Source organism: Lotus japonicus, chromosome 1 (assembly GCF_012489685.1).
Source record: "Lotus japonicus ecotype B-129 chromosome 1, LjGifu_v1.2".
In the NCBI taxonomy this organism is placed as follows: Eukaryota; Viridiplantae; Streptophyta; class Magnoliopsida; order Fabales; family Fabaceae; genus Lotus; species Lotus japonicus.
The window spans coordinates 3,842,013-3,914,101 of record NC_080041.1 but is presented as its reverse complement, the minus strand read 5'-3'; the positions used below and the strand labels follow the sequence as shown (position 1 = coordinate 3,914,101).

The 72,089-nt window shown below is 37.8% G+C and overlaps 2 protein-coding genes and 1 pseudogene across 2 annotated transcripts; 1 reads left to right on the top strand and 2 right to left on the bottom strand.

Moving 5' to 3' along the window:
* Nucleotides 1-46,117: 46,117 nt before the first annotated feature.
* LOC130733120 (zeatin O-glucosyltransferase-like) lies at nucleotides 46,118-48,179 on the top strand (annotated as a pseudogene).
* A 655-nt stretch (nucleotides 48,180-48,834) lies between these two features.
* Nucleotides 48,835-53,486, bottom strand: LOC130733119 (uncharacterized). The gene is made up of 3 exons (XM_057585199.1): nucleotides 52,863-53,486; nucleotides 51,676-51,804; nucleotides 48,835-50,822 (listed from the first exon to the last, which is right to left on the bottom strand). Exons 1-3 carry the CDS (start codon nucleotides 53,259-53,261, stop codon nucleotides 49,254-49,256), a joined length of 2,097 nt encoding a protein of 698 aa, XP_057441182.1. The 5' UTR covers nucleotides 53,262-53,486; the 3' UTR covers nucleotides 48,835-49,253.
* Nucleotides 53,487-61,985: 8,499 nt separating this feature from the next.
* On the bottom strand, nucleotides 61,986-63,789 carry LOC130732811 (putative F-box/LRR-repeat protein At1g56400). Its single transcript, XM_057584797.1, has 3 exons — nucleotides 62,860-63,789; nucleotides 62,576-62,749; nucleotides 61,986-62,288 (listed from the first exon to the last, which is right to left on the bottom strand). Exons 1-3 carry the CDS (start codon nucleotides 63,787-63,789, stop codon nucleotides 61,986-61,988), a joined length of 1,407 nt encoding a protein of 468 aa, XP_057440780.1.
* Between the last annotated feature and the right edge of the window lie 8,300 nt (nucleotides 63,790-72,089).

Below are 72,089 nucleotides of genomic sequence, written 5' to 3'. Positions count from 1 at the left end.
TTAGAGTCTTTGAGTTGGTTGTTAGAGTCATAGCTCTGATTGTCATTCCTTATTTTGGGGCAGGGCAGGTCCCCGACTATTAGCTTTTCGTGTGATTCCCTTCCATGAGGATCACAGGGAGTTTGTCGGACGTAGGAAGTCTTTTGAGGCCGTTTTGGGCCGACTTACTTTCGTTGGAGGACTGTATTCAGAATACTTGACATTTTGTTTTAGTTTGTACATAATTGCCCACGGGCACTACCTTTCCGTCACTGGAGGTCACTCGTGACGATGTTTTTAGTTGCAGCGAGGGCTGTGCTTGTATTGTATATTAATCGCTGTTAATCGCGATTGGGTTGAGTCTTTATTTCGACAAGTCTTTTTATTTAAACAAAACGAAAAAAAATACCTGCTTTTCGGCTTTATTTTATTTTGAGTTACTAAAGTGACGCCACCGAAATCGGGGTGTTACAGTTACTGTGTGTTTCTCAGCGACAACCTCATTTCCTGGTCGTCCAAGAGACAACCCACACTTTCCCGCTCCAGTGCTGAGGTTGAGTACCGAGGCGTTGCTAATGTAGTTTCTGAATCATGTTGGCTCTGCAACTTACTTTTGGAGCTTCACTTTCCTCTTTCTCATGCTACTTTGGTCTACTGCGATAATGTTAGTGTCATCTACCTATCCAGCATCAGCGCACTTAACACATTGAGATGGACATTCACTTTGTTCGAGAGAAGGTCGCTCGTGGTCGGGCACGCATCCTTCATGTACCTTCTCGTCACCAGATTGCGGATATCTTCACCAAAGGCTTCCCTCGAGTTCTTTTTGATGATTTTCGGACCAGTCTCAACGTCAGTGAACCTCCCGTTTCAACTGCGGGGGTGTGACAGAATAGGAATATGTATTATTCTTATTTAAGTCTTTGTAATTAGGCTACAATCATGGATGTAATTAAGCTAGACATATTAGGAATGTTTTGACTTAGTTTTGTATATATACCTATTCAGATTAATGAGAAAATCACTCATTGAAACTATTTTACAGAGAATTTAAATTGCTCCAAAAAGGAAAGACAAATGGCAAAAAGCCCCTACGAGAAGTTGTCAAGCATTCTTTAAACTGTTTCTCCAATTGATTCGTAGAGAACACCTGTGTCGTCGTCGTAATTCTCTTTCGTCATCACCTGACTTCCTCGTACCACCAACAATTCCCCATTTGGGTTCCTTGATACGATTTTTGGGAGTCCAAAATGTCACATAATATTTAAGTAATCTATAAGCAACTCACTTATATTTTATTTTAGTGGTGGTTTTTAATTTTTTCACTAGCAACTCATATGTTTCTATTTTTTTGCACTCAATGCATGAAATAATGAATTGTTAATGCATGTGAGAAAGATAATTGTTGTTTAATCTATGAAAGTCATTGTCGTTTTAGAATGTAACCGTCCTTAAATTTAAGCGACCATTAATTTCACTTCAGCATGCTCCAATGGGGAGAAAAGCTAAGTAACATGCCTAAGCAACCCCAATGTGGAGGATCTTTGTAAAAAACAATCTTGTTCGATCTCTGAACATACATCGTTGTGGAACTGTATTTTAGCCGATTTTTCCATACGTAAGACTCGAATCAAGTCATTACTTAAGGAGAATCATCCATGTAACACTTGAATACAATACATATGATATTCATCTTGTACGCCACATATTGCGGTTGTTAAACCGGCGGCCGCCAAACTCCTAAAGTGTATGACCGAAGTATGTCGCTGAAAATTGTATATTCACATATCCGAGCTATGTATAAATATCCTAGGCACTAGCTTGTAATACTCTCCCAATCCAGTTCCAAAGTTCAACACTGAATTCTAGCCACAAAGTTCACCAATGGCTTTATCCAATTACAAAATCGATAGCAAAAGTCATAGCAGTAGCAACACTATACCATTGATCAACCATCCCAAGTGGTGAGGGATTGGGTAAGGAGAGATAATTTGGTGACTGCTTCGATTATTGCGAATGTGGTGAGAAGGTTGATGGAAACAAAGGAAGGAGATGAGATGCGAGAGAAAGCAATGAACCTTAAAGAAGTCATCCATAGCTCCATGGAGGAAGGTGAGTCTCTCGTGAGGAAATGAAATCTTTCATTGCTCATATATCTAGATAGTTTGATTTGGGGCCATTTACTATGGACCACTTTTTTGTGGTCCATGGTTACACCACCTGTTTTTTACCTCCTACTGTATGTTCAGCAGGTAATTTTGTAATTTTTCAAAAATAAAATAATTAATATATTATATATAATTAGTTATATAATTAGTGACCTCTTAATATGATTTGAACTAATTGATCAGGTAATTCATCATCAACAACCTTCACCTCTTTCCTTTTGTTCCTCATCTTCAACTCCAGACCACCATCACCCAGAACCCACCCACCACCATCACCACCACCGGCGAACGGCGGCGAGGTCGCCAGAGAATAACCGAGAGTTGGAACAACTTCATTAATCAAATCCCACAGATTGAGAAAGAAAGAGAATCAGATATGAAGAACCAAAAAATTTCCTGAAAAATCCATCCAAATCTCACAAAAAACTTATGTTTCTTCATCCAAATCCATCCAAAGTCTAGATCGAGAAGGAATGGGAACATGGTACAACGCCAGTTTCATTGTCAGATCTCTGTTATCCCCCAAGAAAACAAAACCCAGTTGAAGAAATCGAAACCCCATAAAAAAAGACGAATCCAGATCGATGTTTTTTGGGTGATGGGGTTGGGTTTTCAGATGAAGAGCAGCAACACCAATCAAACACGTTCATCTTCCTCATTCCCCACAAATCAAACTCAGGTTTTCAGAGGTAGCAGATGCATATTTATCTGACTTGCTTCTCCCTTCATCTTCACCAAGTAAAAGCTTGAAGCTTTTTAACCATCCACCATCAAAAACCCAGAAGATAAGAAGGAAGATGAACCCATAATCAATCACCATCACCAACCCAGAAACCCACCCCACCCTCACCCCCAACCCCACCCAGAAACCCAACCACAACTCACCCCACCCTGATCACCCCCAACCGGAAACCCACCCATACCGATCGAAACCCAGATTCCAACCCACACCACCGTCACCCCCAACCCCACCCAAAAACCCACACCCACCGATTGAAACCCAGATCGCAACCCACCCCGCCCTCAACCCCAACCCCACCCAAAAACCCACCCCCACCCAGAAACTGAGCCCATAAACCCCATCCATAACCAAAGAGAAGATGAAGAAGGGGAAAACAGATCTGAGAGAAGAAGAGGAAAATAGATATGAGATGAAGAAGGGGGTACTGGTGCTCAACTTCTGAACCCACCCCACTCCACCTCCACGCAGATCTGAAACTAGAAGTGGAGGAGGGAGACGATGGAAGGCGTCGGGGAGAGGAAGACCGTGTTGTGGTGGCCGACAGTGGAGGTGACTCATCTCCAGGAGGAGAGGTGCTAAGGTGGCTGCGCGGCTAGGAGAGAGAGTGAGGGTGGTGGCCGGCGGCTATAGATGGAAGGCAACTTGTCTTAGGGTTTTGAGGAGAGGTGGAGTGAGCTCTAGTGTTTTTTTTTTTGAAATTAAATGGTGTTAAATGTTAATTACTAATATTTACTGACTAATTAAATAATTTATGTTTTATATATTAATTATTTGTTTTATCGAATTTTCAAAAAATACAATATTACCTCAAGTATCAGGTCAGCAGGTAGTAGTCTAAGTTTAGACCACTAAAAACTGGTCCATAATAAATTTTCCCTTTTGATTTAACCACATCTTCTCAATCAAGATCCCCTGTGCCCATTCCTTGTGCCAACAATAGTGATTGAAATGCCAATTAAAAAGTTCTTGTAATCAACTCATCTTTGTTTAAGAAACATGTCAAGATTTTACTAGTGAGACAAGAAATAGGACACAAGATTTTGATCCTTTGTGGTGCACGTGCACAAGATGAGATCTTATGAAATTGTGGTAGTGGGGTACCAAATAGGATATGAGTCATATGACTTAATTCCAAAGCATGTGAAGTGAATGTAAAATAGGTTAAGTAGGAAATTATGCTGATCTTTGTGTGTTTCATAATATCATATGCTACACTTTCTGGAATGAATATGCCAAGCTTTTTGCCGATAAAAGTTTTCTTAAGTCCAAAGAAAATCTTACAATTTCACTTCCAATGAAAATCTAATTCACTCAGACTAATGAGAAATGCATGAAGCAGGCGACTGCGAACTAACTCTCGAATTCTTTGATCCTCATGGAAAAAAAAATGGTGAGCAGGAGGAAGAGGGTCATCATGACTTTTAGATATATTATTCATCGATCGATCATTGGAGAAGAGTTCCTGGATGTCATCGTCGGTGTCGAAGCATGGCAACGGCAGCGGAGGATCCAGCTGCTTGTGAACGGAGGGCGGAGGGCGGAGGCGCTTGAGGTGGGGGAGCGTCGAGGCCAAGAGAGAATGAAGGAGCGTCACAACTTGTTAGCAACGACATGCACTTCTAATTTTTTTACTACTCATATTCAGTAAACAATCCCGTCATTGATTTACTCTGTGACGTAATAACGGAATTCCGTCACTAACTTTGTCACTGACTTTGTTATTTTAGTAATTGATAACTCCTATGCAAGTGTACCTATTCGTTAAGTAGTAATAAAATATCGATCTCAATGATTGCGGTTGTCCAAATCAATTTCACCTATTAAATAACTAAAAAGACTAAGTAAAAAGGTTTTGGGGGTAAATAATTGTTGTTGAAAACTAACTTAATTGAAAGTTGCAGAATTCAGTGAAAAGCAAGTACGCAGTATTGAAAACAATCAAAAGAGGAAGTACCTGAGGTAGAATTTCATTAATCTCACTTATGTCCTTAATAGACTAATTAACTCATGAATTATCTAACTTATTTATGGTGTTTGCCTTTGTTTCTACGTGATAATCTCTTAACTACGCAGAACTTCCAACTAAACTGCTAACTCTAATCTCTTAGTTCCTAGACGTATTCAATTGGAGAATTAAAGTACTTATTTACTAGCCAACACAACTAGAAGTTACCCTAATCTCTAACGTGTAGGCGTTCCTAATCAATTCCTCACCGGATCCCTATTTTCTACCGATTTCTCAATCGCATACAAAATAGGAAAGTTAATCTTCATGCATAAAGATTCATAGATAAAAGATGAGAAATTCATAAATAAAAATAGGATTCATCAATGTAAAAAGTATATCAAAACATAAGATTAAAAGTGTCAAACCAAACACCTCAAGTACCTACGGAGGTTTAGCCAAGCATGATTTCCATGATCAGATAAATTATTAAAATAAAAAATGTTCTTCAAAAAGCTCAAAGTGGTGCTAGGGTTAACTCCAGGGAAGAAGCCTCACGCTGCTTTCAATATCTGTTTTCCTCTTCCATATTGTTGTTATTCTCCCCTATATATATCTCGCAAATATATCCGTAATAATGACATTCTGCACTGTTACTGCTTTTTTCCGTTTCTTCTTTGAAATCCAATCACGTGGTCTAGGCTTGGAAAAAGCCAAAATCCTTGTCTTTTAATTCTGCCACGTGTCACCTTCGAATTGGTGCAGACCTAAAGTATGTATTCCAGTGCTCCGCGCACCACTATTCTTACGGTAAACCTTCTCATGATTGTAGCACGTGGCACAGAAGAAAATATCTACCGTTGGATCTCCGCAGGTGCATGGTAGATTCCATGGAACAGCAGCGCCGGATCAGCTCTATTATTCCTGATTTTAACATTAAATAAAAATCAGATAAATAAGATAAAAATCTTAAAATAAACCAACTAAATTCTAATCAAATCTATAATTCAAAAAGTCCTAATTAAAGATAGATAAAAACTAACAAAATCTAGCAAATCAAAATAAAACTCATAAAATCCTAAATTAATTAAAAATACGAAAATTATATAAAAATACCTAAAAACTAATTAAAACTTAGAAAATAAATTAAAAATAAAATAAAAAACCCACAAAATACCCTTATATTCCCGGGTTATCAATAGTTCGAAGACATATGCCATAGATCACTTAAATTATACTGATCTAATAATATACTTTTTTTTTTGAAAGGGATCTAATAACATACGTACTCATCGTAATTTAGACAAGCCACTTTCTTATATTCCGAACCATTACGGGTTTGTTTGGCATCCCGTTAGATCCAATTACATTGTGTGTCTAGATGGCTTTCTGATTAGTCTTCTAGTTCTATCTCGAGCAATAGAATAATCATTTCCTTGTTGTTGAATAAGAGAAGTGGTCCTATCATCATGATCATCATCAGCATGTTGATCATTGATGCTAGATTCATTTTTTGAGGAAGATGGGACATCGACATCAATAGCTGCAATTCCAAAAGCTTATGACAAGTTTTCATTTTCATTCCCCTTCTCTCTCCAAATCAAACTCATGCTATTCTTGACCTAAGGCTTAAACCACCTTCATTTCACGGTCCTTGCCTCGATCTTGATCCACTACGAGATCAATAAGCTCCATTGGAACGACGATGGGTGGTGTTCCGTACTAGGGAGATCTGACGTCGGAAACTGACAGAAAGTAAACCCTAGCAGAGTACTAAAAATATCACAAAAGGAATATTCTCATTAAATGTTCGAAAGGTGCTTTTTACAAGGGGTTGACCTCTCCTTTTATAGAGGGAATGGTCATAACGTGGACTTTCTCTGTACTTGGGCCTGACAATCGGGGCCCAAGCCTCTATACATATAAAACAAAACTAAAGGAATTCTTCCAGCTGGCGCGTGGACCCATCCAAAAGAAGGGCGGGCTTCGACGTTGTTCCACAAACCCCGCCATGGCTGCTTTCGTTCATCTAAATGCTCGATTTGGGCGGGAATAAGGGATACTTATGTCCCGCCCAGTCCACATGCCCCCAAGACATGAGGCTTAAGTAAGTTGAGTCGAAATGTCTTTATACGTTGCTTCGTCGCCTGCCTTTATCATTTACCTCGTTCTTCTGATAATTGTGTCGCCGTTCTTTCATTTGTGTAGGTGACATGAGACTTAGGTTCCTTGAGCCGAGACGTCTTTACAGTATATCGCCATTCTTTGTAGTCATGGGTCTGTCGTCGCATTCTCGCCTTTTCACGTTCCTTTATATGTCGCCATTTTTTATCTTTGTCGATACATCGCCGTTATCACACCTGTCAATCACGTCTTTTCAACTGACGCACGTATCCTTCTTTTCCGGGATTTTGTTATCATTTGTCATAAATGCAGTTGTGCGTCTCGAGGAGTTATGTCTTTTCGTTTCATACCTTTTCAAATTTCAAATCCCACGATCCCACGATCCTTCGCAATCTTTCCCACTCATTCTCTCTCTTCCTTTTTCTTCTATAAATACCCTTTTCACCTTTCACTTTTCACTTTTCACTTTTCTGAAAACCTTTGCTCTGAAAACTTTTTCATCGCAGCTTTCACTCTCTTCTTTGTTCTCCGGTGAACCTTGCTCACTCCGGCCGTCGTCATTGCGCGGTGCTCCCCCATCGCCGACGTTCTCTTTACTCAATCCTCCGCTTCTTCCTCCGGTGAGTCCTTCCCCTTTCTCTTTTCTTGACACTGTGTGTCTTCTTCTTTCTTTGTGTTTGGACCTGTTCATCTTCTTTTTTATTTTTATGAAATTACCCAGCATGTCGACACAAAATTTTAGCATTTCCTCATTAGAGCTCACTTCCCCTTCTACGGAGGGGGAAGTTTCTGCCCCCACCGTTATCGAAATACAATCCTCGCCCTCCACTCACGAGGATTCCGGTCCCGCCGGCTCCGTTGATTCTATTCTCTCCTCTAATGGAGATTTGTCTTCGCCCGAATGGCGTTCCAATGCGCATTTAGTTGAAGATAAGTGTCTTTGGCGCTCCATCTGGGGTAGCCTTGGAAGCATCAGTTTGCTTCGAATATCTTCTCAAGGGTTTACAAAGATAAATCCCGCCACCTCTAATAACGAAGATCACCTGTTAAATGTTCTTCCCTGTGGCGAGGATGATTGTGTTCTTTTACGCAAGGAACCTACTGATGAATCGCCCGATTTCTTTTTTGTTTATGGTTATTTTTTCTTGGATTTGAATATCAAACTCCCTTTCTCGCCCTTTATATGTCACGTTCTTACCTTTTTGAACGTGGCGCCTTGTCAACTTCAACCCAACGCCTGGGGCTTTATACGCTGCTTTGAAATTCTCTGTGAACATTTGAGTTGCACTCCCACCTATCCCTTGTTTTTCATTTTCTATAAGACAGTCACCACAAAACCTACATCTATCAAGTGGGTTCCTCTTTTGGCTCGCAAGAACATGAGCCGATTCACCGCCCTTAAAAGTCATTACAAAGTGTGGCAGAAAAAATATTTCAAAGTCATGGAGTCGCCTGAAATGAATAACTTGTTTCGAGATTCTAATAACAACCCTCTCTTCCCCTTTTACTGGACAAAAAACCCTCGCCGAAAAATATCCGTTTCATACGACGCCTTGGATGAATCCGAGCAGGCCATCGCCGATTACCTCCGCACATTACCAGTAATCTCTGGTGATGACTTGATTGAAGCGTCAAAATCCGGCACTTTAAATCAATTTTTTAGTAAGTTTATAATTTTTGCACAACTTGTTTTTCTTTTTGTTCATGTACCTCGCCTAATTGATGTTTTCCATGCAGCCACGATGGGAAAAAGCAAGGTTGATGCCAACCCCATCAAGATGAAGGAATACCTCGCCCAGTCTGCTGCGGCGGCGAAGAAAAGGGCCGCCGAGACTGAGCAAAAGAAAAAGAATGAAGGTACTTCGGGCTCTGATAACGTCAGGGACCCAAAGCGCCAAAAAACTTCGAGCGCTGCTGGTGGTAAACCTCTTCACCAATCAACTCTTGATCCAAAAGGTCGTCCGACTGAGAAAAAGAAGGGGCATGACAATGTCCCGCCACCTCAACCGGATTCAGGCGCACTGATCAGCCGCCCATCAACTCCATTCATCCAAGCTGGCCCTAGCTCAGCTATTGGTGGCGAGGCTCTTCCCCCTTTGCTGAGCCTATCTGATCTTTGCTTCAACGGATTGGATTTTATGAATCGCACCTTTGACAACCGGATTCACAAGGATGTTTCCGGTCAAGGCCCCCCCAACATTGCTTCTGTGGCAATCCATCATGCGCTCTCTGCCGCCAGTACTGTGGCGGGAATGGCTCAGTGCGTGAAGGAGTTGATAGCAACCAAGAACCGTTATGAAAAGAAGGCGACTGATTATAAGACTGCCTATGAGCGAGCAAAAGCCGATGCTGAGACCACCAACAAAAACCTGAAGGCTGCTGAGGAGAGGTGTGCTAAGTTAACTGATGACTTGGCGGCTTCTGACTTGCTGCTTCAAAAGACCAAATCTCTGAAAGAAACTATCAACGACAAACACACTGCTGTTCAGGCCAAGTGCCAAAAACTGGAAAAGAAGTACGAACGCCTAAATGCTTCCATCTTGGGGCGTGCTTCTCTCCAGTTTGCTCAAGGCTTTCTGGCGGCCAAAGAGCAGATTAGTGTGGTTGAGCCGGGCTTTGATCTTTCCCGTATTGGGTGGCTGAAGGAGATCAAGGATGGTCAAGTAGTTGGTGATGATGACATTAGCCTCGACCTCCTTCCCCAATTCGATGATGAAAGTGAGCCTGAAGAAGATGGCGAGGATGGGAATGAGCAGCACAAGAATGAGGATCACGAGAAGGAAGACCCTCAAGCTGGGACAAGCCAGGGAAACAACGCCAACAATGAGAACCTGGCTTGAATTTCTTCTTTTGTTTCATGAAGTTAAAATTTTGCCTCTGGGCATTGCCCTGTCTTTTATCATCATTCCAAATCATGTATGGGCGTCGCCCCCTTTGCCTTACTTTCAATGGATATCATTTTAAGTTCATTCGTTGTTTCCTTTAGTTGTTACCAACTTTTGTTGTTAATTTGGTTTGCATACCTTAGCCGATTTTTCGACGAGGCTTGGTTTCTAGTGGCCACTAGAATTGCCAAGGCTTTTAACATTTGATGGCGACACTTTCTTATTCCGAAAGGTTTACTCGCAGTATTGCATACTTTGATACGATTTGCATTGCATGAACTCGTAATATAAATTATATTGAATTAAAAAATACAGGCGATTCTGTTGAAATAACCTTTTCATTAATTTTCTTTCACATGAGAACAATTGTCCCATTCTTTTTACATGTCGCCTCATTAAAAACCTCTCCAAAGAAAGGAAAAAAGAGTGCGGCTTCATTCACCTTTGGTTGTTTCTATTAACTATAATACTGCTTTAGATGAGAGGCGTTCCATGTTCGTGGAACCTTTTGACCATTTAGTTGTTCCAACTTATAAGCTCCTCCTCCAACATCGCCTATAATCCTGTAAGGCCCGCCCCAGTTGGGTGAAAGTTTGTTGTGTTTATCGGGTATTGTATTTTTTCGGAGCACTAAGTCTCCTACCCTCATTTTTCTAGGCACTACTTTCGTTGAGAATTTTCTTGCAACCTTCACTTTTCCCGCCTCATTCCTTATGTGAGCCTCACGTTGTTCCTCGGGCAGCATGATTAGATTTGCTATTAAATTTTCCCCGTTGTCATTCTCATTAAACCGAACCACTCGCCAATTTTGGTTTTCAATTTCAACTGGGAGCATGGCGTCAGTCCCATAAGTTAAACGATACGGGGTTTCCTTTGTGCTTGACTGTTCAGTGGTGTTGTATGCCCAAAGAACGCCTGGTAGTTCCTTCGCCCAAAGCCCTTTTGCCTCATCCAGTTTCTTCTTTAAACCTTTCAGGATAACCTTGTTAGCCGATTCAGCCTGCCCATTGGTTTGTGGATGTTCTACAGAGGCAAATCGCATCTCGATTCCCATTTCTGTACAAAATTCCCGGGTAACATTACTTGTGAATTGTGTTCCATTATCCATTACTAACGCCCTGGGGACCCCAAATCTACAAACAATCCTTCGCCACAAGAAACTCCTGACCTTGGCGGCCGTGATAGTTGCCACCGCCTCGGCTTCTATCCATTTAGTGAAGTAATCAACCGCCACGATGATATACTTCATTTGTGCCTTCGCTACTGGGAATGGTTCCAAAATGTCAACCCCCCACATAGCAAATGGCCAAGGCGCCATCATGGTTGTTAACTCTTCTGGCGGAGCCTTGTGCAAGTCAGAGAAGACTTGGCATTTTTCACATTTCTTAACATACTCAAGACAGTCCTTCTTCATTGTCGGCCAATAAAATCCAGCTCTCACAATTTTCACCGCCAAGGATTTCCCGCCTATATGGCTTGAACAAACACCTTCATGGACTTCCGCCATTATTCCATGGGCATTCTTTGTGTCAACGCATTTGAGCATAGGGGACATAATTCCCCGCCGATACAACTCACCATCCACCACTGTGTAAAAACTGGCTTCCCTTCGTTTCGCTCTTGTGTTCACATCGTCATCCTTTGGAGGGTTTTCTAGGAAGATCTTGATTGACTCCATCCAAGAAGGCTCGCCTTCAATTACTGACTTGACTGCTTTCAACTTTATTTCTACCAAATCAATGCTCGGGCGAGGCAGGGTTTCCTGAATGACTGTTTGGTAATTGCCCAATCTCCCTGTGCTCGCCAATTTTGCTAACACATCTGCCCTCTCATTTTGGCCCCTCGGGACATGTTCTATCTTAATTTCTTTGACCTCCATCATCAATCTGTGTACCACTTCCAAGTATTTGGAAAGTTGCGGATCCTTTACTTGGTACTCGCCTTTCACCTGTTTAACCACTAACTGCGAATCTCCCTTGATAAATAACTTTTGGACCCCCAGCTCAATGGCTAGCCTTAAGCCGGCGATCAAAGCCTCATACTCAGATTGATTGTTGCTCGCCTTGAACTCGAACTTTAGAGACTGTTCAATGATCATTTTGTCTGGACTTTCAATTGTTATCCCAGCCCCACTTCCAGTCTTATTAGAGGATCCATCCACAGATAGGACCCATTCTCCTCGAGTCTTCTCGCCTTCCGTGGGTGTTAATTCCGCCACGAAGTCGATCAAACTTTGAACTGTGACTTGGCCCCTTGGCTCATATTGTATATCATATTCTGACAATTCCACTGACCAGCTAACCAATCGCCCCGATAAATCAGGCTTCTGAAGTACTTGTCTTAAGGGGACATCAGTTTTAACTTTGACTTGGAAACTTTGGAAATAAGGCCTAAGGCGCCTCGCAGTTTTCATAATCGCCAATGCAGCCTTTTCAATTTTTTGGTACCGCAACTCTGCCCCCTGTAAAGTATGGCTCACGAAATATATAACTTTCTGCTTTTTCCCCTCTTCCTGGAGCAACACTGTACTCACCGCCTTGTCAGTAACTGCTAGATAGAGCACTAATGGGAAGCCTGGTGTTGGTTTGGAAAGTACTGGCAATGTGGCCAATGATTCCTTTAATTTGGTAAAAGCTTGTTCGCATTCATCTGTTCACTGAAACTTTGAATTCTTTTTTAAGCATGTGAAGAATGGGGCCGCTTTGTCACCCGCCATTGGCAAGAAACGTGACAAGGCGGCCATTCGTCCTGTCAAACGCTGAACTTCTTTGACACTTGTTGGGCTTTTCATCTCTAAGATCGCCCTTCCCTTATCAGGATTCACTTCTATTCCTCTCGATGTCAACATGAATCCCAAGAACTTTCCTCCCTGGATCCCAAAAGAACACTTCTCAGGATTCAACTTCATTTGATATGTTCTTAATTGAGTAAACGCTTCCTTAAGATCGCCGCCATGATCACTAGCCCTGGCGGACTTTACGATCATGTCGTCCACATACACCTCCATATTCCTGCCCACTTGTTTTGAAAAGATTTTATCCATGAGCCGTTGGTACGTAGCTCCTGCATTCTTCAATCCAAAAGGCATTGTCTTGTAACAATAATTCGCCTGATTGGTCATGAATGCTGTACTTTCTTCATCCGATGGATGCATCATGATTTGATTGTAGCCCGAGAAAGCATCCATGAGACTTAAAAGTTCATTCCCCGACGCTCCATCCACAAGCTTATCAACATTGGGAAGTGGATATGAATCTTTAGGACACACTTTGTTCAAGCTTGTGTAGTCCGTGCACATTCGCCACTTCCCATTGGATTTTTTGACCATCACAACATTGGCGAGCCATGTCGGGTACTGCACCTCACGGATGAAGCGGGCCTTGATTAGTTTCTCGGTCTCTAATTGTACTGCCTTATTCTTTTCATCACTCATTCTCCGCCTTGGCTGGATGACTGGGGTCGCCCCTGGTCGAATAGCCAATTTGTGAGTGATCACATTGGGGTCAATCCCTGGTACATCATTGATGGTCCATGCAAAGAGATCCAAATTATCACCTAGCAGCGTGATCAACCTTTCCTCTTGTTCCTTTGTCAAACTGCTGCCAATCTTTAAAATTTTATCCTTAATTTGCACTTGCTTGGTTTCTTCCAGAGGTTGTGGGCGGAAATCATCAGCATCGTCTCTTGGATCCAAACTGAATCCCTCTTGCGGAAAGATTTCTGTGATTCTGTGACTTTCTTTGGCGGCCTTACGCCCATAAAGCGCCACACTTCTTAGATAACATTCTCTTGCTGCATTTTGGTCCACATGTAATACCCCAACCTTTCCATTGCATGCTGGATATTTAACAGTCAAATGAGCTGTTGAAACGACAGCACATAGCTTGTTGAGGGTGTCTCGTCCCAAGAGTACATTGTAGTTGGCTCTGCACGCCAGGACTAAGTACTTCACTTGAAATTTCTTTACAAACTCTCCTTCGCCAAAAGCAGTTGGTATTTCCACATATCCTCGAACAGTAACACGGTCCCCTGTAAACCCTACCAAGGTTCCTTTATACGGCCTCAAGTCTGACTCTTTTAGCCCCAGGCGATCAAAGGCATCTCCATAAATGATATCCGCCGAAGACCCCTGGTCTAAAAATACTTTCTTCGTGACATAATTGTTAACCCTGATTGTTACCACAATTGGATCGTTGTCATGGGGAATCACGTGCGCAAAATCCTGAGGGGTAAATATGATAGGGGAGTGATTCACCCAACACTCGCTTTCGCTTGCCTCATGTACTGAGTGTACCGCCGCCACATAGCGTTTTCTAGCCTTACTTGAAATTGCACCCCCGCCAAATCCTCCTGCAATAGATGAACATTCCCCAACAGGATCGCCCAACTCTTCCACTATCTCCTTGCCTTTGCCTTTGTCTCCTTGGGTGATCCTAGCGACTTCTGGCGTTGTTGTGTCTTTAACGAAGTTTGCCAGATGACCAGCCTTAATCAAACGATCAATTTCCCGCCTCAAATTCCAACAATTATCCGTCGTATGCCCCAACGCTTTGTGGTACTCGCACCACCTATTGGTATCTACATTAGCTGGCGGTCGCCGCGGTGGTGGCGGGTACTGCACAACATTTGTTTGCCCAACGACCCTTAAAATGGTGCTTAAGGGCGCATTTAACTTTGTAAGTGGAACTGGAGCTGGCGTAGTACCATGCTGACCAGTTGTGGCTGCAGCGGGACCTTGAGAATTGCGGTGCCATGTATTTTGAAATCCTGGTTTGGAGTTTTGATATGGCCCCGGTCTTGGTACACGGGGGGTTTGTGCTACCCTGGTTTCCTTCCCCGCCTTAGGTTTATCCTGCGAAACCCCGCCGGAATGGGCTTGCTTGCGTCCTTCCTCTCTTTCTTGGTTTTTCTGATCATCCTGCTCAATTAATATGAATTCCTGAACACGAGCACGAAGGTCCATCATGTCTTTTGCTGGTCGCCTCGTCAAGTCCCGATTCAAATCACCCGCCCGAAGACCATTTTTGAAAGACGCAAGGCAAACATTCGGATTGCCCTCCTCCAGTTGAACCGCCATTTTACTAAATCGCGCCATGTAGTTCTTGAGCTTCTCCCCTGGCTGTTGATGTATGCTGATAAGATCAAACATGGTTGCCTTGGTAGTTTTATTGGCGGAGAATTGAGTTAAGAACTTTGTGGACAAATCAGTAAAATTGTCAATGGAGAAGGGCGGTTGACGGATGAACCATTGTATCTCCATCCCCTTGAATGTTGATGGTAACAACCTACACTCCACCTCATCTGTTGCTCCTCCAATAACCATTTTCGTGTTAAAATAACGCAAGTGTTCCATGGGGTCTGAGTCGCCCGAAAAGGCGTCCAACGCCATCGTTTGCAGATGCTTTGGTATGCCCACCCGTGTGATGGCGGGAACAAAAGGCTGGAATTCAACAACGTCTTCGGCCTCGAGCCGTTGTTCGTGCTTATAGTCTTGTCGCTGAGTTAAGTACTGCACCTGGGCTTGCAACTGCTCGTTCTGGCTTTGTACTTTTTGCAAAGTGTCCAACATTTGTTGCAAGGCCGCCGGAGTGATTCCCGTCACCACCTCTGGCGCTTTTCTCGGAACGCTGGTTTTGAGGTCATCCAGATTTACATATTCAGGCGGCGCTGATCGTCGCCTGACTCCTGGATCTGATCTAGCTATCAGATCTGAAGGTCTTCCTGGAGCTGCATTCACCAACGAGACCGGTGACTGCGCCACCGAGTGAACCCCCGCCGAAGAAGCCTCCTGCTCCGGCTCTTGAGGTACTTCGCGGTTGTTGTACCGTCCACCGCCGCGGCCGCCGTGACGACCACCCCTCCGGCGATGATCGCGGCGGCCCACACCACACGAACGAGTTTCCATGGATCTTAAAACGCACCTTCTATGTCAAGTAGTAGATCGAAGTAAGACCCACAGACGGCGCCAATGTTCCGTACTAGGGAGATCTGACGTCGGAAACTGACAGAAAGTAAACCCTAGCAGAGTACTAAAAATATCACAAAAGGAATATTCTCATTAAATGTTCGAAAGGTCCTTTTTACAAGGGGTTGACCTCTCCTTTTATAGAGGGAATGGTCATAACGTGGACTTTCTCTGTACTTGGGCCTGACAATCGGGGCCCAAGCCTCTATACATATAAAACAAAACTAAAGGAATTCTTCCAGCTGGCGCGTGGACCCATCCAAAAGAAGGGCGGGCTTCGACGTTGTTCCACAAACCCCGCCATGGCTGCTTTCGTTCATCTAAATGCTCGATTTGGGCGGGAATAAGGGATACTTATGTCCCGCCCAGTCCAGGTGGTACATATGTGAACATAGAGAGAAGCATGTGATCGTGGAAGAATCATGGAGGGATTGAGAACCATAGCAAAAGGTTTGGGAACATAGAGGACGAATGTGAAGTTTTTGGAATAAACCCTAGTTATAAAGTAGAGAACTGGAAGGATGGGAGGGGAGCATGATCCTGATATTTGGAATAGCCGAGAATGAAGGTAAATTTTTTAAAGGAAGGAAATGCTTGAAAAACTTAGGGATCGCGTGTAGAGTCAGATCCCACGCTTAATGAAAATGACATAAGTAAGTTGTACCGACTGAAACGTTCCCAAGTAAACCGCCACATTATGTTTCATTACGACGGTCAACAAAATCGTTGCTTTCTACGTTAAAAATGACGATTTTCAAAACCGCCATAATATAACCGCCACAATATGCACATTTTTTTGTAGTGAACCAAACCAAAGTTAAATGTTACCTCTTTCCAATGGAGGAAGATATACCAAACAACTGCAACCCAAATTTTCCACCAGCCAAATTTTGATCTAGTTATGACCATGCTGAGTGAAATGAGAACTAGCGTCATTCGGAAGAGCTGAATAGACTCTTAGACAACTGTATATTCTCATCCAAACTTTTCACGCAAACTCACAAGAAAACAGAAGATGGTTCTGTTGGAAATATAGGGAAGAAAAGTTGTGTCGTGGATGAACCACTGCCTTGAAAGCAAAAATTCCGGAAGACCTCCGGTGCAATCTGTTGCCGGGTTTGCTCCCCAAGGTTAACACAACCACACGCAAGATACTGGGCACTCAGAACCTTAACGTGTTGAAATCTCTACAACAATTCACAACATAGATAGAGAAGAGATTTGACTCATGTTCTAGTTTCTTTATTTCATACTCTGTCCAAAAAAGCTTCATGTTTCTCTCTTATAACATAGTCGTGCCACATCCTTACTCCCACCGGCTATATATCTAATCAAAGACTAAAGGAGTTCTAAAGGCCTTTGAAAACAAGATGAAAACGGTTCATCTACAATAAACTAAAACTGAAAGAATAATTCTTGAATGTCAATTAGTATATTGTTTTAGTAACAGACCAAAGAGTATAAATGTAAATAAAATTTCTTAACTCCCACTATTCCAACAATCCCCCACTAATGGCAAGTAAGAAAGAGAAAAATTTCTGAGTAAAGAAAGTTTATTTTTGTGCTTAAGTGTTAATGTTCAGAGGATTGAAATAACACGTAGTGAAGTGAGACAACAACTTTTGTCAAAAGAGTGAACGAATCTTGAACTAGTTTGACTTGGCTGGAACCCCCACTACACACACCATAACTTTAAAATGTAGAGACTCCGCGATAGAATATTAAAGCCATTTTCCGAACCTTGGGATACATGTGAGTGTTTTAGAAAGATTGCCTAAGTCTTTCATAGATGGCGACTTTTACCATCTCACTCACATATTTATTCACATAAATTTTAAATGCTTCTTATAAGCATTTAAGTGAATCTCACAAAGCACTTCATACATGTCTACTGTAATAAATGCGTCTCATAAGCATTTAAGTGCGTCTCACAAAGCACTTTCACACATGGCAATTGTGAATAAACTTCATTTTATAATTTTATTTGAAAGTAAGTCAAGTGCGTTTCAAAAGCACTTTATCGTAGATACATCAAGTGCGTCTCAATAGCACCACCACAAATGGCTATGTATCTCTTTCAAAATAGTATTACCTCGTGTCATAGGCAGGGCCGGTCCCGACATTTTGGAGGCCTTGGGTTAATAATAAAAATGGACCCCTAATTTTTTTTTGGAGAAAGTTTAATAGGAACACTAAGCCAAAAAAAAAGGTCTTTTACAGCGCTTCGGACCTCTCGCCGCTGTTAAATAGTATACAGCGGTACAAAGCGCTGTAAAAGATTGACTATTTGCAGCGCTTTTTTAAGTAAAAACGCTGTAAAAAGTATTCGAATTTTTTTTTGGGGCCCCTTCTTTTTTGGAGGCCCTGGGCTGTGGGCCTGCTTGCACAGGCCTAGGGCCGGCCCTGGTCATAGGAATGAGAATGTAATGCATAAGAGTAATCATATGGCTTAGTTTGACCAACAAATTGGGTATCCACCATACTTTCTTCTTTCTCAAGGCTTAAGCCTCATCCCCCTCGACGTATCCAAGATAACTTTCTTGGTCAATCCTTTAGCAAGAAGATCAACAAAATTCTTTTCTCTTCTTACATACTCAAGGAAAATCAAACAATTCTTAATCAATTTCTTAGCAACATGTACGACAAGTAGATATGTCTTTTCTCTCTACTGCAAGCACCGTCGTTGCCAACTCCAATTGCTTATTGTGAATCACAATCACAAGCACAAAGTGAATCATTCATAAAACTCATGACATCTCAATCCAATATCATGTTATTATTCACGATCAATATTTATAGGTAACAACATCATGAGCATAACCAATAAAGCAATATGCCTTAGCACCAATATTATTTCACTTTTAAACCGTTAGCCTTACTTTAGGCAACCACCCCCACAATTGTTAGGACCTTTAATAAAATTTTATGGGAACTTTGTTAACTAGCACTCAACGGTACTTTCACTCACATATCAATAGGCATGCCAAAATTAAGAAAGAAAATATTCTTATTTTTTCCTTTCTATTTTTTCCCTTTTGCTATGCCTAATATGTCAAGGTGAATAAGATGCAGCAAATTTATGTATGAAATCCACTTTCCTTGCTTAGTGAATATATAAATTATAGAGATTCAATTTATCTTTTACTAACAAATTTATGTTCCCGGACCTGTTTGGCCGAGGCAATCAGTGCCACATATGCAGTTTTGTATCCACAGTGATTTATGCTTAACTCTTACAAAGTTTAGCATTAATGTTGTGCTCCTCACATCACTAGCAACGAGTCTGTTCCTTACAGTCTCCGATATTGGAAAAAGGACACACATATGCAAGAGAAACTTGGCAGGCAATTGCTCAAAACACCAGTTCAAGTTTTGATCAACCAAGAACTACCCTGCCAACAATCAATGAAAAACAATTCAAGGATCTCACATGCTTGGATAGTTGGATATGGCATCAGACTAAACACCTCACAACAATCAGAGAGATAATACCCTTTATTTATCCAAAAGGACAAGCAATGTAAACAATCAATTGACAAGACTATGATGAGTACGTGTTTTTATATCTAACCACATTAAGTCAATGATTGTTGCAGCTAAATGTTCAATCATTTCCAAATTATTCTCGACAATTCACACTCTCATTTTCTTTGAGTTAGAATAGTCATATTAATATTGTGTATCATAAGCATGGTGGGGAAAATTTCAACCCAGAACTCACAATGGGATGATTATTATTTTTCCGTCAAGATCACATAAGATAGCCACACGGAAGAAACATTAAAGACTTCAATGAGTCCAACAAAGGGGAACCAATAATGAAATCAATCAAGACAATGTAGAAAACTTCCCTGGAAAATTTCCATTGTAAACACCGTTTGTAATTGTTGTCATCCAATGGTTCTACAATGCTTCAGTTGTCAAAAGCAGCAACGACATGCACGGTGGACAAGCGGAATTCACAGGGTCACCCAGACCACAACGACAACAACATAATAAATTTTTGCTTTCAAATTCCGGCAGATCTCCGATGGAATCTGTTGCCGAGTTTGCTCCCCAAGGTTAACACAGCCACACGCAAGGTACTGGACACTCAAAACCTTAACTGAAGGTGCGAAAAACACTAGAAAGGGGGGGGTTTGAATAGAGTTTTTGATTAAAGAATAAACTTTTAGAACTTTTTCCAAACTCAAAGATAAGAATTAGGTGCTGAGGGATAAGAAATGAAGCACGTAAGTATTTTATCCTGGTTCACTTGAGATAAAAGCTCAAGCTAATCCAGTCCACCCGTGAAGGTGATTTCTTCCTTCTTCTGATGAAGGCAACACTAAAATCAATGAGTGTTACAACTGCACTTTGCTACCTGCTAAGTGACTAACAATACACTGATTTTCTCACTAGTATCCTCTTAAGAAGCTGATCTACCGATCCTCTTAAGACTAGCTAAACACTGAATCAACCTTGATTCAGTCCTCTCAAGATCCGACCAACCTTGGTCTCTTAAGGAACTTTACAAAGTAATGTAAAAGGTTTCGAGTTTACAGGAAATGCTTCTAAAAAGCTAATAGTAAACTCAGATGTTTAAGAACAGTGAAGAAATAATGCTAAGAGATTGGTTCGTATAAGTTGAACGATTTCAACAAAGTTTCATAGCCTCTTTCTTCTTTTTTCAGCCTTTATATACTCCAAGACATGTGATGTAGCCGTTGCTAGGGTTTTGTCCGTTGGAGTGGCAATCTTGTAATATCAGAATGCTAGGCTGAACGAGGTAGGTGGCGGACAGACTGAGGCTTGTACGATTTGTACTATGATAGCGATCTGTCCTTTCACCAATTGACTTGAGATCTGAAGAGCTTCAGATGAACGTTGGTGAAGCTTCTGATCATCGTCAGATTAAAGCTTGGATTCTTCTGACCTTGCAACTTCTGCTTCTGAACAAGTTCCTCAGAACTTCTGAACGTCAGAGCTAGAATAGCTTGGGTCTTCAGAACCAACTTCTTGCAGGTCTTCAGAACTTGAGTCTTCTACTTCTGGACCATTCCGCTGGAACATCTGGTCTTCAGAACTTCTGACTCTGGTTCTTCAGTACCTCTTGAGAGCTTGTATCTTCAGAACTTCTGAAGGATTTGCCACTGTTCTGAACGAACATGGTAAGCTTTAGAGCTCTCTTTTCAGTATCCCTTGGTTCTTCTTCTTCTGAATAAATAGGCTTAGGTCAGATTCAGAACCTGTTTGTCACAACTAAAAGAGACAAACGTTAGGGTACCACAATTGTTCATCATCACAAACCTTAATTGTAATCATCAAAATATAGAGATGCAACCACTGATCAAACCTTGATCTTACATGAACGTGCTGAAATCTCTACAACAATGCTTAAAAATTACACAACAAAGATAAAGAAGAGGTTTGACTCATGTTCTAGTTTCTTTATTTCATACTCTGTCCAAAAAGGCTTCATGTTTCTCTCTTATAACATAGTCGTGCCACATTCTTACTCCCACCGGCTATATATCTAATCAAAGACTAATAAAGGAGTTCTAAAGGCCTTTGAAAACAAGATGAAAACGGTTGATCTACAATAAACTCACAACTAAAACTGAAAGAATAATTCTTGAATGTCAATTAGTATATTGTTTTAGTAACGGACCAAAGAATATAAATGTAAATAAAATTTCTTAACTCCCATTATTCCAACAGGTTCAAGCTTTCCTATTGATCTTGACATAGCACACAAATGCCCTTAGTCCCTGGTTGAATGATGCTCCTCTTCTAGAGGTTAGCCTTTGTCTAAATTCTTCCTGACATAAACCTCAAGATGAAAGAGAGAATGTTTGAGGGTGCTCCTATTGAACATAACAATTTAAACACATAAAAAATTTCTCGCGGTTCTGACCTACACTGAACTTCATATGCATATTTGACATAAAAGACACCATTTGAAGAAGCCTTCCAGATCCAAAAGTCCTTAGTCCCCTGTTTTAACTGAAATAAGCTTAAATCTTGCATCAACGTCTCAAGTATTTGAATCTCCCAAACAAACAAGTCTCTCTTACATTTGAAGATACACTTCCAAACCCCTATCTCCCATTTTTTTAATTGAACACAGATTCGGAGAAGAGACGTCATAAATTATTTTGTACTTCAATTTTAGGTTTAACTTCTCCCTCAACAATCTATCTTTCCGAAAAAGAGTTGAGATCTCATCTCCTATTTTCTTACTTACATTTCCCTCAAACCAATCCTCTTTTCCCCCACAAATGTTCCCTAAGTCCCTCCACCACACAGAACCCTTTCCTACCACCCTCGCCTAACAATCCTCGTTAATAACCCCGTATTTAGCATGCAACACTTTGCCCCACAAACTACCTTGCTCCCATAGAAGTCTCCATCTCCATTTAATCAACAAGGCTATGTTAAAAGCCTCGAAATCCTTGATACCTAGCCCCCTCTTCCGCCTTCGGACAACACTCTATCCCACTTCACCTACGCTATCCTCCTCACCCCCTCCCCACTATCCCAAAGCAACTTTTTCTGGATATTCCTACACAAGGTAGAGACGCACTCAGGAAATTCAAAGAAGATAACAAAAAAAAAAGGAATAGACGAGAGCACACTCATAATCAAGCACACTTGTCCTCCAAAATAAAGCATCTTGTTCTTCCAAGAGGAGAGTCTCTTTTTCAATTTCAGAATCATTGGTTCCCATGTCATCTGCTTCCTAGGTTTTGTGCCCATTGGGATTCCCAAGTAGACAAAGGAAAGATCCATAGTTCGAAAATTTAGCACACTAGCGTATCTGTAAAAATCGGCCATGTTTAGGGACAACCCTGGTAATTTACTTTTTGGGAAGTTAACCTTTAGGTCCGACATAAGCTCAAAACACGGCAATATAATCTCCATAACTAAAACGTTATGGATAGAGAATTACTCGATAAGCAAGATGAATCAAGCGACACGCTATTTGAATACAATGAAAGAGTTATGAAAGAATTTTTTCATCCCTTAGGCCACACGTCATTCAAAGACAATGATGAATATGAATCGAGCGGTTTAGTGGATTATAAGGACAATTTTGTGCAAAAATAGATGGAAGAGCGAGTTTTGTTGGAGGAGGAAAAGAAGGTTTGGGCTATGTCTTTTTTTTTGTTGATCAGAATGGTGAGAGAGAAGCTTGTGTCGCCGCATGAGATTCAGAGAAAGAGAGAGAAAGAGAGGCTTCGCGTATGGGAGAAAGAAGCTAGGGTTTGAGATCCCCCATTTAAGTTGCTCAAGCCTTGTGACCGGCCTAACCGATTTTGAGACCGTTGGGCCGGTCATTTTTTTGACTATTTGGGCTCTATCTTTCTTTTTTGTCCGCTGGACTATTTTTTCCCTCATTGGCATGATTATTTAACCCAAAAAATGTTTATTTTTACACTATAAATATGTCTGCGATCTCGTAAATCATATATAACCAAAATTAGAAAATAGGCAGCAAAACTACAACCCCAATGGCTACGAGAAGTATGCGGTCACCGTCAACTCGCTCCCCCACCATCCACACCCTCTTCACCACAAAACCATCCGACGTAGAGTTCTGGATCTATGAAACAACCCGCCACCAATCCCACCGCAACAACCGCACCTTCATCTTCGGCCTTGGCATAGAGTGGCGCCCCAACAGCCACCGCTCAATGAACAACCCCATCACCACCGTTCAACTATGCGTTGATGACCACCGCAGAGAAAAGAAACATAAACCATTGGATGGTTTTGTGATGCAGAGAAAATTACTCAAACTATTTTTAGTACCTAATGTTATTATTAAAGGAGAGCTAATAGTTTAGTTTTTCCATCATCCCAGAAAAACACATTATGCCTCCTTTAGTTTACTATCTAGAGAAAAAATACAAGAGAGAATAAATAGTGTTTCTCGTGTGAGGTTCTCTTAGTGAGTGCTCGCCTACTTAGAGAAAGTTGTTGTATGTAAGACCCAAGTTTTTAAGCTTAGAATAAGTGGAAGAGATTTCCGTTTACGATTAGGCTTGATGTATCGCGAAGGAAAAACCTGAACAAGAGTTTATCGGATGAAATAAATTTATGAAGGAGAAAGTTCAGGAAAAGTCTAAGGATTGTATCAGAGTCGATTTAAGTTATAGCACGACTTATATTCGTTTTAAAACCTAGGACAAGAACCTTAGGAAATCAAACTATGTTCCACCCTTGGAACACTGTAGGAATTTCTTCCAAAATTCTTCAGAGAAATGTTAGAACTTCTCTTTTTCCATATATCACAATCGTTTCGAGGCGAAACTCTAGGATCTACGAACGTCCGATTCCAATCATCGGAAGTTTGCTGAAACCGAAACCCTGGTATTTCAAAACCCTAGAATCAACCGATGATGAAGACTTTTTCTATTCAGAGCTTCAAATGAAGATTCCACACGCACACACCCATTTCTCTTGATGATTTCAATCTTTCTTCAGAAGGAAGTTTTCTATTCCGACATTCGATGCAAAAAGTAACTTATCGGGTAAAATAGTTTTTACACCGACTTTGCGTTAGCCACCTAAAATACAAGGAAACCTCTGTTGAGTTTTGGTATTATGTCGCCAAAACCTATCTTAGAATTCATGGAGAATGAAGCCGGAAAAATCAGATTCGCGAAACTTTCATTTTTCCCGCGTTTTGCCAACCTCTATATATAGCATTAAAAACAAGCCTCGAAAACCAAAAATCATACTGATATTTCTTTGAAGTATTAGAAGATTCAGCGGGGAGAATATCGTGTCTAGAATACATTGGAATCAGTAGGATGAATCGGAAATCACTCTCAAATTTTTATCTTAACTCTATGAGCTAAATCCTCCAATATCTAAACAAATCTGTACCGGTTTACAAAATATCTTTTGAAAATATCTTTACTAAATATCTATCCATCCTATCCTCATTCTGTCGACATCTCTCTCTCTCATTACACTTTTTCTTCATTTTTCTTCCTTGACCCATTTCCTACTTCTTCTTCTATATATATATTATGTCCCTTCTCCTTTCCTTTCTACTTCTTCTTCTGCTTATTTTCCAAAAGCTGCAGCAAACACCACCACCAACATATATCAATTTTATCTCCATTCTTTTCTTTTTCCAACGTGCACCCACCAGCGCCCATTCCTTCTTTCTTCCTCCTTGTGCAGCCCCCACACCACCATGGTACCTCTCACTCACGTCCCCTTCTCCCTCTCCACGAGATGCCACCGCTGGCCACCATCACCATTTCTTCTTCCTCTCACCATGGACGAACCACCATGGCAGCACCCCAACCATCATCTTCTTCTCCATTCACTTGCAGCAGCTACACAACTCCATCCCCATCACCAAGCTTCTTATCTTCCACCATGAAACAACCATGGAAGCCAACCACCTCCACGGCCACTCCTCTTTTCTCATGGCCGAGTGCCACAACCACCACGAGACCACCACTCCTCCTCCTCATGACCGTAACAACCATGAGGAATCCAGCCTCCACCGTCCCTCCTTCTCCTTCACGCACAAGCCACAAAGAAGCCATCACAAAGCTTCTTCTTATTTTCTCCAAGGAACCACCACCATGGATCATTTTTCTCCACCCAAAACAAAACACCAGCCATCACCACAAGCTTCTTTCTCCATGGCCAAAAGCACCACAATCATCTCCATGGAAGCAACGAAGACAACGTGAAACAGAACCAACGACGCCGTCGACATCGCAAAACTTCAACCTTCGATTCCGGTGTGCTCGGACCTCCGTTCACAGCGAGGTTAGTACCGTTGGAACCCTTGCGGTGTCCACAACAAAACCCATATTCCGGATTGTCGTTCCGTCGTCGTCGACTGCCGCCGCTACCGCCTTCGGGAGCTCTTTCCGGTCAACTCCGGCGACCGATGGAAAAACAGAGGATACTGCTACGATCCTTGCCGTGAGGAGAGCAAAACCCTATCTTCAATTTCGTATTTGGGTCATTTTATTCGACGACCCCGACAACCACCGTCGACCTTCGGCTGAACTTTCTGGGCAAACCGTCGACTCTTTGGGGAAACGGACAGTGCCGTTGAGTTTCTGGCCGCGAAAGGATGAAGGAACAACCTTCCTTTATGTCTCTGGCGACAGTTCCTCCGTCAACCCCGTGAGCCGCAACTTTCTCTGGTGACTCTTCGCCGACAAGTTTCAGAAACTTGATTTTCGTACAATGAACGGAAGCACCTTGCATCGACGCTACACAATGGGAGGAATCGAGCCAACATATGCAAATAAAGATGTAATCGGATCGGAGTTGCACCTTAGTATGGAAATTGGCTAAGGTGAGGGCTTCTCACTGAATACTAGCTAATGCTTTAGGTGTCGACGAATTCGACTTGATTTATTGTTTATGCACTTATTTGTGTTTGACTGAGAAATGTTTTCTGAGGCTACGGCTGACAATTGATAATCATTTATCGCTTGAATTGTTTTTGAGTTTGAATCACATGCTATGTGCTAAATGGTTAATCTAGGATGTGTGATATCTGCCCTATATGCTAAGTGTTATGTGGTTAACTTAGGTTGTGTTGATATATGAGCTATGATTGTTGGATTGTGCTAATTTAACTATGCTATTACACTTATATCTGTGATACTGAGGAGTGAGAATAAGGGGCAGGTCATGCCGATTTTATTTTGAGAGTTTGAGAAAGTTTGACGGGACGAACGGAGTTCGGGCCTTGTTATTGTTTTAGTGGATCGAGACATTCTCTGGGATTTACTTGGGATTATGGGATCTTTGAAACTCGTAGGAAATACGATAAGACTAAAAGGAAACTATTTTTACAAGGAAAATTCATAAGATATTAACCAACCTCTAAACCTTTAAATAATGATAACAATCTCGGATGCAAGCTTGGGATCAAGTCTTAGTTTTGAAAAATGAGAAGTGTCGTCGAATCCAAGTGTTGATGGAGTTTGATAAGTTTTGAGTATGTTGATACTCTTGTGCTGTTGGAGCAGCTATGTGTTGTTGGGCTATCCGGGGGATAAGTCCGGAAAATTGATAGTTTCCGAGTATGTTGATACTCTTGCTCGTTGAGCAGTTTTGACCATCGGATGGAGATGAGTCGGATGATTTGGAGATCATCATGAGATACAGTATATACCTTCGGGTACAGTATATGCCTTCGGGTACAGTATATGCCTTCGGGTACAGTATATGCCTTCGAGTACAGTATATACCTTCGGGTACAGTATATCTATATACCTTCGGGTACAGTATATGCCTTCGGGTACAGTATATGCCTTCGGGTACAGTATATACCTTCGGGTACAGTATATCTATATACCTTCTGTGTGTGCTTTGGCGGACAAACGCCCTTTGTCAGATGTCTATTGCGGACTGATTCACGATAGTTCACCCTTCGGGGGGGAACTAGGTTCGAGATGCCGGGATAGGAGCGCATCGCGGTAGCGAGAGGAGGACGGATGGTGTACATAGACTTGGTCGTTCTGGATTCAGATTCGGACGGCGATCATGCTAGCACGTAGGTTTGAGTGCTGGTGTGAGCTCCTCGAGATAGGATTAGTGTAGGAGTAGAGTCTTAGCTCTGACCGTCATCATTTTCTTTGGGGACAGGGTAGTTTCCCGCCTATAGCTTTTTGTGTGGTTTCTTTACGGGAATCACAGAAGGTTGGTTGGACTTAGGAGGTATTCTTTCAGACCGTTTGGGCTAACTTATTCTCATTTTTGAGGGATAGTGTTGCGAACACTTGACCTTCCTTTTGGATTTTACATTTGCCTACGGGCGTTACTTTCAACTACTTTCCGTCACTGGAGGTTTACTCGTGACGTGGTTTGCTACTTACAGCGGGGGCTGTATTTATATTATACATTAGTTCTGTTATCTTTTGTTGGGAGTTTATTTCTTTCAGTCTTTGGTTCTATTATCAAAAAAAAAAAATATAATTCACGTTTTTCCGCTTAAACTTTCTTTTTGGTTACTAAAGTGACGCCACCGAAATCGGGGTGTTACATTGTAACTTCTTCTATTTAGTAATATATCTTTCTATGGTAACCTGTGGTTTTTCCTTTATATATTGAGGATTTTTCATATAAATATTGTGTGTCAATTCCCACTCTTAAATCTCTAATTTTAGTTGTGTGATACCCTGATTTCTTCTTCTTTCGCGAGCCACTCTCTTTCCAGTGGTTTGCAGGTGCCCTACTCATAATAACTAGACTCCAACCCGCACGATGCGCGGAGGAATAAAGACTCCTGATTTTGCTAGATTAGAAAGTGATATATAAACTTATAAAAATATTTGAATAAAATATTTAATGTGATTTGGATCCATTTGGTGTCAAACAATTTTGTGTCATCATCAATCCTCCTTTTCTATGTAGCAAAGTGGAACCATAGCTATAATAGCTTCATCAATAACCAGAACATCTACTTTTTTAACATAGGTATAAAAAAAGAACAATGAAGGAATGGAGTAATGATATGATATTATTGAGGAAAGAAAAAGAAACATATAATCTTTCTTCTTTCACATAACAAAACTAAACACATTATTCGTATAGGTGTGCACCAAAGGCAAACCCTAAGTATCTATTTCTTCATTTTGGTTCTAGATGTACTGAAAAATTAAAATGAAGAATAAATACTGGCTAGATTCAATTGGTGGAGAATGTGATTGGTTCCCTTCAAGTCAGCATTAGCAACTTCATGTAGCAATCCAGCATTGAATGGGGATAGAGAAATAATGGTATCATTATCCAACTTCTATGACACTTAACTCATAACTTCAAGACAAAAGGCGAAGGCAAGAGAAGGTCACATAAATTTAAAAGAGAGAAAGAGTGAGAGGCAAGACTAAACCTTCTATTTAACATCATCGACAATACCCGACATGCATTTGTCCTCTTGCTTAGCTTTCTCTTCCTTTAGAGTCTTCTTCTCCTGCATAAAGAGAGGACAAAAAGGGTAAAAATAGAAGGTTTCTGGTTTATTTAAGATTAATGTGGATGGTGCTGCTCGTGGTAGTCCTGGTCCAATGGGGATAGGAGGTATCCTAAGGAATCACAGGAAGGAAATAATGGGGTATTTTTCAAAGAATATGGGAATCGGGTTCGCTTATGAAGCAGAGGTCCTTGCAATGTATCATGGTTTATTATTCTGTCAACAATTCCTAATTAGAAATATCATCTTAGAGAGTGATTCATCTATTGCGGTTGGTTGGGCCAGTAAGAAAGAAAATAGGCCATGGAAGTTGTTAAACACTCTCAATCATATGGACTTGTTAATGCAGGAATTAAATTGTGTGGAGATTAGGAATATATATAGGGAGGGGAATGGGTTCGCTGATTATTTAGCAAAAAGGGGATGTGAATCATCTTCCCCTCTTTGGACTTTTAAGCAGGCTGAGTAATAGCTTTGTATTTTCCTATGATGAGGGGGCTGTCCTCATCTTCCTTTCTTTATATTTTGAATAAAGCTGTGTTTTGTTCTCTTAAAAAAAAAAGGATAAAAATAAAATAAAAAATAATACAAGGCATGAATTACAACCTCTAAGGTTAACTACTTTCCTTGAGTAATAATATGATCAACATCAGCCCTATGAGAACTAATAACAACTCTAAATAGTGGAAGGGATAATTAAAGATGCCTCACAAATACTGAAAGGTTAAAAAATAAAAAGACATGCAGAGAAGGAAAAATACTGCAACTCTAATTTCTAACTACCTCCACATCCACAATAATTTCTTTCAGTTCTTATTAATAGAATTCTGTTTTCCCTTTATTTTGCCATGTATGAATTCTGTTTTGGCAGCCTTCTGTTTTTCCTGTAGTGGGAATTCTGTTGTCCTATCTACCGCCCCACATAGATTGGGCCTCGACATGATTTTTATTTCCCCTTCTAGTGTCAGCCTGCTTAATTGGAACTCTTACAAACATTTACACCTATGTATGAATTTACAAACAAAATAATTAAAAAAAAGTTACAAACACATAAAGGGGAAATTTGTATAATTAGCCATGAACTTCATAAATTAACCTGCTTTGTTCTCCAAAACCTCATAGATCAGGGTGAATTCACAACCTTAAGTTCTGAATTTCATGATTTATACTTAACAACTTTCGCCAATCCCTCCAGAAATTTTCCTTGAACTAATCCTCGTATGATATGGCGCAAACATTGTAGCAACCTGCAAAATTTTATTTGAAGTTCACAATACTGTAAAAAACGCAGAGCACATAGACTTTAAAAGTTGAGAAATTTTTGCATAAAAGTACTTAAATGACTGCAATTCATTAAAGAAAGGAATAAGAGACCAAAATCTTAAGAGCATAGTTTACATATGTAGAATCTTGCCTCCTCTTGCTCATGAGTCACACCAACTGGTTTCCCCTGAAAGAGCATATTTACTCCATGGGCCTAGTAAGGAGGAGGAAAAATGACACCAGTGAGAACCAATATAGTCCATTTTATTCTGCCCAACGCAAAAGCTAGGAAGAAGTTTTGTAGATTTTGAATATTCTGAACATTTTCACAGTCATCTTTGTGAATATTAATTTATCAGCTGATATGACTGGCTTCTTCACTCTCTGGGAAATAGAAATGTCATCATCATCTAACTTCAGCTCACTTTTCCAGAGAATTGCTTACTTTGATAGATGTTGCTGGTCTGAAACCTTTGGATTCTTCACTGAAGATTTGGAGAATGAATATTATCTAGATGTCTCTTAACTGAAATTGCAGATGCCCTTTCCTATTTAATAGTTATCCCAGAACCATTTTTCCTGTCTTTCTGAACTTTTGAAATAGGTTTCTTATTAGAGTCATGATAGCTACTGATAGATGTTCTCATATTTTCTTTTGGCTCTAACCATAACTTTGGTTTAAAATGGGTTCCACTATGTCCTCTATTTTCAATAACCTTAACTTTAAGTTGCACAACCATGTAGACCCCAATTTCTCATATTTCCATCTTAACATCAACGATAATATAAAAAGAAAATATTTTTTTAGTCATTAACTTGAAGGGGTTGTAGTCTACTTATTAGCATTTGTTTGATGAATCTCCTAAACTTGTTTTCATTATGTACACAAGATATTATTGGAGAGGTTGGTTAACAGAAGCTGAGAAAAAGTATCAGAAATATATACACGAAATGAGGTTCTAGAATGCTATCATCAATGGAATTTAAATAAAATTATCTGTAAAGTTAAACTAAACAATTAACGATGGAACATCATAAGCAATCAGTCCAGATTGTATGACTATGCCTGAGAGCTTCCAAATAAAAAGTTGCAGACAAAAGCCCATTTGATTAGGTAGCAAACTGTGAGTAGGTGACATAATTTCATCATACATGTACATTATATGATTTGTATGCTTTTCTTAAATGGTTAGTCAATATAGTAGCAGATCAGTTTTGCACAAAGAGGAAAAGATAAATCTTACGTTAGTTAAGTCCTCGAGCTCGATGTGAATTGTTGTAAAATCTCTGAGTAATCAATATGTCGTGATCATCGTCCGTGTAGGCATCACTGGGCGCATGAGCTCGTCGATTGCATCATAGGGGAGGGGCATTGAGATTAAGCGAGTACAGCGAAGCTTCAAGACAGTTGGCGGAGGAAGAAGGGGTTTCGTGCTGTCATCGTCGGGATGTACGGCGACGGAAATCTCAGCGAGGACTGAGGGAGGCGGAGGATATATGAGGATTGATTGGGTTCACTTCACGTCTAGGGTTTGACGCATGAACCAGAGCTCGAATGAGAATGAGGTGGTGTCATCTTCATGTTTAGAGAAGAAGCTTTCATTTTCATGGGACGATTGACTCGATTCTAGTAAAGAAGAGAACCGTGAGGCTTTGGAACGATGGATTTAGAAAAGAGAAGAACATAACACGTCAGAAAAAATGCTTAGCTGGACCCTGATTTTAGAAGTATAAGTGATGAGGTGGTAGCGCTACACTACGCGCTTCACAATTCTATATTATAAATAGATAGATAGATTGGTGTGGTAATACTTAGCAACTCAAGCATTAAAAAGAAGGTTAACACTGATTAAGTGTTATGGTTCAGCACTTCAGCGTGGTACCTTTCAGGCTCAGATTGTTTAAGACAGGCTAGCATCTACAACTAGAAGTATATTTTGAACAAGAATTTGGAATATCAGGAACACTGTCCAGTTTGATCATTTGCAGGGTATATCACCTCACTGAAACACACACGGCACAAGTTGTGTCTTTGCATTTGCCAAATATAACTTGTTATATTTCTCATTCAAGATGTTATTAGCCAAAAGCACCTTTTAGCTGCACTGCATGGAAGTATATTTTATTTCTATTGAATTTTCTCATGCAGTCATGCTACTCTATTACCCAACACAGGGCGCAACAGAACAGGGCAAGCAAGGCCACAATTGGTTTCTCGTGAAGCAAGGGACAAATAGTGGAATGTCATTCTTTCTGCGATATCAAGAGGTATGCAAGAGTTTGAATCTTTCAAATTTCAATTGATCATATTACCTCTCAGTTTTACATTATTTTATTAATTTTGAAAAATGTATTAAAAAAATCCCATGAAACAACCACCTAACTTTCTAATACATATAAATTTATTGGACGATAAAATAAAAATGAAGTTCATGCTATCACATATGTATAAAAGTTTACAAACGGGTTGAATTATCCTAATCATTGGCATAAAATGAATTGGTCAAAACAGAAACTCATCGTAATGAAGAAGCCTTTGATGCTATTAAGGACTTGGAGCTAACAAGCAAGTTGGAAATAGTCAATTATTCATGAATAGCCCAGCAAAACAGCCAGCCACAAAATAAAGCAACATGACGCTTGGCAAATTTCAGAGCTCATGGAGTACTTTTGAAGAAAACTTCTATGTTGGCCCGTGAAACCAAAAGCTCGACATGCTGGTAGTTGTCAATAACTCCATCCACTTTATCTGCAATAGCTCTAGCTATATCAAATGAGATAGTTCTTATTTCTCTCTATGCATATCGGTGTATAACCTTGTTAGCGGTCAATCGACAATAATGCATTTGCCCGCATCCACTGTTTAAAATTCTCACGTTGAAGATTGTAGCATATGCATTTTCGAATGGGGAAAAGTCAGACACTAAAACATTACCTGGACATATTTTGAATCTTGACTAGTGAATCTTATGAATCTTAACTAGGAAATCCTAGATGGTCGGCTATATATTTTAAACATGTTTTAATCTAGTTTCCTGGTAAAACATTCCTAAGGGGAGGGGTGGGAATCCAACTTTTCTGAAGGTGGGCTAACACTTCCAAAAACATTATAAGCTTACTAAATGAATTTTATACATTCCCATAATCATAATTATTAGGAAACATGATTCACAAGAATGAAAAAAGTCTCTGCATACAAACGCTGCCTTAGTTAAAAAAGGAAGCAGTACAGAGGGGAGATAATGTAAATATCCAGGCAATGATATGAAGATTTAATAATGACAGTTTCCTCCTTATCCACAGGTCCAACATCATTTGCCCCAGTAATCGACGCAACAATTGACACTGTGGAAAGAAGCAATGGTCAATATCATGTTCTTGTGATTATTGCTGATGGGCAGGTTATACCTGTTTATTGACATGATATATTTTCTTTCATGTCATAATTTAATGGCCTTTTCTTAAATTTTCTTCTATTTCTGGAATATCTTGTTTTTTACAGGTCAGTATAAATGCAGATACACCGCCTGGAGAGCTTAGTCCACAAGAACAAGCAACTGTTAATTTAGCTGCAAGGTAAAGCAATGTCTTCAGCTATTTTTTTTGGTGTCTGTCTTTGATGTGGAGCTATTCTGATCGTCAGTCACTATCCTCGCTCTATTGTTTTGGTTTAAGTCGGAGATGGACTGTGGAATGCAATGCATAATTTTGATGGTTGTTCATGAACCATAATCATGCTACAATAAAACAATACTCATGTACAAGAAAACATAACGCAATTCATTATCTTCTTACCGTTATGATAAGCAATACATAGTACTTGGTGCTGTTATGCGATGAAAGGGACTCAGCAGCCATTTGTGCAGCCATGTGGATAACTTGGCCAAACAAAGTAGGTCCAGACAGAGTTAGACAGCGTAATGCAGTAGAATAAGCATTCATTATGCCTTCAACTCCTACAACCTATAAACACGATATTAGAAGCAATGTAAAATGAACATATAATTATATGTTCATGTTATTTTCTAGACTCGACACTCTTCCTTATTCAGCCCTGAATTCCTTATTCAGCCCTGAATAAGGAAGAGTGTCGAGGCTAGAAAATAACATGAACATATAATTATATGTTCATTTTACATTGCTTCTAATATCGTGAGTTGAAGGCATAATGAATGTTTATTCTAGTGCATTACGCAGTGTCACTCTGTCTGGACCCACTTTGTTTGGCCCAGTTATCAACATGGCTGCACAAATGGCTGCTGAGTCCCTTTCATCGCATAACAGCACCATGTACTATGTATTGCTTATCATAACAGTGAGAAGATAATGAATTGCGTTATGTTGTTTTCTTGCACATGACTATGTTTTATAGTAGCATGATTATGGTTCATGAACAACCAATAAAATGTCCATAATTTCTTATAGGATGGAGTTGTTACGGATCTTCAAGAAACAATAAACTCTCTGGTTAAAAAATAATGGTTTTAAGGTGATGAGGGTGTGGATGGTGTGGGAGTTGAAAGTGACAGCATACTCCTCGTAGCCATTGGGGTTGTAGTTTGGCTGCATGTTTTCTGATTTGGGTTATCTAAGATGGCATACACATTTATAGTCTAAAAACAAACATTTTTTTGCGTTAAATAATCATGCCAACGAGGGAAAAATAGGCCAACAGACAAAAAATAAAATAGAGCCCAAATAGTCAAAAAATGACCAGCCCAACGGTCTCAAAATCGGTTAGGCCGGAAAAAAGGTTCGAGCAACTTAAATGGGGATCTCAAAACCTAGCTTCTTTCTTCCACACGTGAAACTTCACTTTCTCTCTATCTCTGAATCTCAAACGGCGGCACAAGCCTCTCTCCCAAAATTCTCGTCAACAAAAAAAAAAGATAAAGCCTAACCCTTCTTTTCCTCCTCAAACTAAACTCGCTACGCCTTGTATTTAGCAACAAAACTATCCTCACCAGCCACAAAAATGCTTGATTCACGTTCATAATTTCCTTGGAATGACATGTGGCCTAAGGGCTGGAATTATTCTTTCATCACTCTGTCATTGTCTTCGAATGGCGTGCCGCTCGACTCACCTTATTTATCAAGGAATTTTCTATCCATAATGTTCTAGTTATGGAGAGTATCTTGAGGTGTTTGAGATTATGTCGGGCTTAAAGGTGAACTTCTCAAAAGGCAAATTAGAAGGAGTGTCCATAAACATGGCTGATTTTTACAAATACGCTAGTGTGCTAAATGTTCAAATTATGGATCGTTCCTTTGTCTACTTGGGAATCTCATTGGGCACAAATCCGAGGAAGAAGATGACATGGGAACCAATGATTAGAAAATCGAGAAGGAGACTCTCCTCTTGGAAGAACAAGATGCTTTATTTTGGAGGAAAAGTGTGCTTGATTAGGAGTGCGCTCTCGTTTATTCCTCTTTTTTTCTTATCCTTCTTTGAATTTCCTAAGTGTGTCTCTACAATGTGTAAGAAGATCCAAAAATTGCTTTGGGGTAGTGTGCAGGGGTGAGGAGGATAGCGTAGGTGAAGTGGAATATAGTGTATTGTCCAAAGGCGGAATAGGGGGCTAGGTATCAAGGATTTAGAGGCTTTTAACAGAGCCTTGTTAGTTAAATGGAGATGGAGACTTCTATGGGAGCAAGGTAGTTTGTGGGGCAGAGTGTTGCATGCTAAATATAACTTGGATAGTTAGGCGAGGGTGGTAGGAAAGGATTTTGTGTGGTGGAGGGACTTAGGGAACATCTGTGGGGGAGAAGAGGATTGGTTTGAGGGAAATGCAAGTAAAAAAAAATAGGAGAAGAGAGCTTAACTCTATTTTGGAAAGATAAATGGTTTAGGAAGGAGTTAAACCTAAAATTGAAGTATAAAATACTCTTTGACATCTCATCTCAGAATCTGTGTTCAATTAAAGACATGGGAGGAAGGGATTTGGAAGTGGATCTTCAAATGGAGGAGAGACCTGTTTGTTTTGGAGAGTCAAATCCTTGAGAAGTTGATGCAAGATTTAAGCTCAATGAAGTTAAAACAGGGGACTAAGGACTTCAGGATATGGAAGGCTTCTTCAAATGGTGTCATTTCTGTCAAATCTAGATGTGAAGTTCAGTGTGGGTCAGAATTGCAGGAAGATTGTTCTATGTTTAAATTGTTATGGACTATAGCAGCACCCTCAAACATTCTCTCTTTCACCTGGAGGGTTATATTAGGCAGAATTCTGACAAAGGAAAACCTCAAGAAAAGGAGCGTTATTCAACCGAGGACTAAGTGCATTTGTGTGCTATGCTAAGATCAAGAAGAAAGCTTGAACCATCTTTTGTTTTCTTGTGAGTTTGCGTGGAAAGCCATTTTAAAGACATACCACAAGCCTAAGCAAATAACAAGCCTAAGGGAGAGGGAAAGAGGGAGAGAGAGAGAGATAGAGACTTTTCCATAGCTGCATCAATTTCTGCTTATACCCAACAGTGAAGATCACAAGGTATTTTGGCTTTAAGGGGTAAATCCTACAAGTGGCAACTTCTCTGTACCTAGAACTACAGCAAAAATGTTAGAGGCAATTGTCCTAGAAGCTTAAGATTATTCTAAAAACAAAGAAATAAAATAAAGCTAGAAGGAAAGTGCAAGTCATAAGTAAATTTTTCAGTTGAATATTTACCTCAAATAATTTCAATCTGGTAGTTTGTGTGTGATAGCAAGTTCCATTTGTAGAAGATATCAAATGATCTTGTCAAACAAACGTTGGAAAATTATTACCTAATTATCAGCCTCAGTGGAGGAAGATAGCATGGAGGAATAACATAATCAGAGGATTAACATGGCTATCCATTCTGATATAGTTGCTTCTGCTCCTTTGAGTTACCATCATCCCAAATGTTCTCTAGTCTGTACCAAAAAGAGAAACCAGGGAAACCAATTAAACTTCAACGGAACTCAGATTACAACCAAAAACTTTGGTTCTGCAATAACGCCTTCTCAGGTTCTATATTTGATTGTATCACATATAGAGAGAGATAAATTGTGAATGGAAACTTGATAAATTTATTTAGTTTTTGTCAATTTAAATATACAATTCCTATTGATTCTCCTCTAATCATGAGCTGCGCTAGTCTTTTGCCTAAAGAATGTGTCAATAGACTTTTGTAGTTTTGCTTAAAGAATGGGTCAACAACAGATTTATAAATCTGAATAATTAAAAGAATTAAAAATTAATTATTAGTATTGATATAACCACCTGCATCTAAAGTTCCCCAAGAAATAAGTCCCTCGTATAATTAAACATTCAGCATAACACGAATGATAGTCCTATTACAAATGCATTTAAATAAATTTCTTAAAAAGAATAACATATAAATTTTAAAAAACAAGTAATAGTTTAAATTTTTTGGCAAAAGATTACTTCCTTTAAAGAAAAATTAAATTATCTCATGAAGCTAAGCAACAAGAAACAAAAGAGAATGGATCTACAGTCCAAGTATAAGCATATCCAGAATATTAGAATGGCAGAAAATATTAGAATGAGATTAGAAAACATATAATTACTAAAAAGTGATAAATATAACTTCAAATTCATAACATGATGAAATGATAGAGAAGAGAGGACTACTAGAGGAAGAGAACTGGAGAAATATGTTTGAGAATAGAATAATAAATAAGAAGGAAAAGAAAGGAAAGAAAAATAGAGGAATAGAAGATAAAAAACATAGCAACTCAGAACAGAACAGAGGCCCAAGGGAAACAAGGGTGGTGGTCGCGGGAGCCTGGACGGTGCTTGTCAGATTGCGTCGTGGCCATGGGTTCTGAACTTCTGGTCGAAGGCGGCTGAGATGAAGAAAGTCGCACTGGAGATCGCAGAGCGTAAAGAAAGAAGAAACACGTAGAAGAAGAAGAGTGAAACACGCGTTTCACTTATTAAGAGAGAAACCCCAAAAGTACCCTCAAATTTTAACCTAATTTTATAATTTTAAGGGCAATTTGGGGATTTTCCTTGGATACGACCCATCTTCAACCTAGAGCACCGCAATTCAACGCGATTTGACCCGCGATCCCACCCGCGACGACCGCGATTTGGATGCGAATAGCGCCGCGACGGCCGCGACTCCGTTCCTCGACGCGATCGGATCTGAATTGCGGGGAACTACCGCGACGCGACGGCGCGATAGCGCCGCTATTCCGCGCGATCGATAACTATGCTCTCCACCAACTAGAACACTTCCCATCCTCTACCACGTGATCAAACTGTGTTGGTACCTTATACTTTGCCCGCACTACTCGTCTCCATATACTGTGGCGGTCAACAAGGAGCCTCCAACGCCACTTTCCTAGGAGAGCTTTGTTAAACACGTCCCAATCTCTTAAACCCAATCCTCCTAACTCCTCTGGCTTGCATACCGTTTCCCATTTGACCCATGCTATTTTGTTGGCCCCATCTGTCCCTCCCCACATACACGGGTAAGGGGTAACTAACTCTTTTTAGAAATCGAAATGCTCAAAAGAAGTACAAAAATAAAAACATTGCACAAGTCATTACTCATCAAATGAGTTTAGAAGAAGCACTTAATAAAACATGTCACTCCCATTTTTCAAGTAAGACAACGAAGGATTTAGGAAAAAAAAATACTATCTGTTGAAGAAAAAAAGACACAAGTCCAATTGATTACTCAGATCAAATTGGAAGTTACAAAATTCATAAGCCATGAAAGATAAAGGTAGTTGTTATTAATACCACATCTCATCTAATTCCACCCTTCCCCCCCTCTTAAGTCCATGAATTACGCACTTTTAAGTACGTGTAAAAAAGGGAGGTGAAATTAGATGAGAGGAGGGTGGCATTAACAATTACCAAAGATAAATTGTGCGTGACTGGTTTTAAAATTAAAAGAGAAATTATGTGACTGGTTCAAAGTCGAAAGAAGTGGATCCTCGGGAGCGAGATTACCAAGTTCTTTAGTGTTCTCTGCGTAGTTTCTACCAACAACGATGATCTTGGGGCTCAATTTCAAAAGCTTATGACAAGTTTTCATTTTCATTTCCCTTCTCTCTCCAAATAAAACTCATGCTCTTCTTGACCTAAGCCTTAAACCACCTTCATTTCACAGTCCTCGCCTCGTGATAAGTGCGAAATTCACTCATTTTTCCATGTTGGTTTTAGCACTTATCCATTCTAAATACGAAAAATATCTCTCAACTGATCCTTCAATAGTTTAGAAAAGTAGATATTTAGTTTTTATATAGATACTATAGTAAATATGATGTGATAAGTATTAAATCCTTTTTTTTGTGTTTGTAGTAGAAAGATTAAAAGCATCCAAGCAAAAGAAGATCATAGCCCAAATTGAAGATTTTAGCTTAAGCCAAGAAATTCTTGCTTAAGCTAAAGAAGAGCAAAAGAAGAGACAGTGAAGTTGGAAAATTTGAGGAATGTTGGCTTAAGCCAAATCATGGATGACTTAAGCCCAAAAAGTCATGAGAACGACAGAAGTTGTGTTATAATTACCTAGCCTTGAAGAAACCTTTTGGCTTAAGCCAGAAGTAGTTGGGCTTAAGCCAAAAAGTTGCAGAATTATATTATAAAAGAGAAGTTCCGATCTGTTTTCAGGGAGAAAAAAGAACAAGGAAAAAACTAAACCAGAACCAGAACTTGAGAGCAAGGAAACCCACGAAGAAAGGAAGAGTTCTTGCACCCTCCGCCAAGCTAGCTAGGAATACGCTGACGACGGCACAAATCATCTTCTTCTTCTCTGTTTCTTTTTGTAAGCTTTAAAGCATCCATGGAAATGGATAGCTAACTCTCTTTGTGTTGGGATTTGATGTAGTCTTTTATCTTAAATGTATCCATCTTGATTCTCATGTATAAATTCATGTTTCTATGTGTTGATTTCAATGATTTATCTTGCTCTTAATGCTTGTTTTAGAATGATCAACTAAAACTTGTTTTTGGATTTGATTAAGTAGTGGAAACTAGTTACTTGAATATGAAATAGATAGGATCATCTAGTGATTTTAAGTTCTAGGAATGGAATTAATTTCATTAGTCAAGTAACATCTAAGCTTAATACAACTTGTTTTCTTAATTATTCAAGGGATTAATGGTTAGAAAGTGTGGTGAATGATCCTTTTTTATGAGGGAACTATGAAGAGGATAAGACATGATGTGATGAAATTCAACATAGGAAGTAATTTATATGTGAAATCATAAGGATACTGAAGAGTTAATCGGAAAAATCCGATTCCAACTATTATTTCAACTTGTTCACAACCTGTTTTATTACTGCTTTTCTTTTGGTCACAACGTATCTCTAAACAATCAACCGAAACACTCCTTGAACTCATTGCTTAAATATTTTCACTAAAGAACGGCGTTGTATTTCCAATTTCCTGAGGACGATAAAAACTCTTGACTATACTACAATTGAATCTTGAAAGGGATTTGAAATTAGTTGTGGTAAAAACCTTTCAACACCTCGATGATGATCCACTGTGAGATCGGTAAGCTCCATTCGAACGATGATAGGTGGTACAAACATGAACATAGAGAGAAGCATGCGATTGTGGAAGAATCATAGAAGGATTGAGAACCATAGCAAAAGGTTTAGGAACATAGAGGACGGATGTGAAGTTTTTGGAATAAACCCTAGTTATAAAGTAGAGAACTGGAAGGATGGGAGGGGAGCATGATCCTAATATTTGGAATAGCTGAGAATGAAGGTAAATTTTTGAAAGGGAGGATTGCTTGAAAAACTTTGGGATAGTATGTAGAGTCAGATCCCACGCATTAATGAAAATGACATAAGTAAGTTGTAGCGGTCGAAACGTCTATTTTATGACATGTAAACCGCTACATTATGTTTCATTACGACGGTCAACAAAATTGCTGCTTTCTACATTAAAAATAACGATTTTCAAAACCGCCACAATTTGCACATTTTTTTTAGTGAACTGAACCAAAGTTAAATGTTACCTCTTTCCAATGGAGGAAGATATACCAAACGGCTGCAACCCAAATTGACCACCGGCCCAATTTTGATCTAGTTATGACCATGCTGAGCGAAATGAGAACTAGCGTCATTCTGAAGAGCTGAATACACTCCTAGACAACTGTATATTCTCATCCAAACTTTCCACGCAAACTCACAGGAAAACAGAAGATGGTTCAAGCTTTCCTATTGATCTTGACATAGCACACAAATGCCCTTAGTCCCCGGTTGAATGATGCTCCTATTCTAGAGGTTAGCCTTTGTCTAAATTATGCCTAACATAAACCTCCAAGTAAAAGAGAGAATGTTTGAGGGTGCTCCTATTGACCATAGCAATTTAAACACATAAAAATTTTCCAGCGGTTCTGACCTACACTGAACTTCATATGCATATTTGACATAAAAGACACCATTTGAAGAAGCCTTCCAGATCCAAAAGTCCTTAATCCCCTGTTTTAACTGAAATACGCTTAAAACTTGCATCAACGTCTCAAGTATTTGACTCTCCCAAACAAACAAGTCTCTCCTACATTTGAAGATCCACTTCCAAACCCCTTCCTCCCATGTCTTTAATTGAACACAAAATCTGAGAAGAGACATCAAAAAGTATTTTGTACTTCAATTTTAGGTTTAACTTCTCCCTCAACAATCTATCTTTCCGAAACAGAGTTGAGATCTCATCTCGTTTTTTTTTTTACTTACATTTCCCTCAAACCAATCCTCTTCTCCCCCGCAGATGTTCCCTAAGTCCCTCCACCACAAAGAACCCTTTCCTACCACCCTCGCCTAACAATCCTCATTAATAACCCTGTATTTAGCATGCAACACTTTGCCCCCACAAACTACCTTGCTCCCATAGAAGTCTCCATCTCCATTTAACCAACAAGGCTATGTTAAAAGCCTCTAAATCCTTGATACCTAGCCCCATCTTCCGCCTTCGGACAACACACTATATCCCACTTCACCTACGCTATCCTCCTCACCCCTTCCCCACTATCCCAAAGCAATTGTTTTTGGATCTTCCTACACAAGGTAGAGACGCACTGAGGAAATTCAAAGAAGGATAAGAAAAAAGGAGGAATAGACAAGAGCACACTCCTAATCAAGCACAGTTGTCCTCCAAAATAAAGCATCTTGTTCTTCCAAGAGGAGAGTCTCTTTTTCAATTTCAGAATCATTGGTTCCCATGTCATCTGCTTCCGAGGATTTGTGCCCATTGGGATTCCCAAGTAGACAAAGAAAAGATCCATAGTTCAAAAATTTAGCACACTAGCGTATCTGTAAAAATCGGCCATGTTTATGGACAATCCTGCTAATTTACTTTTTGGGAAGTTAACATTTAGGTCCGATGTAAACTCAAAACACGTCAATATACTCTCCATAACTAAAACGTTATGGATAGAGAATTCCTCGATAAACAAGATGAATCAAGCGACACGCTATTCGAATACAATGAAAGAGTGATGAAAGAATAATTCTATCCCTTAGGCCACACGCCATTCAAAGACAATGATGAATGTGAATGATCGGTTTTTGTGGCTGATGAGGACAGTTTTGTGGAAAAATAGAAGGAAGAGCGAGTATTGTTGGAGGAGGAAAAGAAGGTTTGCGCTATGTCTTTTTTTTGTTGATGAGAATGGTGGGAGAAAGACTTGTACCGCCGTATGAGATTGAGAGAGAGAGAGAGAGAGGGTCTTCGCGTGTGGGAGAAAGAAGCTAGGGTTTAAGATCCCCCATTTAAGTTGCTCGAGCCTTTTGACCGGCCTAACCGATTTTGAGACTGTTGGGCCGGTCATTTTTTTGACTAGTGTTTCTCGTGTAAGGTTATCTTAGTCAATGCTCTCCTACTTAGAGGTGTGGAGAGGTGGAGAAAGAGAGAGATAGGAAGAAAGGAGAGAGAAAGTAAAAATGTGATAGGTGATTTGATTGATAGAGAAAAGAAAAATAGATTGAAATGAAGGTGGAAAAGAAGTGGAGATGTGTGTATATATCATAACTCTAGAGAAAGTTGTTGTAACTTCTTCTATTTAGTATAATATCTTTCTATTGTAGCCTGTGGTTTTTTTTGAACAGGTAGCCTGTGGTTTTTCCTTTATATATTGAGGATTTTTCATATAAATATTGTGTATTAATTCCCACTCTTAAATCTCTAATTTTAGCCGTGTGATACCATTTATGCTACTCTATTACCCAACACAGGGTGCAACAAAACAGGGCAAGCAAGGCCACAATTGGTTTCTCGTGAAGCAAGGGACAAATAGTGGATTGTCATTCATTTAGAGATATCAAGAGGCATGCAAGAGTTTGAATCTTTCAAATTTCAATTGATCATATTACCTCTCAGTTTTACATTATTTCATTAATTTAGAAAAATGTATAAAAAAATTTCCCATGAAATTTATATATCTGGTTTTGAAACAACCATACACCCTAACTTTCTAATACATATGTTTAATGGACGATAAAATAAAATTGAAGTTCGTGCTATGACATGTATAAAAGTTTACAAACGGGTTGAATTATCCTAATCATTGGCATAAAATGAATTGGCAAAAACAGAAACTCGTCGTAATGAAGAAGCCTTTGATTCTACTAACGACTTGGAGCTAACAAGCCAGTTTGAAATATTCATGAATAGCCCAGCAAAACATCAAGCCACAAAATAAAGCAACATGATGCTTGGAAAATTTCAGAGCTCCTCTAATTAACACTAAATTCCAAATTTGTTATGTCTCCTCTTTGTCTCCACAACATGATGCTTAGCAGTACAGAGGGGAGATAGTGTAAATATCCAGGCAATGATATGAGAATTTAATTATGACAGTTTCCTCCTTATCCACAGGTCCAACATCATTTGCCCCAGTCATCGACGCAGCAATTGACACTGTGGAGAGAAGCAATGGTCAATATCATGTTCTTGTGATTATTGCTGATGGGCAGGTTATACCTGTTTATTGACCTGGTATATTTTCTTTCATGTAATAATTGAATGACCTTTTCTTAAATTTTCTTCTATTTCTGGAATATCTTGTTTTTTACAGGTCAGTAGAAATGCAGATACACCGCCTGGAAAGCTTAGTCCACAAGAACAAGCAACTGTTAATTCTATCACAGCTGCAAGGTAAAGCAATGTCTTCAGTAGTCTTCTGCTATTTTTTCTGGTGTCTGTCTTTGATGTGGAGCTATTCCGATTGTCAGTCATTATCCTCTCTCTATTGTTTTGGTTGGCGTCGGAGATGGACCATGGAATGCAATGCAGAATATTGATGACAGCATGCCTCATCGCGCATTTGATAACTTCCCGGTACTTGACATTATTTTTTATTGTGTACACTATAAGTTATCAAATGCGCGATCAGGCATGCTGTCATCAAATTGCAATCTGGTAGTTTGTGTGTAATAGCAAGTTTCATTTGTAGAAGAAATCAAATGATCTTGTGAAACAGACGATGGGAAATTATTACCTAATTATCAGCCTCAGTGGAGTGGGATAGCATGGAGGAATAACATAATCAGAGGATTAACATGGCTATCCATTCTGATATAGTTGCTTCTGCTGCTTTAAGTTACCATCATCCCAAATGTTCTCTAGTCTATACCAAAAAGAGAAACCAGGGAAACCAATTAAACTTCAACGAAACTCAGATTACTACCAAAAACTTTGGTTCTACAATAACGCCTTCTCAGGTTCTATATTTGATTGTATCACCTATAGAGAGATAAATTGTGAATGGAAACTTGATAGCTGTTCTTAGTTTTTGTCAATTTAAATATACATTAATTCCTATTGATTCTCCTCTAATCACGCGCTAGTCTTTTGCCTAAAGAATGTGTCACTAGACTTTTGTGGTTTTGCTTAAAGAATGGGTCAACAACATATTTACAAATCTGAATAATTAAAAGAATTAAAAACTAATTATTAGTATTGATGTCACCACCTAGCTGCATCTAAAGTTCCCCAAGAAATAAGTCCCTCGTATAATTAAACATTCAGTAGAACACGAATGATAGTCCTATTACAGACGCATTTAAATAAAATTCTTAAAAAGAATAACATATAAATTTTAAAAAACAAGTAATAGTTTAAATTTTGTTTTTGACAAAAGTATACTTCCTTTAAAGAAAAATGAAATTATCTCATGCAGCTAAGCAACAAGAAACTAAAAAGGAAGGATCTACAGTCCAAGTATAGCATATCCAAAATATTAGCATGGCAGAAAATATTAGAATGCGATTAGAATACAGAGCAGTGAAGAATATCCTCCCATAAGCCAAATTTCGGTTTGATAATAAAACTAAGCCCTTTAGTCTGAAATTGATCTAGGACAGCTAGGACATAATAATTTTGCCTTTTACAAGATATAACCAATTTGGATTCATCACATAAACTTATAAATTTATATGTAGATGTTGTTACATGAAGTTAAAATTTCTTGATTTCTCATTATGAATGATACCCAATTAAAAATTATTTCCATAGGCGGCAGAGGATGGCAACATGTTTTGGGGATGATGGCAAGGAATCAGAAGGGGGATTATGGCTTGCGCTGCGCTTTTTCCTTGCCCGGTTCTTTCCCTGCTCTTGGTGTAGGCCGCAACAAGTTTCCGGTGGGCTATGAGGACGGCAGTGGACCTGAGATTTAGATCAGCTTATTCTGAAACTGATTGTTTAATTTGCAGCTCTACCAATGGTGGTAAAGCAGTAGGATGGCTTTTGCGATGTTGTTAGCTCTATTTTTGTTAGATGTTCTAGTTGCTAATCTTTTGGCTCGAAACACTTTTTCTTTTATGATTCAAATTGAGTTGAAGAGGTTCCTCATGCTGTTGTTCCTCTTGTGAATTCTGATGTAATGACTTCTTATTATTTCTTAATTTGAGATTCCTTTTAAAAAATATATTTTCTTACTACCTTGAACTCATGCATTATAGATCATAACGCATCAACTGACACACAAGATTTTGAAATGTTAAGTCAAACCAGATCGGCACACTATTCATCTTCCATAAAAAAATCCAAGAAACTAAGGCATGCTTGCATTCATCCATCAAATACGGTACAACAGCTAAGATATTATGATATTCATCTTCTATAAGTATCGAAGCTGGCACTAGCCAGTAGTAGTCACCAAATCCAGTTTCAAAGTTGAACGCTGAATTCTACCTACCAAAGTTTTTCCAATGGTTTCTTCCATTTACCTAAACGATAGAAAAAGCCATAGCAACAACAACTGTACGTGGTGAACCAGAAGTGGTGATGGTTATGGTACCTTACCCTGCACAAGGCCATCTCAATCAGCTCCTGCACTTTTCACGCCTAATCCTGTCACAAACCAATATACCTACCTGTTCACTTTGTTGGCACTACCATACACAACCGTCAAGCCAAACTTCATGTACAAGGTTGGGACTTGAACTCCATTTCAAGCACCATCCATTTCCATGACTTCAAAGTTCCTCCATTTGCTTCCCCTCCTCCCAACCCCAATGATGCTGAAACCAAATTCCCATCTCACATGGTTCCTACCATTGAGGTCTCTTCACATCTTCGTGAGCCTCTAGCAGCACTTCTCAACTCCCTTTCATCTGTGGCTAGAAGGGTCATAGTGATCCATGACTTTCTAACCTCATCAGTGGTACAAGATGCCAAAGACATGCCAAATGTTGAGACTTATTCATTTCCCAGCAACTCTGTCTTTTCCCTTTTCTTATACTTCTGGGAGGAAATGGGAAAACTTCCACTAGAAAGCAGCTCAAATATCCCATAAGTTCCTTCTCTTGAAGGATGCTTCAACACCCAGTTCCTGGCTCTCTTCACCACACAAAGCGAGTTCATTGAATTCAGTGCTGGAAACATCTACAACACAGCCAGAACAATTGAAGGTCCTTACATGGAGTTTATGGAAAGGCTCATTGGTAGCAAGAAGCATTGGGCACTGGGGCCCTTCCAACCTTTAACCATTGAGAAGGAAACTTCAAATTCAGAGGGAAGACACTTTGTCATGGAGTGGCTTGATAGAGTGATAGACAAGAGCCAAAATCAGTTATATATGTGTCTTTTGGGTCAACAACAACCTTTACAGAGGAACAAATTGGAGAGATAGCAAATGCTTTGGAACAAAGCAAGCAAAAATTCATCTGGGTACTGAGGGATGCTGATAAATGTGACATCTTTGATGGAAATGAAGTGATAAAACATGGCCTTCAAAACGGGTTTGAAAAGAGAGTTGAAGGCATGGGGCTTGTTGTGAGAGACTGGGCACCCCAATTGGAAATTCTAAGCCACTTTTCAACAGGAGGGTTTATGAGTCATTGTGGATGGAACTCCTGCTTAGAGAAGCATGTCCATGGCCTATGCACTCTGATCAGCCAAGAAACACTGTTTTGATAACTGAAGAGCTGAAGGTTGGTCTGGCAGTGAGGGACTGGGCTCAGAGAGATGATTTGGTGACTGCTTCGGTTATTGCGAATGCGGTGAGAAGGTTGATGGAAACAAAGGAAGGAGATGAGATGCGAGAGAAAGCAATGAACCTTAAAGAAGTCATCCATAGGTCCATGGATGAAGGTGGAGTCTCTCATGAGGAAATGAAATCCTTTATTGCTCATATAACAAGATAGTTTGATTTAACCACACATTCTTCTTGTACATGTACACAAGATGATCTTCCCAAATGGTAGTAGTGTGGTACCAAATAAGATATGACAAAACTTCAAAGCATGTGAAGTGGATGTAAAATAAATTTACCAGGAAATTATGCAGATCATTTCTATGTTTCAAGATATCATATGGTAAATTTTCTGGAATGAAAATGTATGCCAAGCTTTAGGCAAATATAAGTTATCAAGTCCATTGAAAATCTTACAATTTTGTATCCAGTGAAAGTATAAAGTATAATTCATTCAAACTAATGAAGATTTTTTTTTTGGTACATAAAAGTTTCAACTTTGAAATATTCACGCTATTCTTTCTTCATGTTCCATTCCATTCTCACCTACTTACTATTCCTATCTCTTTTCATCACACCACTCATCATATCTCTCACTTATTTCTCTTCTATTCTTATCTCTCTCTAAATGTGTGGTGAAATGGGTGTGAACAAAACATTTTCCTAAAAGTTTAGAGTGAGGGGATGGTGCATCAATCTAAGGCAGGGAAAGCTACCAAGCTCAATAAGCACTTATGGTAAAATTACATTTACCTTACTGCAATAAGACAAGTAGAGACTCGAACATGCAATCTGTCAAATACAAAACTCTGTCATGCTCCACTCGACCAACGGGTTAAAACCTAAATTTCGATTAACCAGTAAAACAATATTTAACACAACCCTTGAAGTCGGGTTCTTCTATGACAAAAAATGTTTGTTATATTACTTATATATCCCTAATTCAGTTTCTAGTTCTACTACATCACAATCTACGCATAACACTAGCCAGCTCCTTTAAGAACATTTGCATTTTAATGGTAAACAAAAAAAAAGGCACAAAATCTCAAGAGCCTAAGAAAACAACAAGGGTACGAGGTAAGGTGTTACCAAACCTTGAACAGGTTCATCCCATAGCCATTTGCTATGTAATTAATAACCCTAAAGCTGGAACAATCAACAATTATAATAAGCAATTAAAGGTAAAGAAGCTAATCTAAATTTCATTATTTTTCATTAGATATTTAGACAACACTTATTTTCCAAAATGAACAGAAAGAGCAAAAGGTCCCAGCATTCAAGTTATCTTTTTTTATCCCGGGACCACAGATCATCATCAACATCTACTACAAATCTACAATACAAATCTACAACAAATTCTAAGCCACTTCAGCAATGACAGAAAATCAAAATCTGGGAAAGGAGCTATCATCTATATTTTATAATGACCTGTTTGACATGTGTTCCCTGACTAGCTAGAACTGACAAGTTTTACATGCTTCTCATAATTTTTCCTAAGACCCTACATAATAAAGCAAGTTCCATGACCACAGGTTACAAAGCAAGGTAAGCTATTTCCCAAGATATTCATGGTTTGAGGTATTTGGCCCAAGGGAATGACAAGAGTATCTGCTTAATGCTTGACATGAATGATAATGAAGAACTGAAAATGTGCATCTATTCATGACCCTTCATCTACTTCTGAGCAGTTTTTCTATCAGAAGCATGAAGCAGCATATTTTTTCCTTCATAATCTAAAATGAACTGCTTCCTTCAGTCATTCATCAGTTATACAAGTAGGGGGCAATCCATACTAAGCCTGTGCTTCCATCTAAATCTTCTGTTTAAGAACATGGCGTATCTGAACCCTCTGGCTTTCCAATCTAGCCTCCAAAAGCTTGGCTTTCAAACTATTCTTCAGTGCACCGCGAGGAATGCATCCTTTCATGCCTCGATGTGAATGTGGACTTCCTGACTCGCGAGGACTCAACTGGTATAGAGGATCTTGGGGGCTCAACCCACCTTTCCCTGATCCATGCTCAGGAGACATGATGCTTCCATTAGATAACCTTCCATTTGAAAGCTTTCCATCCATTCCCTCCACAGAGATTATCTTGTAACTATCCCCATTATTTGGCATTGACCTCCAAAGCTTCTTGATGGATGAAACCTTCTTTGATTGCTTAGTTGGTATGGCACAAACTTCACTTATTTCAGTTATTGGTGTCTCATCACCTGCATTTTCTTCCCACTCATGTATACTCCTCCTAGAGACATTACTCTCCCGGTGATTTCTGTTCAAAGATCCAACACTCCCTTCTGGTGAATAACTTGAGCCTTGATCCTCAACATGGCTCACAGTTTCCCATCCACTTTCATCTCCTTCTATGTCGCCGTTATCATCCGTAAATACATTAGAACGTCTCTGAATGCCATCCTTACTTATTTCATCAGCTTCAGGACTCACTGTGTGAATCTTTGAGGCATGACTACTAGCAGGACTGTGAGAACCGCATGGTTCAATCTCCCTCTCGTTGGACTCGCCAAAATTTGCATCTTCGAAAATTGCAAAAATATCATCCGAGTTGGGGGGTTCATAAGAAAATCCTTTGATGTCTTGAATGTTCATTGCAGCTGCAGCCTGTTGAAGTGACTGTGCCTCTTTCATCTCCTTTGTGTTCGGGTTCATGCTTTTTGACTTGAGAAAAGCTTCCAAATCTGCGACAAGTTTATTCATCTGCGAATACTTGTCTTCAAGAGCAACTTTGGCATCTATCAACTTCATTTGAACACGTTCTTCACGCCATACTTCAGCCATCTGTAACATCCTTCTCTCATCGTCCACTTCTTCCCTGATTTTCATAGATTCCCTCTTCAATGCTTCAATTTCAGCCTTGTCATCACCAATTTCCTTAGCAAGCTCATCACACACTTCCTCAATCAACTCTCTGGTCTTCCTTTCTTTCTCATGGTCCTGCATGTAGCGCTTTGCTGATAGTTTGGCATCTGCCAACTCATTTACCAACCGTGAATTGACAATTTCAATCCTTTGACGACTTTTCCTTTCTCGATTTAACTCTGCTTTAATATCATCAATGTATGCACGAATTTTCTCATGCTCTCTGCTTCTCCATTGCGCCCTTTCCTCTCTGACTTTCTTCAGGAAATGCTCGAGTTTCTTTTTGGAGGAACTGTGTTCAATCTCAAGCTCTTGAATCCGTGCACGTGCCTGCTCTAGTTCAGTTTCCAGAGCAGATACAATAGATACAGCACTTGCCTTTTGGTCAACAAGTTTCATGTGGCTGTAGATATGTTGCGCCTCATCTGGTGCCTTTAAATATAAAGGATCCCACTTCGTTGCACCCTCCATTTCGGTGTTGGGAAACTGGACTGGCTCAAGCTGAAGAACACATAGTAGGTTTGAAATTAGCACTTTAATTGTTTATTCTTTCACTTTTGGCAAGTAAAATCAGAACCCTTTTTAACCCTTTGCTCAGCCTGAAATTCTAAATACTATTTTCATTATGCAGGTTTGCATGAAAATGTGAAAAGTGTTTTGTCCAAGCCATTCCACATAAATCTGTACATTTACACATAGCATGGATCTAGAAACAATCACTATTATTAGTTGCTACCTCCATCCCATGAACTTTGTTGTATAAGGTTATGTGTACAGTTTAAAATGTCTTTAATTGAGGTAGTAACTTGACCAAAAGACACTAATTTATACCCGACTCATTTCATTAATTCTTCCCCAACTTCCCACAACTAATCCACACTTAATGAGGGTATAAATGGATAAAAAATTAAACAAGTCTGGAATTTCCAAAACAACAAAAAGAAACTCTTTCAATAAATTCTTCTTCTATATCATTTCTATTCATTTCTTCCAAAGTTCAATTTAGGCACCCTGGGAACGCAGGGGATGTCAACCTATATAGCATACATGTATGTGTATAGTATTTAAAAATTCTACAATACTAAGTCATGAACCACATGTTATTCCACAATACTAAATCATGAACTACAGATTACAATAATGATAGTTTGTCTCTATCTACAACCTTGCTAAATGAAATAGTATCCTTTTGCACAATAATTAAAACAGGTAGTTGCATATATAAACAGATGACAAAATCACCATCAGTAATGGATATAATTTTAACTGAGATTTTGACCTTCAATCAATAATATTCAATTATGACAGCGTAAACCTTCTCCAGGTAACATTGAAGCCATAAGAAAAATCATACCTCACAGAAGTGTCCACTCTTTGTCCCGGAGATGGAACGAGGACTATGAGATAGATTCTTCAGATCAGAACCATGAGCCATGCCATTTGGACGACTGAGAAACGGGAGGCCTACGTGGCCACCTCCATGCTGCAGATAAGTGACATCAGTAACAAGATAAAAGTGGAAATCTATCACAATGATAATGCTAAGATCTGAAAATGAAGAGAATGGCATGAATCTAACGTGCATGGAAGCTAATCAATATTCCGTTCTTTAATTCAACTGGAATGCACAAATATATAATAACAGAATCTCGTACATAAGGAATATAAATCAGTAGATCCACATAAAGTCCCAACCTACATCCAGAGAAGCAAAAAAGAATGAATTCACAGTGCCAATACTACTAAATATTAATAACACCACAGATACAACACGTTTGTTTCGCATTCTGCCAAACATCACACAACATTTAATGCAGTTCAGACTTTTGGATGACTGTGATTAAATGAAGCTAGTATCCTCAGTAAGGTGAATCGAAGGTACTAACTCATCCTTCCCATGAACACATGTTGGCTTTTAGGGAAACCTTAAACAATCAAGCAGACAATCAAAATCAATAAGTATAACATAAAGTCAATTATCAACACAAATAAACCCTACTCATTCATTTCACCAATCATTACAAATAATTCCCTACTCAATTCATTTCACCAATCATTACAGAGAATAATAATTAGGTTTCAAACAGAACTACATCATTCAAGAGCAAAATTAAACAAACAACTTTTCACTTTTCAGGTTTTAAATGATACTAGTTTTTTTGTTTGCTTTCCCTGAAAGTCTGATTCATTAACTCTACACACCCAAACTGGAACCTGTACAATGATGATAAGGAATCAAGGGTAGAATCTCAAAAGCATTAAACCACACTTCACAATCAAGCAACAATTCAAAATCAGCATAGAACATTAAACCTCAATGATGAACTACAACAGTTTTTCACCAAATGGTGGGCCTATAATGCCATAGATGAACAAGCACTCTAGCAGCACATTGCTTCACAAAATTAAATTTTTACATCAGAAACAGCAAACACATGCAAGATGCAAACACTCAAAACTCAAGGGTATGAATCAAACTAAAGATCTCAAACAAGAGAAGTAAAAAAAAAAATTGCAAATTCCCAAAAGGGTTTAATTTACCCGAAGTCCCAACCGTCTCTGGCTATCATCTCCCACTGGCATCTCCGGCGGATGCAACCGCCACAACCCAGCAGCAAGCCTCCGCGCCGACACTGCCACCTCAGCCTGCTTCTTCACACTCCAGGAAGTTCTCCGGCCCAACTTCACCGCCGGCGACTCCTGCTCCTCTTCGGGTGGATCGTCGTCATTCCTCTCGTCGATCTTCCACTTCAGCAAAGGGGTTTCGGGTCTGCTCCGTTTACCTCCCGGAGGCCCGTGTCTCCTCAACCGGGTCCCCGGAGTTCTCGGCCTCCGGCGATGAAATGGGTTCAGGGGTTGAAGATCTGCGTCCGGCGATGGGTTTATCGTCTTGGAAGAAACCCCCGGCGGCGGGAGGTGGGTCTTGCCGGAATACTTCATCTTCTCCGGCGAGTGTGGTTTTCACCCATTCAGATACACATAGCCGCTGAAAGAGCTTGTTCGAGAGAAGAAATGAAAATGAATGCTCCACAGAGAGAGAGAAGATGAAGATTGTGCTGTGAGTGAAGAGAACACGAGGAAAGTACAGAAGAGAGAGAGAGAGTTTCAGGGAGAAAACGACGAAGAGAGTGATGCAAAGAGAGGTACACGAGGCGTATGTCACGCCGTATATTTATACGGTCAAGTTTGTGTATCTATCTTTCTTGTAAGCAAGGTGAAATTATTATACGATGTCGTTTTGGACCTATTTGGATGGAGGGGACAAGATTATATTGCTTGGTTATGTATGGAAAGAGACGTTGTGTGTGTGACTATGACTTGAGTCTTTCAGATAAGATGGATGTTTTGAGGAAACATATGTTCAAGAATAAGTATTGGTATAATTTAATCCTTCAAATAATTGATTCATAAAAGAAAAAGTTGATCCAAACACTTTAAAAAAAAAATTGGTCCAAACATGATGTATGTCTTAATCTCTAGTGATATTTGCATTATATTCTGAGTATACATGTTTTGAGTTTGAGGAACTTTTGATAAGTCTTTTTACTAGTGATAGAACTAATTGATATCTTTCAAAAACTACATGTTAAATTAATTAATGTTAAATAAGCTTTTACCTTGTACCCAAAAAAAAAAGCTTCTGTTATTAAAAAAAAAAACCTTTTACCTTTTAGTGTCTTTTCTTTAAATATCTTATTTTAGTCCTTTTTTTAATAATAATGTGAATTTAGTCTTGCTCTTAAGACCAAGTGCAATGGATGTTGAAACTTTTTGTTAAGAGTTGTTTAGATGGTGCAATGGTTGTTGAAGGATGTTGAGAGTGATGTGGAGGAGAGAGGGAGGGGAGAAATGTTGAGAATTGTCAACAATGTTGAGGGAGCTGCGGTGTGCCACGTGGCGCGAGGCCAGTGGCCACCACCAGGCGCGTGCATTACACGCGCAGACAAGGCGCGTGACGCGCCTTGTCTCAGGAGAGAGAAACTGTTTTTTCTCCTCCCCTGCCACGTGTCTGACTCTGATTGGTGGCTCCGGATTTCGTTTTCCCTTATCTTTTGAACTCAATTATTTCATCAAAAAAAATATTTTCTAGAAAAAAAATTTATACCAAAATTCATGATTTTTTTTTTCTCTATAAATAGAGACTTGCTTCGTTTGATTTGGACACAAAAAAAACCAAGTTTTTTCACTCTCTTATTATCTCTCTCACCATCTTACTATCTTTCTATTAGCTTTTGTTTTGAAATGGATCACAACAATCACCATTTCAACACCCAGAATTCATCTAACTACCCATATAACAACCAAAATCCCAACAATTATCCAGATCCAAATCATTTTCCCAACCAACGTCATCAAAATCCCAACAATTATCAAGATCCAAATCAATATTGGTCTAACCAACGTCCTCAACATCCCAACAATTATGAAGATCCAAATCAATTTTCCTACCCACGTCCTCAAAATCCCAACAATTATCAAGATTCAAATCAATTTTCCTACCCATGTCCTCAAAATCCCAACAATTTTGCACCAAATTCCAACCAGTCATCCTTTCATCCCTCTATGAGATATTCATCTCAAACACCCCCGTCTAGTGGTCATATGCCAATGGTGAATAAAAAATTTCCAAGTATTGATGCACCTGAATTTCCCGAATTTTCAACACAAATGACTCTTGGTGGCATGACAGCTGCTAATCAATTCACTCCAAATCAAGAGGATACAACTCCTAAGAGCAAGAAAACCCAGTCACCAGCATGGAACACTGCACAAAATTTGGTGCTAATTAGTGGGTGGATTAACTGTGGAACAAGTAGTGTTGTGGGGAAAAACCAGAGAGGAGAAACATTTTGGAGAGATATTGCTGAGTATTGTAATGAGCATTGCTCATTCGATCCTCCGCGTGATGGAAATGCATGCCGAAACCGCTGGAATTATATGAACAAAATACTGGGTAAATGGATTGGCGCTTATGATGCCGCTAAGCGTCAGCAACCAAGCGGTTGGTCGGATAATGATGTTTTGGCAAAAGCGCGGGAATTATTCGCATGTGGGAAGAATGTTCAATTTACTTTGATGGAAGAATGGATACAACTTCGTGATCTGCCACGTTTTTGTAGTCAAGTAGGAGGAAATAGTGGCTCAGCAAGTAGTGGATCTAAGAGATCTCACTACAGTGATGCATGTGGCTCAACCTCTATAGGATCGGTAGGGAGGCAGCTAAAAGAAAGAATAAAAAGAAAAGTAGAGAAGCTCCCTTGGAGGAGGACAAAGGTTGGGGTTGGGATAAATACGAAAATATGAAGGAGAAAGAGCTTGTACGATTGGAGAAGATAGCATCGGTGCAATAAGAGACTAACCAATTGATGAAAACCAATTTGTATCTAAGGCTAACTTCCGAAGAGAACCTCGATGACCATAAGAAAGAGCTGTTGAAGAAGTTGTCCCAAGAGCTATTTGGGAATTAATTTCAATCGAGTATTTGTCTGTATTCGGTCAAATTTGTCAGTGGTGTCAAGTCTGTAGTGTTTGCTTTAATAACTTGTCAGTGGTGTCAAGTCTGTAGTGTTTGCTTTAATAATTTGTCAGTGGTGTCAAGTATGTAGTGTTTGGCTTTAATGTATGGATTATTGTGTTTGAATATGTTCCACTCAATTCGAATCTTGTCCTTTTCCGATTATTAACTCTAGTTGATAACTTATTTCGAATCCGCCAGTGGTGTCAAGTCTGTAGTGCTTGGCTTTAATGTATGGGTTATTGTGTTTGAATATGTTCCACTCAATTCGAATCTTGTCCTTTTCCGATTATTAACTCTAGTTGATAACTTATTTCGAATCTGCCAGTGGTGTCAAGTATGTAGTGCTTGACTTTAATGTATGGGTTATTGTGTTTGAATATGTTCCACTCAATTCGAATCTTGTCCTTTTCCGATTATTAACTCTAGTTGATAACTTATTTCGAATCCGCCAGTGGTGTCAAGTCTGTACTGCTTGGCTTTAATGTATGAGTTATTGTGTTTGAATATGTTCCACTCAATTCTAATCTTGTCCTTTTCCGATTATTAACTCTAGTTGATAACTTATTTCGAACCCGCCAGTGTCCACCATTCAATGTACTTATATATATGAATTCATAGATCCATTGATGTACCAATATCCCAAATCTCTTCCAGTCTACTTCGAATTCTTGTGAAAATCACAACAACCAATATCCCAAATCTCTTCCAATTTCAAAACAAATGGATCCTTTTGAAAATCCAGTTCAAAATCATTTTGATATGGCAACATACCTTCAAAATTCTGAACTTGAAGAAGCTTTTATACTCAACCAAGTTAGGGAGCGTCGAAACAAAATATTGGAAGATAGGGCACCTCGTAGCAGAAAATATGTCAGTAAAGATCATGCAGCGGCAAACCGAAGGCTAATTGAGGACTACTTTCCCAATGAGCCTACATATGACGATACAATGTTTCGTCGTCGGTATCGGATGCAAAAACATGTTTTCCTTCGAATCGTTGCGGACCTTTCAAGTAGTGATAACTACTTCACCCAACGAGTTGATGCGGCCTATAAAGAAGGAATATCACCTTTGGCAAAATGTACCACAGCAATGCGAATGTTAGCATATGGTGTGGCAGCAGATGCAGTCGATGAGTACATCAAAATCGGAGGTACTACAGCACTGGAGTGTTTACGTAGATTCTGTAAAGGAATCATACGATTGTATGAGCACGAGTACCTTAGAGCACCAACCGAAGATGACCTGCAAAAAATACTACATGTTAGTGAAATGTGGGGGTTCCCAAGCATGATCGGGAGTATTGACTGCATGCACTGGGAGTGGAAAAATTGTCCTAAAGCATGGGAAGATCAATTTACTAGAGGGGATAAGGGAACCACAACGGTTATTCTTGAAGCAGTTGCATCTCATGATCTATGGATCTGGCATGCCTTTTTTGGATGTCCGGGAACGTTGAACGACATAAACGTTCTAGATCGGTCACCAGTGTTTGATGACGTGGAACAGGGAAAGGCTCCAAATGTGAATTTCTTTGTGAATCAACGTCCCTATAATATGGCATACTATCTAGCTGATGGTATCTACCCTTCTTATCCAACTTTCGTCAAATCGATTAGACTTCCTCAAAGTGAACCCGATAAGTTGTTTGCACAAGTTCAGGAGGGATGTCGGAAGGACATCGAACGTGCATTTGGAGTGCTTCAAGCTCGTTTTAAAATCATCTGTGAACCAGCTCGTTTGTGGGACATAGCTGATTTGGGTATCATTATGAGGTCATGCATCATATTACATAATATGATTGTTGAGGATGAACAAGATTCATATGCTCAACGTTGGACCGATTTTGAGCAATCTGGGGAAGGTGGATCTAGTACACCGCAACCATACTCGACCGAGGTGTTACCCGCTTTTGCAAATCATGTGCGTGCTAGATCCGAGTTGCGTGATTCGAACGTTCATCACGAACTGCAAGCAGATCTAGTGAAGCACATATGGACAAAGTTTGCAAATGCTTTGTGATGGAAGATGATTTGTATCGTACTAATTACGTTATTTGTGTGTTGCGTGCTTAGTTTGTTGTCTTGCATTTTAAGTTAAGAAAATAAAATAAATTATTGTGTGCTTAGTTTGTCGTCTTCCATTTTTAAGGTAAGGAAATAAAATAAATTATTGTCTATATTAAAAAAACATTTAATTTGTTAAGTGTTTATTGTTTAATTTAATTTAAAACAATAATTGTAATTTTATGTAAATAATAAAAACAAAAATATAAAATTAAATAAAAATATGAAATAAAAAAGTGGTGGGGTAGGGTGAGTGGTGAGGTAGGTTGTTGAGAGAGAAAACCATTGGAGTGGGTAATTGTTGAGAGTGTGTTGAATTGGAGAGAGAAGATGATGTGGAGTGTTGGGAAGAGAAAAAGTAGGGTTGAGAAGGGGTAAACAAAACATTTTTTGTTGAACCGTTGCTCATTTTTTTTTTTGATAAGCAATTAGAATTATATTGAATGAAGTACAAGGGGTACTTCAACCCAATACAAAGAGAAGAAGAGAATGGAGAAGAAAAGGAAAAAGAAACGGCTTATTCCTAAACTGTTGAAGAAGATCCGGAACCTACCCAACCCCCTCCCCCTAAAGAAAATCAAAGAGAACAGGCCTCATTAAAACCTTACCAGGGAAAACCCCCTTGGGAAAACTTAGTAAGGAAAAAGAGTACCGGTTCACAAAGATTAAGATGAAACTTCAGGGAAGAATTACAAAACCCACCCCCAAAGAAGCCATCGAACCTAAAAAGAAAACCACCAGCAAAGACTCAAATAGCTAAAAACTAAGACCTGCAGCATACCAACAGGAATAGATACTACCACACAGGAGCAAAATACAGTTAAACAATCCATCCAAGCAAAAACCCTCCACGGCCACAATTACCATAAACCTCCCATACAGCTCCACTCATAGAAAGACTTGGAACCATGTTAAGGTAGACAACTCATAGGCTCATTGCTCCATTCATAGAAAGAATACTTGAAATCAACATGTCTAGCCCGAAGCCAATTCCAAGATTTCAATTTTATTTTCCCCAACAAATCTGATCTATCAGCTTCCTCATGTAACACCCTACTTTTCGTTATTATGTTATTTATTATTTTATCTTAATTATTATTATGCTATATTGTATTTTGATAATTTATGCGATTTAATTAGATGATTATGTGATTATGTGATTTAATTAGATGATAAGGTCATTAAGTGATTTTATTAGATAATTAAGTTATTATGTGATATAGATAAATAAGGGTTTTAGGTTTTAAGTGAGTAGTTGGGAGTGGGGCCCATTGTAAGATTATTTAAGGGTTCTGAGAGAATTAAAAAGAGAGAAATCAGAAAATTAGGATTAGAGAAGCAGCAGAACAGAGAAACACGTGAAAGGTGAAGGAGAGAAGAAAAGGTGGAGAAAACCTAGAATTTGATCTTCAAGAAGAAAAGGGTCAAGGAAGCTTTGTACCGGTGTCATAGAAGGTAAGGGTTTGAATTTACCTTGTATAATTGTAGAATAACAGAGGTTGAGTTTAACATGAAGGAACCCCCATCTTCTTTGAAAATTCAGAACTGAGAGACTGTGTTGAGTGTTAACATGTGGTGAGCAAAATTGATTTTGAGCGAAATTGAGGTTCCGGGGTAAATTGGGTTCTGTTCTGCGCGCAGATACCCTAACAGTCTGTGTTGTAGAGAGCATAACTCTCTCTACAGAATTCCAAATTGAGTGAAACCAATTTTGTATGAAAGCTAACTCATAGGGCTATGTTGGGTAATATTTTCATAATTTTTCGATTGCTGGTTCAATACCAGAATCATTTGCAAGTTCATTCTGTTTCCGCCCGCAGACACCCTAGCAGTCTGTGTTGCAGAGAGCATAACTCTCTCTAAAGAATTCCGAATTGAGTGAAACTAATTTTGTATGAAAGCTAACTCATAGGGTTATATTGGGTAATATTTTCATAATTTTTGGATTGCTGGTTCAATACCAGAATTATCTGCAAGTTCACTCTGTTTTGCTCGCAGACACCCTAACAGCCTGTGCTGTAGAGAGCTACAGAATTCCAAATTGAGTGAAACCAATTTTATATGAAAGCTAACGTATAAGGCTATGTTTGGTAAAATTCTCATAATTTTTGGACTGCTCATTTAGTACCAGGATTATATGCAAGTTTGCTATGTTTCTGCTTATTTCTGGGATTGATTCTGAAACTGATTCTAGTAATTGATATGAAACATTTGATGATTTTGTGTTGCTATTTTGTCAGTGGAATAGTGAATGATTTGATAATTGTATTGAAGTGTTATTTTGTGCAATTTTGGTGTGATTTCCGTTATGGAATTTGGTGAGAAAATATGATATATATTTGGGGCTGGAGTGGTCTCAAATTGCTGTTTTAATTTATGAGTTTTTGCACGAAATACACTTCATTTAGTCAAGAGGCAACGTGTCGGTTTTCATCGGAAAACTGAGGTTTGTCCTAGAACTGGAGTGGTTCTGGAAGTCTGGCGTGGACTTCATTGGTGGTTAACTGTCTGGAGTGGACGCGGTGATACCGCTAAGGTTAACAATTGGTACCACATGCATACATTAGAGTCTCACACACTAAATTTCACGTTTTCAGTGGTTTTATGTGTTTGGTGAGTTGTTGGTGAATTGTTTTGCTGTTGTGGTAAAGTCGAATTATTATTCTTCTTAAAGCTTATAATTTTCCAAAACATTAATAAGAATTGTGAAACTGTCTTGAGAGAAAATATTATAATCACTCAGATTTTAAAGAAAATGTAAAGAGTTTATAAAGTAGAATCTGAATTGTTTACTTGCTCTTTGTTTTGCTATATTTTATACAATGTAAGTTCTTACCCTTCTGTTGGAATGATGTTCTATGCGACATCGCTCAGGTACTGGAGATAGAGATGTGGCTCATGAGGAGTAGCTTCGGAGAGTCTTAGTTTATGTTATTATTATTATTATTATTATTATTATTATTATTATAAAATAAGTGTCTTGCTCTGTAATGTAACACTGGGTAGATATTTTACGTTACTTTTACATTTTTGTTGAGAGGATTTTATAACCTCTCCTTATGGAAGTTGTTGAATAATTTTCTAAATTATGGCGATGTCGTATTGTTGATGGCCGAAGTGCCTATGAAAATCAGTTTTGAGTATGACGAATTTTATTGGAATATCAAGGAAGATAAACCTATTTAAATAAGTGATTTTATGCATCTTAGGATTATCTAGTTGGTTTAGAAATTTTATTGGCAGAAATAATTCATTCTTTGGAAAGCATATGAACTTATAAATTTTCAAACACAATCAGTGTTAATTTTAATGAGTTTTCGCGAAGAAGTGTAATACTCCCTTGATATGTTTTTAAACTCTGATAAACGTTTTTAAATAAAACAATGGAAAAAGGGGGTGTTACACCTCCTCTCTACAAATCTGATTTGAATATGAATAATATCTCTTCCAAAAGCTTAAGATGGATCTTTGGATGAAGAAAAATACAATGTTCAAGCATAAGTATTGGACTATTGGTATAATTTAATCCTTCAATAATAATTTATTCTTAAAAGAAAAAGTTGATCCAATCATGATTTATGTCTTAATCTCTAGTGATATAAGCATTATCTTCTTAGTATACATGTTTTGAGTTTGAGGAACTTGATATGTTTTTTTAACTGGTGATAGAACTAATTAGGTACCAACTAATTAATATCTTAAAAAAATTCAAATAATAATACATTAACGACTTAATTATACATGTTAAATTACTTAATGTTAGATAAGCTTTTACCTTTTTACTTTTTAGTGTCTTTTCTTATTTTAGTCCTTTACTATTTTAATAATAATGTGAATTTAGTCTTGCTCTTAAGCTTAGCATAGTTGATTTGACAACTTTAACCGTGTTGGTTTTAAAATAATCATAGTACACTCTAATGTTTATTATCAAATCAATTATCATAACTTAAACATCCAAAGTATCATCAATCGCCTCTCATTTACCTTACTTTGATTTGTTTCTACCTCACTCTTTTATCTTCATGAACCTTTTTCGTCTTATTTAGGGTGTAGAGTGTATATACCCTCACATATTATCCCTCAACAAATTGAAATCTCTAGATCTTTTGAAGCCCTGTGAATCATTAACGTTTTTGTTATATCACAGCAATAAGAGTCCAGTGTCCCATCTTGATAGGCAACATCATCCTCCATTATGTTGATAGTCATCTTTCTCAAGACTTTTCCAGTAGTAATGAAATAGGTAAGCATGCGAATCTCATCCATTAATCCTTTAAAGCCCTTGATCTCTACCTCTCTAAGAGTATATATCATGCATTTATAAGTTTTTGTATGATCAGTCCAAAACCTCTTCGAGTTAAAATTCTCTGGTAAATCATAATCCTACAACATGAAGAAGAAAAAAACTTAGCCACTAAAACTAGCACACAAGACAAAATAAATTAAACACAAAACAGAGAGGCGCTTCCCAAGAGATTTTAAATCACATATTATATTTATATTTGTATCCATTTTCAAAAAAAAAAAAAAATGTTTCGCTTAAAATTTTCATATCACATTTTCAATTAGACATTAATGGAATTTTCGCATCAGTTCATTTTTCATAGTTCTTTTCTCGTTAATTCTCTGCATACACATAAGAAATCAAATTCTATAAATGAAATACTCACCAAAAAAATTTGTGGGGGGCCCAATTCTATAGTGAGACTCTCTAATTCAGGGCAGCTATTAAGCAAAAATGTGATTCCTAAAAGTTCTTTTTGATCCAAAGAGGATTTCATTGTCAAACTCCTCACATACGAGTTACGTGGCATTTGGAGGAAGCATCCTCCCATGGGAATAACCTTTACATATCAAAAACATCAAATGTTGAACCATAAATAATCTTTATTGCATGCTTTAGAAAATTAAAAAAAAATAAGTAGTTACATTCAAACAATGAGAGAAAACATACCTGAAAAAAGTAATTACACACAGTCAAAATACTAGCGCCGGAGATATCTTTCACCAGTTTGTAAAGAAAAATAGCATGTCCTTCAAACTCAATGCAGAAGTCAAGAATTTCCTCTTCCATCACAAGAGAACGTACATCCATGACCAGAAAGTTATTATTCAACCCAGAGTAATAGAAATATCTTAAGTTTGGAGCATTGACTATAAAATAACGACTATTAGATCTAAACATGCATCTATCCACAATCAACTTTCTCAACCTTGGATTCTCCTCCCCTAGATCAAAATCATATGAATTCCAACACCTCTTGAGACTTAAACTCTCAAGCGCCTCACAATTTGACAACAAGGTCTTAATAGTAGTGAGTTTAACTTCCATCCAACCCAAAGAAATTTCTTTGAGTGCATGAAAGTTAAGTAACTCAGCCTCAACAAAACTGCATGAAAACAACTTCAAGGATTCGAGACAAGTGTGGCCATAAACATGTGCTGGCAATTCGAACAAGGCCTCATGGTTAATATAATTAGTACTCAAATAACAATCCAACTTTGGATCACAAAAATCCAACTCCAAGTCCTTCACACCATATCTGGTGGCGAAGGCAATGCATTTTCTCACAACCCTTTTAGCTTTTTCAGGCATTGATAATCTCAAAGAGAACTTATTTCCAATAGTTTCTTTGTGATTCGTAATCCAAAGTGTCATGAACTCCAAAAAAACCTTTCTTTGCGATTGTCTGATTTGATAAGTTTGGTCATCTTTCACAAAAAACACTTCATCAAATTCTATGTTGGATGTAGACTTAAAAATGTCTATCCAACTTTTGGAGAGGATTGAGGTTCTTACTGCTTCCTTGAACGATATCAAGGAAACAATGGTGTAGAGTAAAGACTGAGGCAATGAACTAAACCTATCTTGGTTAGGTGCCATGGCTATGGAATTGGAATTGCAACAAGTCTTTTGTATGAGATTACTATAAGTCTATTTTACTCTACAATTAAGATAAAGAAAGGGAGTGTAGGTTGCAATCTTATATAGCCGGTGGGTATTTTGAATTGAAGAGAACGAAAAAGGAAAAAGAAAAAAAAATTGGAACTTTACATAAATAAGAATTTTTATAATATTAATTGATGGGTATATCTAAATTGTGAAAGCGTAATAAGTTAATTATTAATTCTGAAAAATTAAAAACTTTTTTCATAAGAATCATAAATATTCAAATTTTATTCATATTTTACCTAAAAAGAATCATAAATATTCAAAATTTCTTCATATTTTGCCCATTTTTAAATTTTCAATTCTATCACTTACGTAATCTATTTTCCTTTTTTTGAAATAGAACCTTTAATATTCCAACCAATAAGTAACCAAATTTTAAAATTTATTAAATAACTCATATTTTTGGGTCGCAAATCATTCCTTCAAATTTGAAAGGTGAGGAAAGTTATTGCCCTTTCAATGTCTTTCCTCATTTCAATAAAAAGAATTTTTATAATGTTAATTGATGAGAATATATAAATTGTGAAAGTGTAATAATTTAATTAATAATCCTAACAAATTAAAAACTTTCTTATAAGAATCATAAATATTCAAATTTTATTCATATTTTACCTAAATTTTCATTTCTATCTTTTACGTAATCTATTTTTTTTTTAAATAGAGTCTTTAATAGTCCAACCAATAAGTAACCAAATTTTAAAATTTCTAAAATCACTCATATTTTTGGTTCGCAAATCATTTCTTTGAATTTGAAAGGTGAGGAAAGTTATTGCCCTTTCAATATCTTTACTCATTTCAGTAGTAAGAATTTTTATAATGATAATTAATGGCTATATCTAAATTGTGAAAGCGTAATAAATTAATTAATAATTCTGACAAATTAAAAAAAAATTCTTAGAAGAATCATAAATATTCAAAATTTATTCATATTTTGCCCATTTTTAAATTTTCAATTCTATCTCTTACGTAATCTATTTTTCTTTTTTTGAAATAGAGCCTTTAATAGTCCAACCAATAAGTAACCAAATTTTAAAATTTCTGAAATCACTCCTATTTTTGGGTCACAAATCATTCCTTTGAATTTGAAAGGTGAGGAAAGTTATTGCCCTTTCAATGTATTTACTCATTGTGAAAGCGTAATAAGTTAATTAGTAATCTTGAAAATTTTAAAAAGTTATTATAAGAATCATAAATATTCAAAATTTATTCATATTTTCCCCATTTATAAATTTTCAATGCTATCTCTTACGTAATCTATTTTTCTTTTTTTGAAATAGAATCTTTAATAGTTCAACTAATAAGTACCCAAATTTTAAAATTTATAAAATCACACATATTTTTGGGTCGCAAATCATTCCTTTGAATTTCAAAGGTGAGGAAAGTGCAGGAGGGAGGGAGGGAGGGAGGGAGAGAGAGAGAGAGAGAGAGAGAGAGAGAGAGAGAGAGAGAGAGAGAGAGAGAGAGAGAGAGAGAGAGAGAGAGAGAGAGAGAGAGAGAGAGAGAGAGAGAGAGAGAGAGAGAGAGAGAGAGAGAGAGAGAGAGAGAGAGAGAGAGAGAGAGAGAGCATATTTTCCCCATTTATAAATTTTCAATTCTATCTCTTACGTAATCTATTTTTCTTTTTTTGAAATAGAATCTTTAATAGTTCAACTAATAAGTAACCAAATTTTAAAATTTCTAAAATCACTCATATTTTTGGGTCGCAAATCATTCCTTCGAATTTCAAAGGGGAGGGAGGGAGGGAGGGAGAGAGAGAGAGAGAGATATGAAGAGAGTGATGCAAATAGAGGTACACGAGGCGTATGAACTAAACATGTATGTGCTAGGTCCCATGGGTATGCAGTAAGGTTTTTATATAAGATTGCTCTAATGTATATAGGATTGATAAAAAAATGAGTGCAATCTTTTTTTGGGTAAATACAATCTAAAACTTTATATAAGGAGAAAACAAGTAAAGAGAGGAGAAGAAATAAGATAGGGAAAGAAATGTAGAAAATGAGTGCAGTCAACAACAATCATAAAAATATATTCATATTAGTCATAATTTGTCATAAAACAACATTCATAATTAATTAATTCAAATAAATTATATTTATTTTCCCATAAAACTTATTCTAAATCTAGATTAAATTAATATAGATTAAAAATAAAAATAATTAATAAATAATATTAGATTAATTAAATAATATCCTTAAAAATAAAGCATTTAAAATTGGTCAATTAAATTTTTGAATCTTTTGGGCGTGGGTGGCTTCTGCTCTGTTTCAAATCTCTTTTCAGATGAGGTTCTCTTCCCCGAATTGGTTGGTGCGGGAAGTCGAGAGGTCGCTGGTGTGTAGCGCGATTCTGACGACCTGCTGTTCCCGGAGGTGGCTGCTTTCTCTGGTCGAGCGTCAGGCCTGGTTTTGGCTGCTTCCGCCGCTGGTTCTAGTGACGTTGAAGAGGCTCAGGAGGTGGAAATTGAAACGGTTCAATCCGTGGTAGGGGAGATGGCCCACTTTTCTCCATTAATGGCTAATAATAATAATTTATTAGTTTATAATGGTTTGGCCTCTCCAAGAATTGCTGTTAGGGATGGTTCAGCTTCTCTTGTAATTGGGTTTTTAAATTTCAAATTATTAATAATTGCTCCCCTTGGAACTAGGAGCAATTTTTTGCCTTGGTTTAATGATTATTTGAGGCACCATTTCGTTACTACGTCTGCTTTGGCGGCTCCTCAACATTATATGACTAATTCTCGATATTCATTTTTTCCACCTAAAAGAGAAAGTATATTAATAATGTTTTTGGTATTATATTTTTTTTTAAAGAATGTTTTGGGTATTATTAAGATAGTTCTAAATTATTTTAGATATTATATATTACATTCAATTATGAATTAAATTTAAAATAATTTAATCAAAGCAGACTATACTATTATCATACCATTTTTATTTTTAACAATCAATCTCAAATTATAAACCAAATTAATTTGAAAATATTTTCATAATTTCTTACCTTTTAATATAATCAATCAAAACCTTTTCAATTAGACTCCATTCTCATTTGAATTTTTTTGGAAGAGATATTATTCATATTCAAATCTTAACTTATTTTTACATTATATGACTAATAACTCGATATTCATTTTTTCCACCTAAAAGAGAAAGTATATTAATAATGTTTTTTGTATTTTTTTTAAAGAATGTTTTTGGAATTATTAAGGTAGTTCTAAATTATTTTAGAAATTATATATTACATTCAATCATGAATTGAATTTAAAATAATTTCATCAAAGCATACTATACTATTATCATACCATTTTTTATTTTTAACAATCAATCTCAAATTATAAACCAAATTAATTTGAAAATATTTTCATAATTTCTTACCTTTTTATATAATCAATCAAAACCTTTTCAATTAGACTCCACATAGAATTTAATAAAATTAATTTTCCTTCTTATCAAACAACAATCATATAAATAAATTGATATGAGTCCTAATTCTTGTCATAAAAAATATCATAATTAATTTATTCAAACAATTTTTTTTTGAAATAAAATAAATTATATTTATCTGCCCATAAAATACATTCTAAATCTTTACTAAATTTATTTAATTTATAAGTGAATTAATAATAAATAATATTCAATAATATAATACCTTTCTTTCAAGAAAAAAACCTTTCATTCAAAAAACAAATAATACCTTTGTTTCTTATGACCGTTCAAAAAGAAAATAAATACACTTACTAAAAATATTATTTTTGAATTAAAATATACTTAATACTACTATTGAATCCGTGCTATTCACGGATGGTGAATGAAGAAAAAAAATTATAATTAAAATATAAATTAACACATTTATGTCATAAAATTATTCAAATATAAGTCATTCAAACATTCAAAAATAGTATAATGTATTGGATAAAGCATAAATAAATTTTAAACGATGAAAGAAACTCAAGTTATTGAATAATCTCATTTTTGCTCTCGAAAAAAAATTATATTACATAAATTAATTATGGTGAAAATAAATTTCGGCCAATAATACTAAAATTAAAACAATTGGTTTACGAAAATATATTTTTATTTAGAATAAAAATAATTAAAAAGATAAAGAATGTTATAAAGTTTTTTTTTGAAAGAAAGAATGTTATAAAGTTATTAATACAAATTCATGGAAACTAATAATAACAATATTCAGAATTAGTAATGATTTTATTTTTGGTAGTCATAAATTTTGATAGGGAAAAAAGGAAACAAATGTTTAGTAATCGTATTTATGTATTAAGAATGGCCTAATTGTTGGAATATTGACTTCAAGTAATAAAAGGCTTATTTTGATTTTTTTTGTGGCAATTGGAAAGAAAAGAAATAGAAGAAAAGAAAACTATCCTAGAGTATCCCGGCAAAGCAGCGGAACCATAACGAAGGAGGGCGGGGTCTTCCAAACACGCGGAGGAGCACGTGTTCGAGAAGCTTGCTTGGCTTATTTTTTATTAGTAATAATTGTTGATTTTGTGGGTACCTTTGCCTAGTCCCCTCCTTGGGGGGGGGGGGGGGGGTTGTACTTTGCTTTTGACTTTCAATAAGTTATTTTGCTCTCTAAATTTTTTTTCTGAAAATCAGTATATTCAATATTCATTTAATCATTTTTAATGGTTATAAGTCATGTTTAGGAATTAAATATGACCTAAATTATGAATACATTAATTGTGTGTTGTGAATTATATGAAAAAATTAAAAGATATTTAATAGTATTTAAAAAAATAAAAAATTTGATACATCGGAAAACTAGTATTTAACAAAATTTAAGTCTATGTAATTCCAATTATATTTTAAGGAAACATATCAAAAAATGATTTATAAATTCGAATTTAAGAATTAGATCACTAATTAATAAGATTATAATTAGACATGATTAAATTAATGATTAAGGAATAAATTATTAGTTATTAATTATTTTAATTATTAATTAGGAATAAATACTATTAAAAGGTACTTAATAGTATTTAAAGAAATTTAAGTCTATGAAAATCAAATTATATTTTAAGGAAATATATCTAAAAATGATATATAAATTTGTATTTATCACTAATTAATAATATTATAATTATGCATGATTAAATTAATGATTAAGGAAACTGGTGAGGAAGAATTTCATGTTATAGTGAAATATAAAGAAAGCTAAGTATAGTTAAAAAATTCAACTAAGTTATAATTTTCAAAAGTAAGTAAAAACTATCGTGGATAATTTCTCTTTGAGGTTATCAATGCTTGGAAAAAGCTAAGAGGTTGTGAGAAAATGCATCGTATTTGCCAAAAAACACAAGTTGAATGAGTTGGAGCTGAACTTTTGCGATCCAACACTAGATATTGTTAATTAACTACTAATCATATCATTCATGAGACTTTGTTTGAATTCCCAGCACATGTTTACTGTCATGCTTGCCTCAAATCCTTGAAGTTGATTTCATACAGCGCAGCTTTGTTGAGGTTGATTTGCTTTACTCTCAACACTCAAAGAAATGAGAAGATTGTACCTTATCCGTCCCGCTCCAACTTGCCTACCAAATTCTACCTTAATTTGATTGGTTTAACTTTTAAAAATCAACCTTTGTTTAAGAAATGAGAGGATTGTGTTAACTTTTAAAAACATAAGTAGTCAATTACAAAAAAATGTGTTGAAAAGTGTGTTGCTACCATTTCAGTTTTTCTTAATCCAAATTCTTATATCACACATATTTTGAGTTTGAGTTGGATAGAATCTGTGTGATGAAGATTGTGCTGTGAGTGAAGAGAACACGAGGAAAGTACAGGAGGGAGAGAGAGAGAGAGAGAGAGATCATATGATAAGTTACCCGTGCGGGTGATCTCCATTGGGAGCATAGCATCGTGTCCAAAAGTCGGCGCGAAAGGAGTGGTTACAGCTTGATTTCCTCTTTTAGAATGCTGACCATTGACAGATATAGAAAAGATAACATATCTATTAGAGAGAGAGAGAGAGAGAGAGAGAGAGAGAGAGAGAGAGAGAGAGAACGACGATGAGAGTGATGCAAAGAGAGGTACACGAGACGTATGTCACGCCGTATATTAATACGGTCCAGTGTATCTTTCTTGTAAGCAATGTGAAATTATTATACGATGTCGTTTAGACCTATTTGGATGGAAGGACATGATTATATTGCTTGGTTATGTATGGAAAGAGACGTTGTGTGTGTGACTTCTTTCAGATAAGATGGATGTTTTGAGGAAACATATGTTCAAGAATAAGTATTGGTATAATTTAATCCTTCAAATAATTGATTCTTAGAAGAAAAAGTTGATCCATACACTTTAAAAAAAAATTGGTCCAAACATGATGTATGTCTTAATCTCTAGTGATATTTGCATTATATTCTGAGTATACATGTTTTGAGTTTGAGGAACTTTTGATATGTCTTTTTACAAGTGATAGAACTAATTGATATCTTTCAAAAACTACATGTGAAATTAATTAATGTTAAATAAGCTTTTACCTTGTACCCAAAAAAAATAAGCTTTTATCTTTTAGTGTCTTTTCTTTAAATATCTTATTTTAGTCCTTTATTTTAATAATAATGTGAATTTAGTCTTGCTCTTAAGCTTAGCAGTTGACTTGACAACTTTAACCGTGTTGATTTTACAGTAGGCATAGTACTATATATCTTACATTTATAATCAAATCAATTATCATAACTTCAACATCCAAAGGATCATCAATTACTTGTTCAAAAAAACAAAATCAACTACCTATCTTTCACCTTACTTTTGTTTCTACCTCACTATTATCTTAATGAACTTCTTTAAACCGGATGCAGGGTGTATATACCTTCACTGATTTCTACACATTATTCCTCAAAAGATTGAAATCTCTAGATCTTTTGAAGCCCTGTGAATCATTAACATTTCTGTTATGTCACAACGGTAAGAATCCAACCTCCTATCTTGATAGGCAAAATCATCTTTTGATATGTTGATAGTCATTTTTCTCAAGACTTTCGCAGTAGTAAGGAAATAGGTAAGCATGCGAATCTCATTCATTGATCCTTTAAAGCTCCTGATCTCTACCTCTTTAAGATTATATATCATGCATTTATAAGCCCTTGCATGATCAGTCCAAAACCTCTTCGAGTTAAAGTTTTCTGGTAACTCATAATCCTACAACATGAAAAAAAAATCTTAACCGCTAAAACCAGCACAATCACAAAATCAATTAAACACAAAATAGAGGTGCGCTTCCCAATTGATTTAAAAAAAATAGTATTCACATATATATTTGTAACACCCCGATTTCGGTGGCGTCACTTTAGTAACCAAAAGTAAACTTAATGCGGAAAAACGTAAATTTTTTTTTTTTGATAATAACTAAGACAAGACTGAATTAAATAAAACCCAAAAGCGAAAAGCAAAAGAACTAATATACAATATATAAACAGCCCCCGCTGTAAGTAACAACCTCGTCACGAGTAACCTCCAGTGACGGAAAGAAAAGTGCAACGCCCGTAGGCAATATGTACAAACCAAATGAAAAGGTGAAGTGTCTGCAACACCACCCCTCAAAACTGAGAATAAGTCAGCCCAGATGGCCTAAAACAAGACCTCCTAAGTCCAACCAACTCCCTGTGATTCCCGTAAAGAAACCACACAAAGAGCTATAGGTGGGAAACTACCCTGTTCCCAAAGGAACAAATGATGTTCAGAGCTAGGACTCTACTCCTACACTAATCCCATCTCGAGGAGCTCACACTAACACTCAATCCTACATGCTAGCATGATCGTCGTCCGAATTCGAAATCCAGAACGACCTAGTCTACATACACCATCCGTCCTCCTCTCGCAACCGCGATATGCTCCAGTTCCTGCATCTCAACCCTAGTTCCTCCCGAAGGATGAACCATCATGAATCAGCCCGCCAAAGAGATCTGACAAAGGGCGTTTGTCCGCCAAAGCACACACAGAAGACGCGAGGGTCAACTCCAAAGAATTATGTAAATAATACCACCAATAGATACAGATAAGGAAATAGCCACTTAGACTTATAGCTAGGGATAACATCCTAGGGTTGCATATTTCTCAATGAACATAAACGACAGTAAATCACAGTTAACATGCCTCAAATAGAATTAACAAGTACCAAACACACTCATCAACTATGTCAGTATGCATGTTGCATGAAATGATATGCAGGTTAACCCAGTCAACAAATATGCAATCCGGAACGGATGG

Excerpts from the sequence above, each read along its gene's own strand:
- LOC130733119 (XM_057585199.1), bottom strand. The coding sequence starts at position 53,261 with ATGAAGTATTCCGGCAAGACCCACCTCCCGCCGCCGGGGGTTTCTTCC. Across the intron at positions 51,805-52,862 it reads AGAGACGGTTGGGACTTCGG|CATGGAGGTGGCCACGTAGG; the intron begins GTAAATTAAACC and ends ACTTATCTGCAG. Across the intron at positions 50,823-51,675 it reads AGAGTGGACACTTCTGTGAG|CTTGAGCCAGTCCAGTTTCC; the intron begins GTATGATTTTTC and ends TGTGTTCTTCAG.
- LOC130732811 (XM_057584797.1), bottom strand. The coding sequence starts at position 63,789 with ATGGCACCTAACCAAGATAGGTTTAGTTCATTGCCTCAGTCTTTACTC. Across the intron at positions 62,750-62,859 it reads TGTGTAATTACTTTTTTCAG|GTTATTCCCATGGGAGGATG; the intron begins GTATGTTTTCTC and ends TGATATGTAAAG. Across the intron at positions 62,289-62,575 it reads GCCCCCCACAAATTTTTTTG|GATTATGATTTACCAGAGAA; the intron begins GTGAGTATTTCA and ends TTCATGTTGTAG.